The sequence below is a fragment of the Lycium barbarum genome, chromosome 10, assembly GCF_019175385.1.
Source record: "Lycium barbarum isolate Lr01 chromosome 10, ASM1917538v2, whole genome shotgun sequence".
NCBI classification, from domain to species: domain Eukaryota; kingdom Viridiplantae; phylum Streptophyta; class Magnoliopsida; order Solanales; family Solanaceae; genus Lycium; species Lycium barbarum.
Window position 1 is genome coordinate 95,708,967 of NC_083346.1, and position 52,911 is coordinate 95,761,877.

General features: G+C 35.7%; 3 protein-coding genes across 6 annotated transcripts; all 3 read left to right on the forward strand.

Annotated features, from left to right (window-relative positions):
* Positions 1-13,049: 13,049 nt before the first annotated feature.
* Positions 13,050-25,885, forward strand: LOC132615247 (uncharacterized protein ycf45). Of its 4 annotated transcripts, none has more exons than XM_060329814.1 (10): positions 13,051-13,821; positions 15,791-15,853; positions 16,389-16,466; positions 16,876-17,093; positions 17,524-17,596; positions 17,730-18,014; positions 21,537-21,680; positions 21,963-22,013; positions 23,476-23,565; positions 25,374-25,885. In XM_060329814.1, the coding sequence occupies exons 1-9, from the start codon at positions 13,633-13,635 to the stop codon at positions 23,533-23,535; spliced, it is 1,161 nt and encodes a 386-aa protein (XP_060185797.1). In that variant the 5' UTR covers positions 13,051-13,632; the 3' UTR covers positions 23,536-23,565; positions 25,374-25,885. The 4 variants fall into 4 exon arrangements, with proteins under 4 accessions (XP_060185798.1, XP_060185797.1, XP_060185796.1 ...); XM_060329813.1 differs by having other exon boundaries at positions 13,052-13,821; positions 25,364-25,885; XM_060329812.1 differs by having other exon boundaries at positions 13,052-13,821; positions 23,476-25,885.
* Positions 25,886-37,776: 11,891 nt separating this feature from the next.
* Positions 37,777-40,247, forward strand: LOC132613149 (uncharacterized). The gene is made up of 3 exons (XM_060327196.1): positions 37,777-38,347; positions 38,820-39,053; positions 39,913-40,247. Exons 1-3 carry the CDS (start codon positions 37,777-37,779, stop codon positions 40,245-40,247), a joined length of 1,140 nt encoding a protein of 379 aa, XP_060183179.1.
* A 2,106-nt stretch (positions 40,248-42,353) lies between these two features.
* LOC132614674 (glycerol-3-phosphate acyltransferase RAM2-like) lies at positions 42,354-45,568 on the forward strand. The gene is made up of 3 exons (XM_060329190.1): positions 42,354-43,458; positions 44,021-44,501; positions 44,986-45,568. The coding sequence occupies exons 1-3, from the start codon at positions 42,847-42,849 to the stop codon at positions 45,399-45,401; spliced, it is 1,509 nt and encodes a 502-aa protein (XP_060185173.1). The 5' UTR covers positions 42,354-42,846; the 3' UTR covers positions 45,402-45,568.
* Positions 45,569-52,911: the final 7,343 nt, after the last annotated feature.

Genomic DNA, 52,911 nt, shown 5'->3' on the forward strand with positions numbered 1-52,911 from the left:
CGCTCTACCCTAGGTAGACTAAGAATGGTTTTCCTATGACACAAGGTGCCCCCAAGCGGACAACTTGGAAGTCGAAAGTCCGTGGCCGTCGACTGCACCGCCGATCGACTAAATCCACAAGACCAATCCAACTAAAGGGGTAATTTAGTAGTGCACGGGCGCAAACTGCGAAGCCGCTTTAAGTGTGTGAGTATGTGTGAGTTTTCCAGGAGTGGAAGAAATATGAGCGGAATGCCAGTTTAAGGAAAGCAGTAATATACATATTACATAGAAAATGCACATAAGGAATGGAACAATAAAAAAACTTAAAAGCATAGAAAGCAACAATATAGGCAAAATAAAGCAGAACAAACAAAGCATCCAACAAATTATTTAATAACCTAAGTTGTTATGGTTAAAAGCCTAAATTCCCCAGCGGAGTCGCCAAGCTGTCACACCCCATTTTAACCGGGTTGATTTAGGGAGTATGACGTGTTGGTGATTCCTGTTTATTTGTTTTAAGGAGTCGCCACCTAATTAATTTAACGGTGAATTAGGACACCTAAAGGTCAACTAAGGCAAAGTTAAAACTAAACTTCAATTAATAGTCTACTTAACCAGTGTGATTCTAGGTAAGGGCTCTATATTATCCTAAAGGGAAGGGGTTAGGCATCCTTTAGAATCCGTTAACTTACGGTTATCCGACCAAACTTAGGTTAATTAATCAGATTGAATAAGATGCTTGAAGTTTTTAAGAAAAATAGGTTGTAAATGTTATTAGGGTTTTAAAGGAAACATAATGATGCTATTTAAACTATCTTGAAGAAAAATACATAGTAGTCCACTTAAAAAATAAAACTTATAAATGTTGTTGAGTTTAAAATAATAATTTTATTGTAAAATGAGAAACTTGCAAAATATAATGATTGGTACATAAACTCCGAGTAATATTATATCATATGAATGCAATGGCATAAAAATCATGGACTTATTTATAAATAGAATGCAAAAGATGATGAGTTTTTCTTTTCTTTTAAAACTTTATATAATTATGCTTGGTTAAAAATATATATAATTAGATGAACCTTGAAAACAATACTCATAAAATATATTTGAGTTTATTATGTGTATTAGTGATGTTTGAAATGTATGTGATAGTAAGAATAAAATATGATTCACTTGACTTAAAATATATAGCCACGCCGCTTTTGCAAATCAATTATCCCGAAATAAATATTATACATTATAAATAGTTTTAACATAAAAAGAGAATAAATCTTGTGGGATTAATCATTAATTTCCTTAAACTGTCTACCCATTACTAAGAAAAACTATCCATATTAATTTCCATAATTTACCTAAGCTAAGGGAAAATACAATAAGGAAAAAAAAATGTTAATCAAATAACACATAAGTCAAAGGCACAAAAATAAAGCAGAAGCATAAATAAAGTTAAATGGGCTCGGCCCATTTTTTAGGACTGCTGCTGTCAGGAATGGGCTCAGCCCATTTTTTAAGGCTGCTGCGACTGCTCATTCTGATTGGGCATTGGCCCAGAACCCTTTTTCTTTGTCTGCGGACAGAACTGACACGGAGGAGATGTGGTTGGGCTTTTAGCCCAACACAGAATGCAAGAGAAGAGTGAGTCCCTCAGACTCGTATGCGATGTCATGCATAAAAAATGAAAGGAAAATGATTAGTATTTAATAAAATATTAAGGCCTAAATAAAGAAACTAAGTATGCATATTGAATTAACACATAGTGCAATAATAGGACACTTAGAGGAAATGTTCAACCCAAACGATACAATAATAAAGAAACGGCTGAAGCCCATATAGTCTATTTTATATCACTGAATAACTTAGTTGGTGCTCAAGAAATGAAAGCCTTCGAGTTGCTGCAAATTCATATCACTGAAGCCAAAAAAGATCCATCAAATGACATACTGCAGTTTTTTTTTGCGCTCCAGTAATTGGTAGTTTGATAAGTAATGTTAAACAGCAATCTTTATACGCAATTTGAAAAAATAAACTCCAAGAAAACCAAAATACACATCCCCCTTGCATGTCAGATGGAACTTAACTGATCTCTGGAAGCAAAATAGATTCATTTTTATCACATTTTTTCTCTTAGAAAGCTAATCATTTGCCGCAATTTAGGAATGTTTAACTATGTTTCTATTGGGATGGACATACGAAAATGAATTTCTATCCTTTACCCTTCTCCTACTCTTACAGAACTAGCACCGCATTAGAATTTCACATCCAACAGGTTAACGATTAAAAAGTCACAAAGACGGGCATTTCTTGGTATTAACTTTTGATACAAGTTCGCAATTCACATGATGTTTACCCACAAATAAATCTCTCATTGTTAACACAAGACAGGCATTGAAAATTAGATATTTTCATGTGATTGCACAAAATAGTAGAGCCAACCCTTATAGATAAGTTTTTGAAGAAAGGTACAGACTCTTTCAATAAAATATTCAACCATCACAGTTATATTTTATCAGAGGGAAAGACAAAGGGCTGGGAGCAGATATGCATACATACTAGTGCCGATGAACATAGGCAAATAAAGATCTATGAAGACATACATGATATTTCGAATACTGAAAAATCAGTTATTTTAAAAGGGATTAATTGAGCTAAACTTCCAGCATTGTCTGATTCATTAAATGAAACTCATTCAAACACTCTCGAATATCAGGCAAGATCATAACTAGATCTCATGGATTCAGATGCTCAACAAGGTTAAAGGAGAATAGAAATGCAATACTGCATAAAGGTTCAATTATACAGAGGCATGAACACTCAATATACTCACATGAACTACATACGGACACAAACATGCTTAATAAAACTAAAATTAGCCGAACTGAATTAAGGCATGAACATGTAAGATTCGTACAGGGTAATCAAACATACTCAGTCATATTTATAAGTTTAAGCAGGGATCAATTTATGTTTTAAAAGAAAGACAAACTTCAAATGACAAGGCAGAGAACAGAAGCTCAACTTTCAATATTTTTTAAGGAATACGAATTAAAAAAAAATCTTAGGATATAAACTACTGGGAAATCAGCAGCAATGAAACTGATATCTAATTAATGATGTCCAAGAGCACAGGTTGTCCAGGCAGCAAATATTCAAGATTGATCATACAAATAAGATTATATTTTCTTGCAATCTTAAGTTAACTCTACCAATCTACATTCTCAATGGAAGATTTAGAAAAGAGAACTCTGAGTATAAATAATCTTCAGTTAACATGTAAAGGATGAAAGAAAGGGAATAGGCATGAATTAAATAACTTAAGTTGGTTTCAGACTACGATGAGCATACTTTCAAACTTACAAACCAAATATCTTACAAAACCAAATAACCATGATGAGTATCTTTTCAAACTTACAAATCAAATAACTTAAGCTGGTTTCAAATGATGAAAAACGGAAGTATGAAAATATTTTAGCCATATTTGCTTAAGGAGAAAATAAATTTCAGAATTTACACACCAACAGGGGAATCTTCATAACGCATAACAAAACTTCAAGCATTCACTACCCAATATCGACAAAGAGTTTCAATTATTGATCACAAGCTTCAGCAGAATGCCAACACAAATTTTAAATAGCCAAGGGTCGAACTTAAAAGGTTTCTGACCCAAATAGAAAAGATATTATGAGGTTATAGATACTAAAACAGACGACAAATTGACAACGAAGTCCACATGGTCTAGACACATGATCAAACTAATCTCAAACACGCGTAATTCAACCAAATCAAACACAAACAGGAATTAAATCACAACTGATCAAATGAATCACGCAAGTAGCTTAAGCACTCAAACATTTATTAAAAAAATAACTAATGGAAGGGGTATTACCTCCTTCGGGTGCAGCGAAGTGAGGCTCGAGCTTCCGATATACCTCAAAACACTTCAAAATTCGAACTCGCGTGTATTCAGATTCAAACGAACACCCAAAGTAAAACAGAACAAGATTTAATATTTTGTGATGATGTCGAGAAAATTGAAAACTGGTGTTTTAAAAGAGAACTGGAGCAATTAAAGACTTGTATTTTCAAAGGAAATTTAGTGATTCAGGAACATTGATTCTTGGGGAATTTCCTGAATCCGAAAATCTTTCTTTTCAGGGGGTCTCCTGGGTTCCAAAATATCGTATGTTGAAGGGAAAAGGGTGGGGGTTTTCCCGAATTCAAAAAATCCTCCTTAACATGGATGATGAAACCAATATTTATAGACTAATTTTTGTTTGAATTTGAGAGGAGCGGGGACAAGAAGGAGTGGAGTGGCAGAGGAGCGTGGGGGTATGGGGGCGTGATGGTGTCAGTGATGAAGTTGAGTGGAACAGATGGATGGCAGAGGTATGGGCGAAGTCAGAGGAAGTGGAAATCACGTGGGGGGTACAGGTGCGGTGGAGATGGTGGAAGGTGGGTGGAGTTAGGGCGATGGCGATGGAGGTGGGTGATGACGAGGTGGGTGGCGACGGAGAGATAGATGGAGACGGCGGAGATGGGAGGCGGAGGGAGGTGCGATGGTGGAGATGACGATGAAAATGGGGAGGGAGACGAGGGAGTTGCGGCGGTGGTATGGAGGAAAGTGATGGGGAAACCCTAAAAGGGTTTCCTTATTCAGCTGAAAAATGAATTGGACCCGGTCCATTTGTGGACCGGGTCAAATTTTAGACTGGGTATTAAAAGAACGGACTAGTAAATTAAACATGGATTATTCTAAAAAATTGAGACAAGGGATACGGACTAGTCCTAAAATTACCAAGAGTCAATCGGGCTTTAATTTGGAGTCCGGTAAGTCAAAATGCGGACCGAGTGCAAGAAATAGTTTGGCTTTAAATTTGAATAAAAGACCCATTTTAATTAATGATATTCCGAGGGTGACAAAATATTGTTTAATACAAAATGTGTGATTATTAGGACTCGGGTAATAAAGTCATATGGTGTTATAATAGCAGTACAACAATATTTTTTGAAAATCCACAGTGAAATAAATACTATTATTTAATTATGCAAAGGTAAATGCGATGCGTGTGCGTAAGCTGATAAAATGCTGGAATGATAAAAATTGTGAATAATAATAATAATTATAATAGTAATAATAATAATAATAATAAAATACGGTAAATAATAATAATTGATAGAATAATACAATGGCGGTATTGATAAGAGGCTAATAATTATAGTAAACATAATATATATATTTTTTTATTTTTCCCGAAAATATTAGAAGCTTAAAAATAGGTATTTTGGCAGAGAGACGGGACAAAATTGGGTGTCAACAGTCGCTGCTTTTTAAAATTTGAAAAATAATTATTTAAGATACCGACCTCATGTCGGTAAATTTTTAATATCAAAAATAATAATTTAAGTTATCAACCTCATGAGGTCGGTAAATTTTTAATGTCGAAAATAATAATTTAAGTTACCGACCTCATGAAGTCGTATTTTAAAAAATAAACGAAAAATAATATAATTTTGCCGACCTCACGTGGTCGCTAATACTTTTGTCGAAAAAAAAGACAATTTAATATAGCGACCTCATGAGGTCGGTATATTAATTTTCTTTTATGTTTGGCCGAATCGCTTACCGATCACGTGAGGTCGGTTTTTTGCCACCGCATGAGGTCGGTAAAAATTTGCGACCTGCTCTTTCCAGACCTACTGATGAGGTCGGTTTTGAGGTCGCATTTTTTTCAAAACTGACCTCATGAGGTCGCAAAAGTTGATTTTTTTAGGTCGCTTTTTAGAGCTAGTCCCCACCTTTACATTGGTGACTCACACACCTCCGTAACCTCCTCCATAATTTCTATAACTAACGTTATGTTTAAGGCAACCTTTTTGTACCTTTCTTTGTGATAATACAAATAGATGTGTGAGAAGTGATATGTGATACACCTAATGAATAAGAAGAATTGTATCTCTCTTTCTCTCATATTCTTGTAGATTTTGTTTGTGTTATTGTTCCTTCCCTTTAATTTTAGGGTTATCTACACTAAACACCTATGTAATATGACTCAATTTCAGATGCATCCCATTTATTTTAAAATCAAACACTTATATCTCCTATATTATGAAAATCCTAAACTTACATCCCCTATGAAGTATATGCATAACTAAATATATTATAATGTAATTTTTAAAAGATAAATAAAAATTAGAAATAAAAAAGTTTTATGTATTTATTTTTTATAAAATTTTAAAAAGGAACAAATATTTTTATTCGAATCTTTATTCACGCTTTTGATTAATAAAAAGTATAAATATTTTTTTGAAATATATATATATCTTTTGAAACTCTTAAATAAGAAATGAAGACATATTACTTAATAAAATAGCTAAAATTTTTACGTCACCTCAAAAAAATTTACCTTTCAAAACTCTTAAAAAAATAATGATGTTATCCCTATTTCTTAAGAATATTTAAATCTCTTCCATAATAGAGATGCTACACAAATGAATCTTCATCTACCTAAGTAAATTTAAGATGATTTAATAAAACAGAAGAATAAATAAAAAAGAGTAAAATAAAAATGAAAAAAATCTTATATGATAGTAACATGTCATAATTCAGTAAAAATAAAATAACTTGCATGTTTAAATTTCAAGAAAGTTAATAATAATAATAGTTGAACATATTTTATTAAGTAATTTGTATATTTATAATATACTTTATTTTAATTCATGATTTATTTTTATTTTTAATACTTATATTTTAATGTATTTAGTTAGAATATATAAGGGCGTAAGTGAAAGATTTCCATATTATAGAGAATATAAGAGTTTTGATTTTAAAAATGCAACGATATATTCGAAACGAATAGGCTGTTTAGTCAAGCTTTCAAAATCTACTTACTTAAAAAGTACTTTTTTTTTTTGGAGAAGTGCTTTTAGAAAACGTTTAATTGGAGAGTAACAGTTTTTATTTGGTTAATCAATTTGAAAAATACTTTTGGCAATATTAGAACAGTACTTTGTGCTTGACAAATTTTCCACAAGTGCTTCTGAAGAAAAGCTACTGAAAAACTACTTTTGATACTACTCAGGAACACTTATTTCCCTAAAAGCTTGATCAAACACCTCAACTTTCTAAAATAAACACTTTTGACTTCCTGAAAACTTGATTAAATAGACTCTAAATCATATTATAGTGATGTTTAGTGTAATTAATAACCCATCAAATATAAAGAAATTGGAAAATGTCCAAAATACATACATCATTTTGTCCAAACGCAGTAAGACCATACAGTGGAAAATCAGACTAGCCAAGAGCTTTTTCCCAAAGATTAGCCAAGAATTGAGAATTTTTTACTAAAATGGTGTCCTTTTAGGGACAAATCCAATAAATGAGTTTTTCAGAATTTCTGTGATCAAAATGGCGAAAACGCACCCGTGTCAGAGCGCCTTTAGTGTTTAGTTTTCACGTCTAAAAATAGACGGTCCGTTAAAAATATTTACACTGAAGGTGCTTTGAGAGCCATGAGCCTTCAGTTGATATGTCAAACTTTGAAGAAAGGCTCATCTTTCGTAAAGCACCTTCAGTGTAAACTTTAAAAATCAGAGAATCTGAAAAGTTAAATTTTTTTGCAGTGATATGACATTACATGGCAGCCTTTCTAATCCTAAAGGCTCATACCATGTAAGGCACCTTCAATGAAGCTCATTTTCCCACCACTTTTCTCAAAACGCTCTTACTCTTCCCCACCACTTTCTGAGGTCCGCCCATTTCCCCACCTTCCGTCAAAGAAAGCTCTCCATAGACAAAACCAAAAAAAAAAAAAACTTTCAAAACATTATTTTGAAGCTGGAGATCAATTCTAGCCGAATAATTTGTGCATTAATCAACCGTTCAAATCAAAAAGCGCATCTTCAAGAGGTAACCTTTTCATTTTATTTTATTTTATTGTACTTTATTACTTTTCTAATTTGTGTATTAATATTTTACCATATTTATCTATAAATTGTTTTGTTTATTTGTATTATATTGCCAATTTTGTCTTATAGAATTTTAATATTATTAACCATTATACCCATTTGTTATTCCTCCATTTGCTTCCAATTTTCACCATTTCCTCATAAATGAACTCAAACTTGGTGGTGGTTAATTGCCTCAACAAATATTCATTGGTCATTTTAAGTGTTTGCTTATATGTTGCACTAATTTAAAAGTAACCACTCAAAGAGGAGAAATTTAATTAGAAGAATAACAAAATCAGAACCACTAAAAGCAACCCTTCCAATTTGGTCTAATATTTGCTACTTTGCTTTGGGTCATCATTTTTTCTTTGTTGGGTTTGCTTTACTATAATTGTCCTTATTTCAAATTGCGTAACTATTTGCACATTTCATTAAGAAGAGAAAAAAGATATAGGCATTGTTTGTTTCTGCTAGTTTTTCAATTTTACAAGTCTCAAAACATGTAGTGGTTTTTTTTCCATTCAACACAAAATATGCTGCAGAGTAGAATAATGGAAGGCTAGTATGTATCTTAATTTTTGTAGACTACTAAAAATTGAAAAGAAAATCATATTGATATTATCATTTAACTTGACTTTTTAGGCCTTATTGGACCACCTACGATGCATCCGGATCCATTTGATCCGAGTGTCCTTGTAGGGCAAGTTGATCATTGGAGCGAGCACTTTTGGAACAATGGTACATGTGAAACACTGACGTGTCGTCGGTATGATGGTGAATTTTGGGACCACATAAGTAAACATCCATTGCACGAGCGTGTGTGTCGTTACTTGCTTGATTTTGGAATTTATGGTATATACGCAGTCGGACACACGCCACTTGATCATGCTATGATCACTGCTTTGGTTGAAAGATGGCGACCAGAGACTTACACATTCCATCTTAAGTCTGGGGGAGGCCACGATTACATTGCAGGACGTAGTTGTATTATATGGTCTACCAGTTGATGGATTACCGGTGACGGGGACAGATCTTACCCGAGATTATGTAGAGTGGCAGACGCGTATAGTTGATCTTCTAGGTTGAGCACCGGTAGAGGTTGATCGAGAATTTCAAGGCGGCAGGTTACTGATGACATCCTTGATTGGTCATATTACATCACTTCCTCTAATCACTGATGCGTCTCCTGAGGTTGTCATTTAGCAGCAGGTGCGCTTGTACATGTTGTGGATCATTGGAGGCATGCTTGCAATTGATACATCAGGTAACAAGGTCAAGTTGATGTATCTACATTTGCATGAGGACTTGTCCAAAGTTGGTGAATATGCTTGGGGTGCAGCCACACTTGCGATACTTTACAGATATCTTTGTCGTGCATCACAGAGAGGGATTAGAGTCATTGGTGGTTTCTTACCTTTACTTCAGGATAGGTACTTTAATTTATTTGCTTAAATTTACGTGTTCTTCAATATTTATTTATTGTAATATATATTATATAATGATGGTATGGATATACGAGAGGATTTTGCCTCTCAGGCCACGGAGGGATCCTAATCCGCTAGCTGTCGAGTGGCTCATTCCTACCCCTCCAGGACCACCGCGTGCTCGTGTATGGTCTAATAGGCTACGCCACGATACAAAAGCACTTCACCTATTATACTTATTTCGTGATCAGCTAGATTTACTCTTGGAGCATGAGGTATTTTTATACTTTTGAAAAATAGTTTCCTTGTGTCATATTTTATTTTAGAGTCGATCATTAAATCTAACTAAATTTATTTGATTATACAGTTTGCCACTCGATATGTCTCAAAATATTTCATCGTGCCATAGTATTCACTGACCAAATCATGTGCAGCCCTATTCATTTGCTGAGTATCTTTCAACACGTGTGAACATGGCATGTGGTAAGCTTGCCACTTTTGACATTCACGTATTTCTACTAAACTTAATAATATGTTTTCTACCACCACGACCTTCACGATGGTATGTTTCAACCTCGAATACACCTGTTTCCCTGGAATAAGCTGTCACCTTGTGGTTTTTGGACTTCAATTCATATTTCAGAAAATTTCTTGAAACCACAGAGGGCCACAATTCTTGTGCATTAATGAGGTCGTGTGCATACTGTTTCCTGGACACAAACCTTTCCACAATTTGGCTGTATGTAAGCTTAATCATTGCAGTAACTGGAAGACCTCGAGATTTCTTCAAAAACCCATTGAATGATTCAGAAAGATTGGTTGTTAAGATGCCCCATCTTCTACCACCGTCACGATGAACCGTCCACTTTTCTAGTGGAATTTTCATTAGGTAATTGTACGCCTCGGGCTTAATATCTTTCAAACATTGCATGACAACTTTGAATTTACATTCTTGGTGTTGGATGGCGGCCTGCCACATCAATCCCTCGAGCTGCTTGTTAGGATACTGAGACAGAAAATTACTCTTCACATGCCTAAGACAAAAACGAAGATATGCATTCGGCTCATGCAACTCAACCAAATCATCAAAACTTCTAAGTATTCCAGGAGCACGATCAGAAATGTATGTAACACCTCTACGACCAGCTACCACATGAATTCCAAGGTACGACAAAAATCATGACCACGCTTCTTTGGTCTCCTTATCAACAATTGCAAAAGCAAGCGGAAATATTTGTCCATTTACATCAGCAGTCACAACAATTAACATCTTTAAGTCATATTTTCCATAAATATGAGTACCATCAATGGAGATGACAGGTCTGCATCTTTTATACAAGGTTTAAATGTCCAAAACACATATTTAAAAACACTTACCTCCGTTGTTGATTGATCGGCATGCAACCATTCCACTACTGTCCCCGGGTTAAAATGATGAAGTGCATTCATGTACATTGGAAGTTGTGAAAATGACTGATCGAAGTCACCGTATATTGACTTGAATGCATGCCTTCGGCCAAGCCATGCCTTTTTGTAGGAAGTTTTATGTTTTAATGCAACCTCAATAATAGTTTGGACATCTTTAACCTTGTATTGAGGGTTAACCCTGAGGTAAGGTAACAACAAAGAAGAGATCAATTTAGAATCCAAGTTAAAATGATCGGCTGGGATTACACCCACGTGACAAGTATATCTGTGATAGTATTTTCCGATAATCCATACATTTGTTTTCAACCTATGAGCATCCAATCACATCCTGATTCCCACCTCTTAGAGTTAACAGTCCAATATTTTTTTTTATTCCCATACGGTGAACTCTCTGTTACCCTGCAAACTCCATAGTTTTACAGCAGTCTTTAATCTCTCCTTACTAGGGAGCAACTGCCCAGACTCAAGATTAGATTCTTTATCATCCATCCAATCTTTACAGCTAACACCCTCTGATTCACGGGTAGAAGCATACACCTCTGGATGATCTTGAAGATCGTAGAGAAATGGGATGTTCTCCCCGTGAAATGGTGTGTTTTGTGGTATATTATCGTTAATCATTATCATTATCATTATCATTATCATCACCAGAGTCACCCTTCTCATCCAAATCATAGGCATCATTCGGGACATCGCTGTCGGAATCATTATCCCCTTCACCGAAATGAGCATCGGCATGAGAATCAACTTCTACCCTAGCATGTATTTCGGTAATTCTTGGAATGTCTGAAACTTGATGAGACCTGCTAGTTCTTGCATCATCTCCAAAATCATGACAATTATAATTACCGATTGTACCAAAGTTATTCCACCCATGGCCATATCTATTGGATGGAACATCAATTTGTGGTGTTGTACCCTGTGACAAGAAACTTGTAAAACTTTGAAATTCTGGAAAACTACTCATAATATCTGCAGATGGTTCATAAAAATCAAGAGGTGGCTCATTAAGATTCAAAGAGGGAGCATTTAGATTGTGTGCGGGCTCAACAACATCCAACACTTCTGTTTTAATATACATCTCTAGCGAATCAAGATTCATCATATAACGCACCGTATCAGGTGCCACCATAAAATCTTGGAAAGACTTATTGTCAAGTATGGGAATTTCAGAATAACGAGCATTACCCTGAACAGTAGAAAATGACCATCTACCAGAAATAACAAGCCTCAACTCATTCGGATTAGTTTTCATTCTAATACGTAAGTTTCTAACTAACCAACCATACTCAACATTTAATGGAAGTTTAACAACAGAACAAGCACCACAACTATATCTAACTGTGTCAGATTCATTTATTATATCACCGCCCCAATACAATGCAACTCTAACACGACGTTCATTTGACATTTTTTAGACCTGCAAAAATACATCGGTTATCAGTAAATATTTACTCAATGGGAAGAGCAATTGACAATGAAAAAAATCGCTAACCTTTTTTCTCCAAATTCATATTGGTGAGCATTCAAGATTGTGAATTAAATTATGTACATGACAATGTATTCTGCTCCAGATATAAAGGATTGGGAAAATAATGTTGAAGGCTCTTTAAGGGAAGTCTCCCTCGGATGTATGAGCCTTTAGGTTTAGAAAGGCTGCCATGTAATGTCATATCACTGCAAAAAAAATTAACTTTTCAGATTCTCTGATTTTTAAAGTTTACATTGAAGGTGTTTTACAAAAGATGAGCTTTTCTTCAAAGTTTGAAATATCAATTGAAGGCTCATGACTCTCAAAGCATCTTCAGTGTAAATATTTTTAACGGACCGTCTATTTTTCGACGTGAAAACTGAACACTAAAGGCGCTCCGACATGGGTGCGTTTTCACCATTTTGATCACAGAAATTCTGACAAACCCATTTATTGGATTTGTCCCTAAAAGGACACCATTTTGGTAAAAAATTCAAGAATTGACCCTCGGATAAGTTTCATTCAGACTGCTAGGGAAAAGATACCACACTCAATATAATAATTACTTAATATAGCATAGGCAAATAATTTGGAGGAAATAAGATATCTTGATCTCTTACAATTTGAATAAAACAAAATAACTTTTTTAGTTTTTTTTTTCAGATCTCTTATTTGTAAAAAATGCAAATCTTTTATAAAAAGATCATAAAACTAAAAAAAGTTTGTAAATGACCAAATAACAATTTTATTGGTACTAAAACACTATTGCAAGGGTACAGGAACACCGGGAGTTGGCACAGTATTTGAAAGCTTGATTTTTTTAATGAGAAATGACAAAAATGGTCCATTATATTTGAGGGTAGGTTCAACGTAGTCCCTTAAGTATGCATTGAATAGTTTTGGTCCTTTAAGTTTGTCAAAATTTATTCATTTACTCTCTGTTAACGGTAACTCACATTTAGAGGTATAATTTTCGTGAATTTACAGTTTTTTTTATTTATTTCTAAAGTCTGGTGCATTTTTTTGAAATATAATTTCTGCTATTTTTTATTTTCTTTTAGCGTCTGGAGTAGTTTGTTGTGTTGCATACTTTAGGATTTGATGATAATTTCTTGGTGTTTATAATTAAACTTTTTTTTTTCCACTGTTTCTGCCAAATCTAATGAACATAAATTATTAAATATTTGATGGAGACTAAAGTGTTGACTTTTGGGAAACTTAATGGTCCAAAACTGTTTACTGCATAATTAAAGGATTATTTTGAACCTACCCTCAAACATAAGGGGCCATTTTTGTCATTTTCTCATTCTTTTTGTATAATCTTGATTTCATGGAGTGAACAGCAACCAGAAAATTAGTTGAAACTTGTCAAGTGAAATGGGGTATATCTTATTGATGTGTGGAGTAATTACTAGTGTAATTAGTCCAATGGCCATAAAAAGAAAAGCTCATCGTTTCATTAGTTTATCACATTATCAACCATTGATGTGTGCTGGAAGTAATACAGGACATGTTTCGTGCTGTAATAGTCATGCGAAAGATGATGATATGAATGCCTTCTTTCAGGTGTTCTTTCTCTCCTTTTTCTCTTCCCTGGTTTCCCTATACAATTTAACAAGTATTTGGTGTTTTCAATTAAAACTCTAGCAATGTGAGTTTGCATAAGTAGTCTCAAGTCAGACTAAAGGAGGACAGTTTGGGTGTGTTTGGTATGAAGGAAAATATTTTTTTGGAAGATAGAGTCGATATTTTTCTAGTGTTTGGTAAGTAAACAAAAAATATTGTCTTGAGCATTTATATGTAATCTTGCAAAACACTAAGGGTACGATGGGGTGGAGAGAGGGTGTTTGGGGGTGGGATGGTCAAGGGGTGGGGAGGAGACAATAAACTTGGAATGTCGTTTACGGAACTTGTTTTCCTAGAAAATATATTTTTCAGAATATTTTGACCGATCAAACATGGAAAAATTGAAAACGTTTCCTCCATACCAAACACACCCTTTGGGTATGTTAGTAAGCGGCATCTCATGAGTCCTCAAAAAGTAAAATTCGTGTGGAAAAAGAATGCACTACACGGACACTGGAGAGATGTCAAATGGGCAAGGAGTTCCATCACATTACCTCTTTGGTTTAGGGATTTACAAGTACTAAAGAAGGAAATGGGCTCGAATAGTCCAAACAGAGAGGAATGGATATAGAGGATTCATATAACTTATCCGAACTACGTAGGGGTTGAGGTGTAATTGATTAGTTAGTTGTGTCTAAAGTTCTAATAGTTTCAACCTTGTTTTAGCTTATTAGGATTGCCAGTGGTTGGAGAGGGAGGGAGCAATTTTTCAACTTGTAGGCTCCTTATCATTACTAGGATATCTAGCACTCACTTATGGGTGTACAAAATGTGAAAGGATAGCTGTTGAGAATGTTTGAGAAAATGTGCTTACGTAGAGATCCTAGAAAGAGGAAGGAAAAGGGAAAAAAGACGACTTTGTTTACATGTCTGCAAGATTTTAAAGTTAAGGGGAAGTTTACGGAGAAACTATTCATTTAACTACTCTCAACATTGATACGAATTAGCCTCTATAGAAGCTATTCTTAGATGATCATATCTTGGCAACCATATTTGCTTGCCAAATTTGGAGATATAGTGTTATTGGATATACTTGCATAATCTCCAGAGTTTGACAGGAGTGTTTTAATTTGGTTAGAAACTGTATGTTAGTCCAGGAATAAGTGTGACATTTAGAGAATTCCCAATTTTAAGAACCCCTAATTTGCGCCTTGAGATAAATTAATTGAATGAAATTGGCCCAAATGAAGCAGAATGGATATTAAAGATTCGCATAGCCAACTCCTACTAGTTTATCAAGGTTTAGTAGTAGTAATAGTTGTTGTACTGGCATTACTTGTTACAGGGCCATTTCGTAGTCAAATAAAAATGTAGTGACATTATAACTTGGAAAGGCCGGTGGACTACTTGAGATTTTCTATGAAGTTCGTAGAACTGGTTTCGTGGGAAAATATAGCCTCATGTGGAAGTGAAACTTTTCTTAGTTTAAACAGAAAAGTCTACGAGAAAGTTAATAATGAAACTAAATAGAGATTAGGAATAAAAACTAAACATGGGATAGTGAGTACTAAAGATGGGAGAATGGAGATAAAACAAGGCAATTGCTTGTTCAAGAATGGACTTTTCATTCTCAAAAAAAAAAAAAAAAAAAAAAAAAAAACTTGTTAGGAACCATCTTACCTCTCTTAATTATTAGTGTAGACTATGGCTTATTTGTTTATATTTCAGGTCTGGAGGGCTATGTACATTACACTTGCAAGTTTGTTTTATATTTCTTTATTATTTATGCCCAAACAGAGGGTAGGATAGCTGGTGTTGGAGGGTCATTTAGCATATTGTGATTTTGATCTCTTGACGCAGTTGTAATCTCTTGTCACAGTTGTATTATTGAAATATTCGCGTTATGTAATAGAAGATCATGCTTTAACATGAACTTAAATAATTTTTTTTTCTTTTCTTCTTTATGCAGATTCTGCCATGTGACTTACGGGATACACTTTTGTGTGACCCCAGCCAAGATAAACTAATAGAGGTATATATTTCTAACTATGGGAACATCTCCATAATAATCCTCAGTAATACTTTTGATACAATGGTCACGGCTTTAGGGACATCTTTGACAAAGGAATAGAAATATGTGTTTTTTTTTCCTTGATGGTTTATGCTTCACTCGCTGTATCTCTTAAATAGCAATATGTGATGTTTGCCTTAAATTTTTCTGTCAGCTAATAAACTGCTCTTGATTTGCTAATATTCTGGTGTGAAAGAGGTCTCTTGCTGGGAAAATATGATCAGTGTTCTGGAAATTGTCATCTTTGTGAATCTGACTAAATTTATCTGCTTATGACAAACATGTTTCAGTAGATATACTTTTCAAGAAATGATGGGATGAGTTTCGTATTATCGCATAGACAGTACAGTAATGTAATGTTTATGTCTTGAAAATTATTTGAGATTCGTGTTATCTCATAGGTTACAGTAAAGTTTATGCATAATAATTGTTGTTCTGTGTTTATTATTATGCTATGATAATTACCATATCAAAAAAGTATATGCTATGTTTGTAGGTGATTTTAGATTTGGGTTGTTTGCCACAAGCACACTACATAGATGGTTCTGGCAGGTGTTACCTTCGGAACACTGAGGTAAACAAAAGGTATTGAAATTACCCTACTTTATGAAAATATTGAAGTATTTATTGTTATGATAATGACTAGTGCACTTCTAGCTTAGAAACACCGGAAGCTTGTAGTAGTTTACTAGGAAGTGAAAAGAGGAAAGGAAAGAAAATTGTTGTCTTGAACCTTGTTATGAACTGGTACTGGTGAATGTATCGACTTTAAAATGTCTTTTGCTGAAGGAAATGCAAAGCAACAACTGGACATTAGAAGATTTTCGGAAGAGCTTAGTTATCTAATTTATTGACGCTAAATTGTCTTTTGCTGAAGGAATACATAGATCAGCAACTGGACATCAGGAGATATTTGAAGAGCTTAGTTATATCTATTTCTTTTTTAGAAATGGAACGTTATACCGGTTTGTTCTGTTAAGCAGGTATCTATGGAAGAAATACAATGCGTCCTCAAGGCAATTGGACAATTTGGAGGAGATAATAGAGCTGGCATTGAGGGTACATTGCATCGCATTTCCGCAATTAGGAATAGGAAGGGGGAAGTCATTGGTTTGACTTGCCGAGTTGGCAGGGCCAGAGGACAGATTGACATGGTGCGGGATTTGCTTGATTTTGGTGAAAGCATCTTGTTTGTTGGACGGTAAGTGAGTTACACATAGATGTAAAATCATGTCTGACCAGTGGATAGCATGACACAACAAAAATGTTAATTACTGAGAAGCAACTTATGGTCAACCGAAATAACGCAGGAAGATTTGTTAGTTATAATAGTTCTCATCAGAAACTTTTATAGCCAAATTGTTTATTTGTGGGTTTGAAAGGTGAACTGCCCCATGAACACTATCATTGTCATTATAATCCCTGTGTTGAGCCTAAAAGATCCCCCGTCTGTTCTGGAACCATTGAACTTGCTAAGCTGATAACCATCAACGTGTTCTACTAAGCTGATAATCTTTTCTAACGTGTTCTACTAAGCTGATAACCATCAAGCTTTATCACAATTGACTAGACCTTGCTATCCTGTCAAGTTATTCTCTCTCTTTCTGATTTCGTTCTCTTGAATTTAACAGACCTGGTGTTGGTAAAACTACGGTTGTGCGAGAGATATCTCGTGTCTTGTCAGATGAACTTCATAAAAGAGTGGTTCGTTAACTAACCACTGCAATTACCTTTATGGTTTCACTCTCCTGCTTTTGTTTCTCAAGTCTTGTTAATTTCTTTGTTTCCTGTTCTGCTAATGAAAGAAATTCTCACGGCTTAGAGATCATTATTGTAGGTTATTGTTGACACAAGCAATGAAATAGGAGGTGATGGGGATATTCCACACCCAGCAATAGGAGGGGCAAGAAGATTGCAGGTTCCGGACCCGTTGATGCAGCATCAAGTTATGATTGAGGCTGTGGAGAACCACATGCCTGAGGTGATCATTATAGATGAGATTGGAACTGAATCTGAAGTTCATGCTTGTCGTACAATTGCTGAAAGAGGTGTTATGCTTATTGGTACAGCTCATGGCGAGCAGCTAGAGAATATAATTAAGAATCCTACACTGTCTGATCTGGTATGTATGGATTTCCTTAATGAGGAACCCCTCTTTTTTTTTTTTTTTTACTGTTCTGCATAACAATCCATATGCATCTTTTGAATATCCTTAAAGCATCTTTTCGTATCTGCTATTTGGTGGCTAATGGTAAGCAAACATTACTTTTGCATCTCTTTGATTTGGAGACAGAACTAAGAAGCTTTAAGTCGTTCAGATTCAGTATTAGACTTGTCCATTTCAACTGCTACCTCTTGTGTGTTTGTTTTTTGCTTTTGATAAATGAAGTTTGGAATATTCCATTAGACAAGGCACCAAGGGGGGGGGGGGGGGGGGGTGCCAATCCCTCATCGAAGATTACAGAAAAATAAACATGAACTCGTTGGTGATAAGCGATGAACTACACAGCCAGAAAACCTATACATGTGAAGACTATCCAGAAAGATTCAAAATATCGTCGTCTGCAACAGATAATTGCTCACTGTGTGAAAACTAAAATGTTAAAGAAAACCAATCTAAGAATCTAGTAATTGTCACCTCCTCTGCCTGGATGCTCTCTGTTAAGTTCCAGCCACAAGCACCAGAAAGACACTGCAAATTACTTTTGCTGAATTTCTTCTGTCTACTGTGGAAGCCCAGTTTTCATGCCAGCAGAAACTCTTTGAGTGATGAAAGCTTGCCCAATTTACTACCCAACCAATGAACATCAGAAATTTACAAGCAGAAGCACAATCAAAATACCACAAATTGTCTCCTTTGCCTTCTAATGGAAGAGACATCCATTCACATATATCCTTTTCCTCTTATGGATGTTCTCACCTGTCAATAGAGATTACCACGTAGCTTCTACACATATGGTCTTCTATATTATTCACCAAGGAAGTTCGTTGTTGCCAGACTGAAAAGGTCTGAATCTGATGAACAAAATCAGAAGGACTTTCCTATGGGAAGGTGATAGCCAAAGTCGCAAATTTCATCTGATTAAATGGGGAAAAGTCACTCAACCAAAACTCGAATATGGTTTGGGGGTTAGAGACCTATCATGCCACAACAGGAGCATTCTGATGAAATGGCTGTTGAGATATGGTTCAGGTCAACCAGGGCTCCGGAAATATGTGACCAAGGCAAAATATGGTGGACAGGATCATTTGTACACTAAAACACCTCAATCCCCTCATGGTGTAGTACCTGGAGCTGGAAGTATATAAGCACATTTGGAATTAGTTCTCTCAAAATGTCAGTTTAAAGGGGTAAATGAAACTCGCATCAGGTTTTGGAAGGACAAATGGCTGGACAATGCCTCACTGATGGACGTTCATTCCAAAAGGTCAGTTTAAAGCGGTAAATGAAACTCACATCAGGTTTTGGGAGGACAAATGGCTGGACAATGCCTCACTGATGGACGTTCATTCCAATATTTTCCAGATAATCACCAATCCAGCTTCAACTATTTCTGAGAATAGAAGTCGCAGCACTTGGGTCCCAAAGCTGAGAAGGAATGTACGTGACTGGGAGTTGGAAGATATTGACATGCTGGGAAGATTGGGAACTACAACACTGATGATCAAGCTGAAGATAGACTAATCTGGAGTGAATCAAAGAGGTTATACACTGTAACAACTCTGGCTACTCCTACCTCTGTGCACTAGATCAAATTACAGAGTTTTGACCAACCTGCCACCAAAGATCATATGTTTTTTCTGGATAGTCCTAAATGAAGCTTGCCTTACCCAGAACAATATTACCAGGAGAAGCATACAGTTAGGAAACAGATGCTACATGTTCTCCAAAAACTCAAAGAGCATCAGCCACCTATTTCTTCATTGTGCAGTTGCTAGTGATCTATGGAATATATTCCACTCTATTTTTGGGCTCAATTTGGTCATGCCTCTTAAGGTAAAAGATGCCTATAGAAGTTGGTGCTCATGGAGAGTTGACTATATTTCAAATTGAAGTAATCATTTAAGTAACCATCAAGAAGATCTGGATATGATCCCTGCAATTATATTTCTGTGTGTTTGGGCAGAAAGAAACCGCAAATGTTTTGATGGAATTTTAACTCCAAACCACTCCTTAAAAGCTAGGTGTATTCTTAACTTATTTTGTTGGAACAATCTAATCCCTGTAATTACTAATTAGTGCTGATCAGTTTTGTACTCACGTTTGCACTACCGCTGTACCACATCTTCTTGATGCCTTTTAATGAAACATCTTCATAAAATAAGAAAAAGATGCCACTGACAGTAGCTCTCAATACCAAAGTATCCGGTACTTCAAGTCTGTGATCCTACAAGTGCATGAATTGGAAGAAAGAGATTCTAATATTTAGCTCAGAATCTTGTGTTCTCATTACACCAATCAAAAGAAAAAAGATGGTGTGTTCTCAACTTCTCATTACTGCAGGATTTAAAACAATTGGCCACTTTACAACCTCAAAGAGGCATGGACTATGGTATGCTTCTTAGAGAACTAGAGTGTGAACTTGGTACATATTATTGATAGTCCCTTTGCTCCGTTGATCTTCCACCAAACCAATCTCCTACCATCCCCACCCTAAACTGGACAATAGGTAAACATTTATCCCATCCTTGCCTTATCTCCTCAACAAGCTGCGGCCATAAGGTTCTCCAACTTTGGTTGAAATTCAGTCCCCATAACACCACCCAAACTTACATCATTCACTTTGTGTCAATGCTTGCTTTCCTCTCTGCTCAATATCCAAAATCCCAGTTTATTCCTTTCTTCCTGGTTTATTTCTTGGAACTTGATATTCTCAGACCCTCTTTTTCTAGAGGGGTACTAATTTTTTCCCCACTTACAAAATTGTTTTCTATCCTCCTCACTACAATCACCCGAAAAGAAAATGAGTTCCTTGTGTAGCTTTTCATTCAAGCATACATGCTTGGGTCTTTAAGAAGATACTTTTCAGATGATTTCTCTAGGTTTTGTCGTCATCCTAAGTGGTCATCAGACTTTAGTATTACTAACCTCGTCATCGTAAGTGGTCATCAGACTTTTGTATTACTAACTTACTTTTCCTTTTCTTACCTTACCTTTTTCTGGGTTGAGGGGGAATGGGTGTTATTCCATCTCTAGCCATTTATTTTTCTGATAGCCTGTTTAATTACCAGTTCATCAGCTCCTCTTTCTATTTATATCAGTCTCTTTTGATTGATTTTCCTGGCATCAGAAATTTGTACGAAATATAAATGATTTATCTTGTTTTAGAATTGGCATAGAAATGTAGAGAACTAAACAATTACAGTTTCTGGATCATATGTTGGACTTTAAATTGGATTTTGAACTTTAAGAAAAAGTTTATCGTGATCTATAGTTTAGAATTTAGCTGTTTGTTTACTTCTGTTTAAAGGCTTACTAGCAAAAGGACATTGGAGGTTGACTACAGATTTAGTGCTCAATTTAGATCTTTTCTTGTTTGCCTTAGTATCTTTTCTAGATTCAGTTTTCTTCACTGAATTACACTTCATTATTAGGCAATGCACATGCTTCCTTTCTGATCTCTTCAATTGTCAAATTTTACAGATTGGAGGAGTAGTAACTGTGACTCTAAGTGATCAGGAAGCACGAATCAGGAACTGCAATAAAAGTGTTCTTGAGAGGAAAACTCCATCGCCCTTTCCCTTTTTGATTGAAATAAATGAGAGACACTACTGGATTGTACACCGGGTTAGTCACCGCTTTGAGGCAATAGTGTAATATAGAAAATATCACATACTAGACTGCAATGTCTCCATATTGATATGTTGGCACATATTCCCCTCCATCTTTGATCCCCTTGTTTGTTCTTGCCACATACTAGCTTATTGTCAAAGAGTAATATAGGTTGCTTTCATTGCAAGGGATGAAAGAAAATCTTTGAGTTAAAAGCCATAAGTTTATCCTGTGTAATCTTTCTGGCAGCTATTCGAGTTCTAATAGCTCTTTTTCTTTTTGGAGAACAAAATGCAGACTGAAAGAAGTGTTGATGCTCTGCTTTTGGGTAAAAAGCCGCTTGTTGAGGTACTGTAGATATGTTCTTGTTATTTATGATCTTCTATATAGCTGCTATTCAGTTGACAATTCTTCACCACAAAAAGAAAGTACTAATTTTCTACTCGGTTGATCCAAACTCTGAATGTTGCTGTTACGTTGAAAAAAAGGTACTTTTAACCTTAGTATGCACATGCCATACTACAAGAAGTGAACAACAACGCCTCAACCTCTAGGTAGTTTGAGTCAGCTATGCTAATTTTCATAATCCATTTGGACCTCATTCATTGCAGTATTCAGTTATTTGGGATTCTCTTATGGTGGAGGTTCTCTATTTTTTCAACTGGCACACAAATCTCTAAACTGACAGAAAGAACTCCTACCAAACACTGGACCTAATATAAGCGTCCAAACATGTCTAAGCCTTGATCATAACTAGTTGCAATTGCCTATATGAAACTTTTTCTTTCATTGTATCGAATTGACGAATTCTACTTTTTGGTAAGTCTGTGTGGATCCCGAGAAAACGTAAGTCTTTTGAGACACTTCATCTTGTGTGATTCTAGGACTACCTCATCTTGCACATCTATTACAAGTTATATAATTCATTTCCTTCAGATTTCAACCTTCTAGTTAGACAGTGTTGAGTAGAATATTCCCTTGCTTTAGAGGATAAGAAACATGTAATCTAATTTTTTTGATAGGTTAGTCTAATTATTATGCAATTGAATTCCCAATGACAGAAAACTGTACAGCGCTTTTGACCATGTCCAACTTGATTGTTGCAAAATATTTGTCTTTCTGAATAAAAGGAAAGATGATTCTAACTGAATTTGAGTGAACCTTAGCAATTCTTCTTGAAAAATGTGCCATAAGGCTATTTCTTTAGTAGCTCCCCTATAGATAATATTCAGAACAGAGTTCTATGAAGTGAGCCTGAACCTTCAAAAATCTGATTCATTACTATTGTGTCTTGAGTTGTATGCATGTGCAAGATAAGACTAAAGAAAAACTACTTTTAGATGGGATTAAGGAGATGTTGTTAGGTCATGTATTAGATAATTTGCAAAAATTATGTTAGGATGCTGTCAAAAGTGTGTAAGAACAGAACAATTTGGTGCAGATACAATTACTCTAATTATCTAACTCCCCTGAGATGAATAAAATATCAACACCACTTTGAATGATTTCATTCTTTTCCAGTTTTTGGGGATTGCAGGTGGGGCCGTTAGAGGGAGGGAAAGAAGTCAACTTCTGATTCTTCAACAAAAAAGTTGTCACCTTTCCACTACATAAATGACTAAAATGAAGTATTGATATGATGCCATTATTATAGCTACTGTTTTAATCAATTGTGAAAGAGCATGCAAGTAAACTTAAAAAATTTAGAGGTTACTTGCTTTGGGTTAGGATTATGCAGTTGCATGTTTTTCTTTTGAGTGCAGCCGAATGACTTATTGGTGCCAACTTACTAAAAATCTTTGTTTGACAGGTTAGGAGGAGAACTCAGCAATTACGGGTTGTGATTGAGAGATGGAGAACAAAGGCCTAAATACTATAAACTTCCGGAACTGCTCTACTGGTAAACATATCAATCATGCATACACCAACATTTCTTTCTTTTTGTTGATTGGTCCAATGTTTCATTCTTTTGCGTGTATGGAGAGAAAAAAACAGAAGCTTCACTCTTTTCTCTGAAGTTTTCGAGAAAGAAAAAACAGATCCTACCATCATAATGGAACTTATTTCCAAATAAGGTACAGGTGGAGTTTTCAGGCATGACTATACACCTTATTGTTCAAAACATAGTCTGGCCCTGCTAATGGGTATAAGTATAAGCAAGTTGGGCTTCAGGATATGAATGCTTATTATCCCTATCGATCTATTTATATCCATCGTCCAATATTATATTCCCTCCATCTCAGTTTATGTGACATTGTTTCAATATTAGTCAGTTCCAAAAAGAATGACATGTTTTTACATTTGAAAACATTTTAACTTGGCTTAATGCATATGCGGCCCCCTAAACTAGTCCCTTTTTTCCATTTTGGCACCTCAACGAAGTGTTGTTCCTATTGAACCCCTGAACTCGTCCTCAAGTATGTCTATCAAGCACAATCCGACTTACATAGTATTCCATCTTCAATGTAGCAACATGCTAATATATATTCTAATTTAATTGTGTTATCTTTTAGCTAAGATTAGTAGCAATTGAGAGTGGAAAAAAGAGTAGCTCTTAATTAAGCTGGCAGTGGAAAGAGCAGAACCAGCAAAAACCGACACATCCATGACCTAAAGAATAACTTACCACATGTCTAAAATAGTACTCCACCTCCATTTCCCAATTTAATTGCTGTTTCTAATTAAAATCAGAAAACACTCATCCAAAGAGGTGTAGCTGCAAATCTTCAAAATGTTTTGCTTCTATCAGTTGCTTCTAGTCGATACTCATCAGCTTCGTGCCTTCAAGAAAGAAGAAATGGACAATTGCTAGTTTATTGAGCTGACCATGATAAGTTTTTTTAATAAATACTCCCATGATATTGAACGAGTATACAACATATTAACATTAATTATTTATCCAAATTCCATTTTTCTTTTCTCACAACTGTTTAGTTGTCTGATTTTTTAGGAGAATTCTGATTTCGTTTCATTTCCTTTCTAATAGTTTTATTTGACTGAACGCCATATATAATGATAATATAACAATAAATGCTAGAGAAGTATGATCAAATTTAGGAGGTTTGATGGACAAACTTGAGGACGAGTTTAGGGGTTTAATAGGAATAACACTTAGTTGACGAAAAAGGGCCAAGTTTAGGGGGGCGCATATGCATTAAGCCTTTTAACTTTAAACTTCTTATTTTACTCTTAATGAGAAGCTTTTCTAGCCACACAAATGTTATGGCCTGTTTATGACACAAGTTGTAGAAGTCCTAAGACGCACAAATGTTATGGCATGTTTAAGACCACAAGTTTCAAAATCTTTCTTTTCTCAAACACCGTGTCAAGTCAAATTTCATCACATAAATTGAAATGTCTGTAAAACTTAATTTCTCTAGCATTAGAAGTTCTCTACATTTTCTACTGGCAATAAATCTCTCATATGACGAAAAGACTCCTAGCAAACATTGGACTAGAACTTAAGGTAATAACATGACTAAACTTAATCTCAGCTAATTGGTATCTCTTAAATGGTACAAGTAATTTGGATATTTTCCACTAACAATGTTACCATGCTTATTTTGTATCTAGCTAACCATGATCCAATACTTCCCCCATTTTTCTAGCTACACTAAGTCTTGATGCAGAATACAATACTTGATTACTGTGCTCTTGAGTTGGTTGACTTGCCAGAAACATAACTGAGTTTCTAACAGGATCATTCAGCTTATAGGATCTGTTCTACATATAATGGAGAGAGCTGTTAGATCTCTTGGTCCTCATTATGCTTTGCGGTTTTGTCTAGGTCATATGGATAACGATTATTTTCTGTCTCAGATATTTGGTCATTGACCTATTACAATAGGGCTCTCTTCTCTTCATTTTCAATTGATTAAATGTTATGAAGTTCTGAAGATGAAACGTTAGTAGATATCTCTATCTAGTACCGTTTGAACAGAACTTAAGGCCCTATTTAGTTTATCCTTTAAATAGCGCATTGAGCAAATGGTGCTGGTCTTTCTCTTGTGATGAAATGTACGTGTCTTTATTCTCTTGATCGATTCTGCTAACTGAGCCAATTACGTGATTCCAATAACTGAAAAGTGACTCCAATGTGCAGCTTAGTAGTTGTAATTCCATCCTGTGCACCTCATTTATCTAGTTCTGTTAAATTGTTGTTATAATTGAATTCCAGCTTGATAGTTGTTGTTTCACTTTAATTACATCCAAATTCTACACGGGCGTTTGCTTGATACAAAATTATATCTTTTGTTAACTCAATTCAAATTAGCATAAAAAATCAGCAATTTGACCTGCATTATACAGTAACAAGGTCAAAACCATCTCGTTGAGCGCTTTGAGAACGAAAATTGTTCTGAAAGCAGTGAAGTTAAAGGAGCTACTAACCTATACTAGCAGATACATGTTTTTCATTTAGCAAGGTTACACATTGAGCATCCCTACAAAAAGGTAGCAAAAGATATTCTATGATTATCCAAACATTTAGCTCCACATTCTTCCAAGGGATTTACTTTATCTTGCTTGAACTTCTTTTTCATAACCGTTTGAGCTGTAATAATTACTCTTGTTACTCTTTGCTTCTGAAAGTGACTGTAGGTATTTTGTGATTTGGAACTTAAGTCAAATCAATCCAAGAGCCTGTTTGGATTGGCTTATTTCAGGTGTTTTAAGCACTTTTATAGTGTTTTGATAAAATAAAAAAGTGCTTTTAAGCACTTGTTTTTAAGTCAAAATGACAAAAATAAGTGAAAAGTCATAAGCCCATCCAAACGGGCTCCTAATGTGTGTGTGTGTTTCAGTACACGTTGATATTGTCTTGAGATAGATCTGAGTTCAGCAGGGTTATGACCTCTAGCTTGGGTCGTGAGTCCTGACATTAAGTGATAATTTTGGATGGATAATGAACTTACTGATTTGTCCCGCATTTTATACTACCTTTACATAATTAGATTAGATTTTAATAGGAGTTTAGTTTCGTTCTTTTGATTTTCAAACTGATAAAAGGGAGCAAAATATTTTGTAATTATACTTGATTATGTTAATCTTGTGCTTCTAATTTGTTAATAAAACCTATTGCTTTCAAGTTTGAATCATGAGCTAAAAATCTTTTGACCTTGCTTCGCTTGTTGCAGTGAAGTAACACCTGACATACTATTTTTAAGTTTTACGCTAAAGTACATTTTTACATCAAAATATCAGTTATTCCGTAGGTTTTTTAAAAGTAATTTAGACCACTCGTTTCGATAAATAAGCAACTCCAATAGCATATCAGTAGCTCAAATTACCAGCATGGGTTGTGGTGGGATGGTTGGATCCCTCCGACCTTAACCAGAGGTCTCAGGTTGTGATCCGGATTTAGTTGGGATCCAATGCGTGTACCTGACACCAAGTGGGAATTTTTTTTTAAAAAAAAGTAGCTCAAATTGGAAAGAGGATTTTAAAGATCTTTCTAACTTGATAATAATCTACGACAATATACAGAAGTGCTTCGTCTACTTGCATTGCTTGTCTAACCTTGGAATGTCATTGCAATATCTTGCAATTTGCCCTCTAGCACAAAATTGGTGGACTCTACATAATCGATATACAAAGCAAAAACTCTGAAAGCAGGAAAAATTTAATTTAAATTAGAGAAAAGATATATTTGATCGATTGAATTTCCAACCTTTTGGATATATTTTCAAGATAAGGTACTTCGGAACTCTTACAGTGCCTTGCTAAATTATCCATCCTTGAGATGAAATGCTTGTGAAATTATATACATGACATTATAAAAGATTTTTACGTTGTTATTATTGTTTTGTCTAATAAGCAGGTCACTTACCATGTTATATATAATTAGGGCTGCTTATCGGGCGGATTGGACGGATAATTACGCTTAACGGTTCGGCTTAGCGGTTATCGGCTTTTAAAAGTGCTAATCCGCTAGCCAACCTATAAGATATCGGTTGATTCGGTATCGGATTAGCAATTATCGGACGGTTATCGGGCGGTGTATCGGTTAAATCTATGAGAAAAATGAATGATAAAATCACATGTAGTCAAGGAAATTACCCGCCTTTAAAGTGACTCAAAATGTAATATTTTTACCTTATAGGTTATAAAGAAGAAATTGATATCCTCCAAAAAAAAAGGGATAGGAATATAACCAAGAAGATTGAAATGTTGAATTCAATATTAGTAAAAATACCGTAGCAAGTAGCAACAGTTTTCCAAGAAAATTAGCAAACTACAATATCGGCAAACAAGAAACAGGGAATGAACTATTTGATAGAAAACAACCAGGTTTCACAATTAACAGAAATAGAGATACATATTTTAGGTTGAGGCTTTAGCTTTAGGTTTACAAATTACAATCTGTTATGCTCCGTATTTTTATACGTCAAATTATTCGCAAGCAAATCGACGCAAGTTAAAGATGGGATTATTTTCGGACATGAAATAGGAACTTTTAAATTTTCACTTTTTATTAGTACACAAATTGCTTAAATTTTATTTAAGTGTAGAAATATTATTGGAGATTAGGGACTAATTAATTATGATTAGATTATTAAGTGTGGGTGTAATTAAATAAATGTGGGAATAGAGTATGAATGTAGTAGAGTGGTCTTTTAATAAACAAATCATTTCAGATTTATTGGATAACAATTAGTGGGATGAATTGAGTGTAAAGGGGGGAGGCTCCTTACGTGTCTTTAGCATGCCTATATGCATCAGATTGATGCCACATTATTGTACAAGGCTTATTCTATTAAAATGAGCATTTGCAAACCCAATGTAATATTCTTTACTTTGAGATAAAGCTCGTTGGAAGAGCAAAAACGTACCAGCACCCTTTTCTTCCTTCTAAATCTCATTTCATTCTTATGAACGACTCCAATTTGAGAGCTAAGAGAAGGAGAAAGAAAGGCACAACCATGGCTGCCATGCTCTCGGCCAGCCATGGTTAAAGGAAAAATATATTTGTTGCTAATTTGATTAAGTTCCAAGTGTAGTACAAATTCAAGGAGGCGATATCAACATTGAATTTTAAGCTGGAGGAGAAGAAATTGCGAAATTGGAGCAATTAAGAGTAGAAATTCCTCCGAGAAAATTAAGGTAAGATTTTTTTGTTTTATGATATAATTGTATTAATAGTATTGTAATGGAATTATTAGAATTGGATTGGACGAAATTGAAATTAAGAAAATGCATGAAATGACGGTGGTTAAGAATAATATTTTGTGTGTATATATAAAGAGGGTATGGACTAGAGTTCTACCACATGATAATGAGTATACGAAGTGTGTTAAAAGTGATTCATGTTTAAATGAATTGAGACAAAGAAATTAATTATGTGTGCGATTGGCCAAATGTTGGATTGTTGCGGAGAGAATTCAACAAATTAATGGACAGATGAGTGGAAAACATTCTCCACGTGGCACTAGCTAAACTTGAGGATGAAATTAATTTTCTTACAATGGATTAATGAGTCATAACTTTTATTGGGAATGATGACGCATGGGTCTTACAATGGATTAATGAGTCATAACTTTTATTGGGAATGATGATGCATGGAAAGAGCTAACGTGATAAGATTAGTTTTTAGTATATTTCTTGCAAATTACTTTTGGGAAAGTCTAAAAGGATTATAATAGACCATTTTGGGGTCCTACACGTACACAAGTAGTCAGTCAATATGCAGTAAATCCATTCTTTGAATATTATTCATACATAGTAAAAAAAATAAAAAAAAAATAATAATAATAAAAAAAATCTTTGGAAGAGCAACGTGAGCTTCTTACAAGCAGCAACATATTTCACTCCTGGGAAGATTAGCAACGTTCCATGTTGTAAAAAACAGAAGCGTTTTTCCTCATTTCAAGGATAAGAAACTGTAATCTTTCGCTAGAGCAACATACGGATTGCGCTCCGCTTCGATCTCGTTATTTTATTTTGTCATGTTATTGAATCCGGACTTTCTTCAAAGGAAAGTAAAGTGGAAGAAGATCATTTCTTGGCATATAAGGTATGATTTATTCTCTCCTAGGTATATTTAAATTCATCCCGGTATAGCTAAATTGTTAGATGGGAACAACGAAATTAATTGAGGGAAATCGGGTAAGTTATTATTGTAGTGTGGGTTGATTTGAGGTATATTTTTGAGTTGTTTATGGGCTGGATTTTAAAGATTTGATATGATTTCATTATTGTTGGTATTGTTGTGATAATCGGAGATTAATTGGAAGTTCGGGTTAGGCGAGTTATATAGGGGAAATGCTGTCCGATTTCCGTTAAGATCTTAACTAATCAGAATACTAATCAAGAAGTATGAACTAAGAAGTGATTCCCATAAGTGATTGGATGTAAATTTATAAGTTTGGGAAGTCGTAATTTATTAACAATAGTGTTACTCTCAAATTAAATAGGCTAAAGGGCGACGAAGCAAGCTTGGTTACGGTTGATCTACGACAGGTATGTAAAGCAACTTTCCTTCTTTTGGCATGCCTTAGTTTTACATAGGCTAGATTAGAGCCTTAAGGGAATTCCAAATTCGAAATCCGAGCATGATATGATCCTTATATAATTCTTGGCACTCTTATGTATGGTTTGATGAAATATGAGCCTTTATGTATTTGAAATAATCGCCTTCCGAACTTTGTATAGAAAGGTTTCACTTTAAAGAATTTCGAAATGTTTGAATGTCATATCTTTCACATAAAGGCTCGGATTGTTCCAATACTTTTATAGAAGTTTGCATGATGTATAATGAGTATGATTTCCATAGGCGGGCCCGACTCGGGTCAATACCCGTCCGTGGGTCCCGCGACTTTCCTTTATGTAATTCGGGAATTTTTGAAAGAATTCGTTATGACTATTATTTCGATTTTCAAGTATGATCATTTTACTTATGTTTGAGTTCATGATAATGATTTTAAGCATATGACTACTCACGACTCTACTCGTGCGTTCTGTTATATCTTTCGTCGGTTCCCGGGCCGGTTCTGTTGTCGTGCGCACTTTGATATACTCCGAAGTTATGCTGTGTTTATGGTTCACCGAGCTACTCGCAAAAGAGGGTCGGGTTCCACTTATATTTGGTGTTATGCTGTGTATGGCGTTATGCTGTGTTGTGATATGTGACGGGGATACGGAGATTTGAAACCTTCTGGTGTTATGCTGTGTTATGGCGCCATCGACGGGCGGGCGACCATATTCTTCTGTACCTTATGCATGACTTATATTTTGAAAGTAAACATTTTGATACGCTGGATTTATACTCATGTTCTGTACTACTATTTCGTTTATGCCTCAGATTTGTTTCTGTATTTTCTGCTTTGCATACTCAGTACATATTTCGTACTGACCCCCTTTCTTCGGGGGCTGCGTTTCATGCCCGCAGGTACAGACGTACAGTTTGGTGATTCACCAGTTTAGGACATCCCCTTCTGCTGTTGGATTGCTCTTCTCATTTCAGAGCATATATTTTGGTATACATTTGTTCGCTATGTATATATGTATTTGTTCAGGGGTACGGCGGGCCCTGTCCCGCCATATGATTCGGTTTGTCTATTTAGAGGTCTGTAGACGTAATTGTGGGTGTGTGTGACTACTTCTGTACAGTAGCGTTTGTATGATTCTATTCGTTATGGCAGCCTCGTCGGCGTGCAATTTGTGTATGTCTATGGCAGCCTTGTTGGCGTGCATTCTGTATATGTTTTGGACCATTGTGCCATTTGATAGCCTTGTCGGCTTTTGACACATTTGACAGCCTTGTCGGCTTTTTGATATATGTGCATATGTTCGGCGATGTATATTCCACCGCCTCTTCGCACTCTGATATGATGTTTTGTTAATACCGTTTGATATAGTTTGAGACGGCATATATGCCATTTGTTTGTGCTTCGATATGGATAGGTATGTCAGGGTGCCCAACTAGGGCGCCAGTCACGGCCTACGGGGTTGGGTCGTGACAGAAGTGGTATCAGAGCAGTTCGTCCTTGGAGTGTCTACAGACCGTGTCTAGTAGAATCTTGTTTATCGGTGTGTTGTGCACCACATCTATAAACAGGACGCTATAGGGCATTTAGGATGTTACCTTTCTTTCATATCTAAGATCGTGCGATAGAGCCCAGTCATAGGAAATGAAATTCTTTATACTAACATTTGATTTCAGTTGAAGAACGACATCGACAGAAGAAAGCGATTGATGATATTTGAAGTTTCAAAGTACGCAGGTAAGCAAAGGTACGAAAGGTATATGTCGAGTAAGGTATGGAAATATGATTGAAGGAGAAAGTAAACATGAAAGTATAAAAGGTGCAGTTTGAGTTGAGCATACGAGGTATGTTCATAATTTTCGTATTATTGCTGATATTGGGAGCCCTGTGTGGCTATGATATGATGTGTATATACGTATAAATGTTGGCCCTGTGAGGCATTGTTGGTATTTCTGCGTGCAGGTTTTGGGATAGTAAGAAGTACAGAGAAAACTCTGCCCAAATTTTTCAGAAATAGAAAAAGAGAATGAGATATAGGTTTGTAATATGTTTTGAAAGGTTGTGTCAATAGTAAGGATATGATTTGACTAAGTTGCCAATATGGCTGACCTCGAGAAATAAGTCGACTGCCGAATCGTAATAGTAATTAGGAAGTCGATATCGATATGGTAAAAAGAAGAATTTGGAAAGGGTTTATGATACTAAGAAATGATTTAGAAAAAGCTGGATAATCTTGATAAAGTGTTATAGTAAGGTACCGACTAAATTGATAAGCAAGGACAAATTATGACGAGTTTATAGTAAAAGAAGTAGTAATATGATTAAGATGAGAGTACAGAGGAAAATGAATGGTGACGGATGCGAATGTATTGGAAGAAGTATGTGAAGGGAATAATTAAATAAGAGGACACTTGAGGAAGTATTGGAAATTCAGGATCAGTTTAACATTCGAGGACGAATGTTCTAAAGGAGGGAAGGATGTTATGCTCCGTATTTTTATACGTCAAATTATTCGCAAGCAAATCGACGCAAGTTAAAGATGGGATTATTTTCGGACATGAAATAGGAACTTTTAAATTTTCACTTTTTATTAGTACACAAATTGCTTAAATTTTATTTAAGTGTAGAAATATTATTGGAGATTAGGGACTAATTAATTATGATTAGATTATTAAGTGTGGGTGTAATTAAATAAATGTGGGAATAGAGTATGAATGTAGTAGAGTGGTCTTTTAATAAACAAATCATTTCAGATTTATTGGATAACAATTAGTGGGATGAATTGAGTGTAAAGGGGGGAGGCTCCTTACGTGTCTTTAGCATGCCTATATGCATCAGATTGATGCCACATTATTGTACAAGGCTTATTCTATTAAAATGAGCATTTGCAAACCCAATGTAATATTCTTTACTTTGAGATAAAGCTCGTTGGAAGAGCAAAAACGTACCAGCACCCTTTTCTTCCTTCTAAATCTCATTTCATTCTTATGAACGACTCCAATTTGAGAGCTAAGAGAAGGAGAAAGAAAGGCACAACCATGGCTGCCATGCTCTCGGCCAGCCATGGTTAAAGGAAAAATATATTTGTTGCTAATTTGATTAAGTTCCAAGTGTAGTACAAATTCAAGGAGGCGATATCAACATTGAATTTTAAGCTGGAGGAGAAGAAATTGCGAAATTGGAGCAATTAAGAGTAGAAATTCCTCCGAGAAAATTAAGGTAAGATTTTTTTGTTTTATGATATAATTGTATTAATAGTATTGTAATGGAATTATTAGAATTGGATTGGACGAAATTGAAATTAAGAAAATGCATGAAATGACGGTGGTTAAGAATAATATTTTGTGTGTATATATAAAGAGGGTATGGACTAGAGTTCTACCACATGATAATGAGTATACGAAGTGTGTTAAAAGTGATTCATGTTTAAATGAATTGAGACAAAGAAATTAATTATGTGTGCGATTGGCCAAATGTTGGATTGTTGCGGAGAGAATTCAACAAATTAATGGACAGATGAGTGGAAAACATTCTCCACGTGGCACTAGCTAAACTTGAGGATGAAATTAATTTTCTTACAATGGATTAATGAGTCATAACTTTTATTGGGAATGATGACGCATGGGTCTTACAATGGATTAATGAGTCATAACTTTTATTGGGAATGATGATGCATGGAAAGAGCTAACGTGATAAGATTAGTTTTTAGTATATTTCTTGCAAATTACTTTTGGGAAAGTCTAAAAGGATTATAATAGACCATTTTGGGGTCCTACACGTACACAAGTAGTCAGTCAATATGCAGTAAATCCATTCTTTGAATATTATTCATACATAGTAAAAAAAATAAAAAAAAAATAATAATAATAAAAAAAATCTTTGGAAGAGCAACGTGAGCTTCTTACAAGCAGCAACATATTTCACTCCTGGGAAGATTAGCAACGTTCCATGTTGTAAAAAACAGAAGCGTTTTTCCTCATTTCAAGGATAAGAAACTGTAATCTTTCGCTAGAGCAACATACGGATTGCGCTCCGCTTCGATCTCGTTATTTTATTTTGTCATGTTATTGAATCCGGACTTTCTTCAAAGGAAAGTAAAGTGGAAGAAGATCATTTCTTGGCATATAAGGTATGATTTATTCTCTCCTAGGTATATTTAAATTCATCCCGGTATAGCTAAATTGTTAGATGGGAACAACGAAATTAATTGAGGGAAATCGGGTAAGTTATTATTGTAGTGTGGGTTGATTTGAGGTATATTTTTGAGTTGTTTATGGGCTGGATTTTAAAGATTTGATATGATTTCATTATTGTTGGTATTGTTGTGATAATCGGAGATTAATTGGAAGTTCGGGTTAGGCGAGTTATATAGGGGAAATGCTGTCCGATTTCCGTTAAGATCTTAACTAATCAGAATACTAATCAAGAAGTATGAACTAAGAAGTGATTCCCATAAGTGATTGGATGTAAATTTATAAGTTTGGGAAGTCGTAATTTATTAACAATAGTGTTACTCTCAAATTAAATAGGCTAAAGGGCGACGAAGCAAGCTTGGTTACGGTTGATCTACGACAGGTATGTAAAGCAACTTTCCTTCTTTTGGCATGCCTTAGTTTTACATAGGCTAGATTAGAGCCTTAAGGGAATTCCAAATTCGAAATCCGAGCATGATATGATCCTTATATAATTCTTGGCACTCTTATGTATGGTTTGATGAAATATGAGCCTTTATGTATTTGAAATAATCGCCTTCCGAACTTTGTATAGAAAGGTTTCACTTTAAAGAATTTCGAAATGTTTGAATGTCATATCTTTCACATAAAGGCTCGGATTGTTCCAATACTTTTATAGAAGTTTGCATGATGTATAATGAGTATGATTTCCATAGGCGGGCCCGACTCGGGTCAATACCCGTCCGTGGGTCCCGCGACTTTCCTTTATGTAATTCGGGAATTTTTGAAAGAATTCGTTATGACTATTATTTCGATTTTCAAGTATGATCATTTTACTTATGTTTGAGTTCATGATAATGATTTTAAGCATATGACTACTCACGACTCTACTCGTGCGTTCTGTTATATCTTTCGTCGGTTCCCGGGCCGGTTCTGTTGTCGTGCGCACTTTGATTTACTCCGAAGTTATGCTGTGTTTATGGTTCACCGAGCTACTCGCAAAAGAGGGTCGGGTTCCACTTATATTTGGTGTTATGCTGTGTATGGCGTTATGCTGTGTTGTGATATGTGACGGGGATACGGAGATTTGAAACCTTCTGGTGTTATGCTGTGTTATGGCGCCATCGACGGGCGGGCGACCATATTCTTCTGTACCTTATGCATGACTTATATTTTGAAAGTAAACATTTTGATACGCTGGATTTATACTCATGTTCTGTACTACTATTTCGTTTATGCCTCAGATTTGTTTCTGTATTTTCTGCTTTGCATACTCAGTACATATTTCGTACTGACCCCCTTTCTTCGGGGGCTGCGTTTCATGCCCGCAGGTACAGACGTACAGTTTGGTGATTCACCAGTTTAGGACATCCCCTTCTGCTGTTGGATTGCTCTTCTCATTTCAGAGCATATATTTTGGTATACATTTGTTCGCTATGTATATATGTATTTGTTCAGGGGTACGGCGGGCCCTGTCCCGCCATATGATTCGGTTTGTCTATTTAGAGGTCTGTAGACGTAATTGTGGGTGTGTGTGACTACTTCTGTACAGTAGCGTTTGTATGATTCTATTCGTTATGGCAGCCTCGTCGGCGTGCAATTTGTGTATGTCTATGGCAGCCTTGTTGGCGTGCATTCTGTATATGTTTTGGACCATTGTGCCATTTGATAGCCTTGTCGGCTTTTGACACATTTGACAGCCTTGTCGGCTTTTTGATATATGTGCATATGTTCGGCGATGTATATTCCACCGCCTCTTCGCACTCTGATATGATGTTTTGTTAATACCGTTTGATATAGTTTGAGACGGCATATATGCCATTTGTTTGTGCTTCGATATGGATAGGTATGTCAGGGTGCCCAACTAGGGCGCCAGTCACGGCCTACGGGGTTGGGTCGTGACACAATCACAATACATATTTTATTTGTTAGGGCTAAGAATATAAATATGACAAATTCTTAACGGATTAACGGATTAACGGATTAACGGTTTACCGGATAAGAAAATTGAGTAATTCGCCCCCGCACCGATAAGCCGATAACTGTAAAATTTTAATCCATTCCCCAACCGCTGATCCGATAACGCAATACCATTAAGCCAATAAGCCAATTTTGCGGTTGGATTATCGGTAGCGGTTCGATTTTGAACAACCCTATATATAATATATGTAAGTTACTATTGAAGACAATATTTAAATTAATTATAATAGAGTTAGTTATTGATAGTTAGTTAGTGAATGATTAGGAGTTAGTTAGTTAGTTGATGAATAATTGTAAGTTGTAAATCCTGTATATAACTTGTAGTCAATGGAAAGAGAACTTTGAGTTCTCATTTTACATTCTCCAGATATTTGCATTCTCCTTCTTCTCTATCTCTTTCTCTCGAACTCCTATCAACTGCAACACCTCCATTGTTGTAGTTAAAGCTCTTGTTTAAGCTTTCTCATTTCAAATCATTGTTTTTAATATGGTATCAGAGCTATTCAATCTATAATTCCGCATTTTTGAAGTTTTGTTTCTGGAAAAATTCATCAGAATTTTAGGGTTTCGTCTTTTTCAAATCGATTTATCGCAATTTTTCGTTACAGTGCGATTCAACGGAGATCGTATATGGAGTTCTTCTTGTGTCAAATTCACACATCGCTTGTTCGATTTACAGTTTCGATTGTCTTGATTCAAAATTTTCATTGCCCTAATTTCAAGTTTCAATTCTCAATTGACCTAATTTCACATCGAAAAATGGCGCTTAAAGTAAATGCAAGTGAGGGAAACACCTCCACCATAGATACGAGCAGTCCTCTCTACATGCTTCCTTCGGATAGTGCTGGTGTAATGTTAGTTACAGTTCCTTTCGATGGAGTTGGATACAGATCCTGGAGAAAAAGTGTTTTACGAGCCCTGTCCGTGAAGAACAAGCTGAGGTTCATCCATGGTGAGTGCAAGAAACCTGATGCGAATTCATCACAACTCCGTCAGTGGGAGAGATGTGATGATATGGTAACTTCGTGGATTTTGAATTCCTTGTCCAAAGAGATGTCGGATAGTGTAGAATATGTCAATGATTCTGTGGAGTTGTAGAATGAATTGGAAGATAGGTATGACCAAACCAATGGGGAAAAACTGTATCAAATTTAGCAGGAAATCAACGACCTTACGCAATTGGTTTTGGACATTACTACTTACAATACACGAATAAAGAAGCTGTGAGAAGAATTGAGTACCTTAAACACTAAGAATCAGTGCAAATGCAATTGTACATGTGGAGCAAAAGAGAGTTTTCACAAAGCAGAACTGGATCGACGTCTAATTCAATTCCTTATGGGATTAAATGAGGTATATATTGTGGTAAGGGGAAGCATTCTCATGATGAATCCCTTTCCATCCATGGCACGAGCCTTTTCTATTCTAATTTAAGAGGAAAAACAAAAAGGGTTCAAACCTAGTAATCGACTAGGAATGGAGCTTACCTCCTTGAATGCTTCAACTATGAACTACAAAAACCAGCCTACAAAGAACTTTAAGACAAATTACTCCACTAACAACTATGTTGGGAGTAGCAGTTATACAAGACACAACAATTCATTTAACCATCCATCAAGGAATAATCATCATGTAGGCAGTAGCAGTTACTCGAGGAATAGCAGAAATGGACTATTTTGTGACTCTTGTAAGAGACCAGGACACATAAGGGACAAGTGTTATAAACTACATGGCTACCCTAATAATACTCACACCTACAATTCACAAGGCAATTACCAAAGTTACCCACGAAACAGTGGCCAGAATCCCAGGATTGACAAGGGAAAGAGGACTGCAGCCAATGTGCACGGTGTGTCTAATGACATGATGTCAAATTATGGAGGGGATAATCTGGCAGGTGACACTCAAAATGGAATTCATCCAAGTGCTAGTATTACAAAGGAACAATATGGACAGATCATGAACATGCTGCAGCACTTCAAAGCAGAAAATGCTGGAGAGGATCAAACAAGTTCTGCTGTTAATATTGGTTCTATGAGTTGTGCAGGTATTGTAGTCTGTACCTCTTCTGTTGACTTTGACAAACCTTCATGCAAGTGTTTTGAATCAAAAGCTGATTTGTGGATCATAGACTCAGGAGCATCTAACCATATGACTTTTAATAAATCCTCCCTAACTAATATCACAACTTTATCCTATCCCTTATTAGTTTCTCTACCAAATGGATATAGAGTTAAAGTAACAGAGTTTGGTGATGTTACAATCACACCTAAGATCATACTGCATAAAGTGTTATATGTAACTTGTTTCAAGTACAACCTTATTTCAGTTCATTCATTGACATTCTCATTGAAATGCGTGCTTCTCTTCACTAATGCATTTTTTCTATTCTAGGGCCCTTCAATAAAGAGGTCTCAGGTGATTGGTAGTAGCAAGGATGGACTTTACTTCCTTTGCTCCAGATGTTTGAAATGTAAAGCTGGTAGCACTATCAATTCTGTTTACTGTTGTGTTTCAAGTGTCAATTCCTCTCCAGTTGGTCATGAACCTTGTATTAATGGTAGTAATTGTGTCCACTAGGATTTCTGGCAAACCTTTTCCATATGTTTCATCACCTTTTGTAAATGTTTCCACTTGCCACAATGATAATAATATTGCTGAGTTTGCTGAGAGTTCTTACGTTTTTAATGGGAATGATGTGGACTTGTTGTGGCATAATAGACTTGCCCATGTGCCTTTTGTAAAAATGAAAGGTATTCCTACTCTACCAGTTAAGTTTTCACCCAAACAACCCTTTTTGTGCACTATCTGTCCCATGGCAAGACAACCCAGACTTGCTTTTAAACAAAGCACCAGTTGTACCACTAAGATTTTTGAACTACTACATATTGACTTGTGGGGACCTTACCATGTCAATACGCATGACAACTACAAATACTTCCTTACTTTAGTAGATGATTACAGTAGATCCACATGGACACACTTACTGAGCACCAAAAGCAATGCTCTCTAAGTTTTGAAATCCTTTGCCACCATAGTGGACAACCAGTTCAATATTTCCATTAAGAGCATCAGGTCAGACAATGGCCTTGAGTTCACTAGTAATGAAACAACCCAATTCTTTCAAACCAAAGGAATCCTTTATCAGAAAACTGTCCCTATACACCACAACAAAACAGTGTAGTAGAAAGAAAACATGAATACTTGCTTGAAACTGCTAGAGCACTCTTATTTCAATCCAAACTGCCCCTAAAATATTAAGGAGGGTGTATCTTGACAACCACATACCTTATAAACAGATTCCCTCAACTTACTTGAATAACAAATGCCCCTATGAGCTTCTGAACAAGAGAAAACCAAACTATTCCCATCTTAAATCCTTTGGTCGCTTATGCTATCCAACAGTTCCTAAAGTCCACAGGGACAAATTTGAACCATGAACCACACCTCACACCTTTGTAGGATATCCATTTGGCACAAAGGATTACAAGGTGATGAGTCTTGCTACAAAAGAATGCATGTTTTCTAGAGATGTAGCGTTCCACGAAAATATTTTTCCTTTCATTTTTTCTTTTGATAAAGCTTCTTTTCATAATGTTCTTAAGTCTGTAGTTTTTAATGATTATTTCATAAGTACTGATTTAGTACCACATAATGCTTCAGCACATGATCCTAGGAATATAGTTGTCACTGAACCTAATTTGGCACTTAACTCTCCACAACCAGCTCCTCTATCTTCCCTATCTACTCCATCTCCACTTACCACACCTGCTCCACCTTTAGTTCCACAAAAAACTTCACACATACCTCACAAGGCCCCCACACATCTGAAAGATTACATTTGTTCCATTCCCACATTAAAACCTACTGTATCAACTCTTTCCTTGACTGCTTTGTTTTCCAAACACCACCATATTTCACCTGATGCATTGACACCGGCTAGTTAGCTTCTTGTTCAAAATGTTTGTCATGATTGTGAGCCTTCCTCGTATAAAGAAGCAGTTCTAAATCCTGCTTGGCAAACTGCCATGTCTCAGGAATTTGAAGCTCTATATGCCAACAACACATGGGATCTTGTGCCGTTGCCCTTAAGGAAACAAGCAATTGGTTGTAGGTGGTTTTACAAAGTCAAGCATAAAACAGATGGTAGTATTTAAGGTCGGGTTGGTAGTGAAAGGGTACACTCAACAAGCAAGGGTTGATTACACTGAGACTTACTCCCCTGTGGTGAAGATGGCCACTGTTCGAACATTAGTGGCATGTGCAGTTAAGAAGGGTTGGGATATGTTTCAGCTTGATGTCAATAATGCATTTCTTCATGGAGATCTCCATGAAGAAGTGTATATGCAAGTACCACAAGGCTTGGATGTGATTGAGCCTACTTTGGTATACAAGCTCAACAAGTCACTCTATAGGTTAAAACAAGCAAGTAGACAGTGTTATGCCAAGTTAACTGAAGCCTTGTCCTTTAGAGGTTATTTTGATTACTCTTTGTTCTATAAGAAAAATGGTTCTCTAGTGGTATTTGTAGCTGTATACGTTGATGATGTAATACTCACTGGGACAGACTCAACAGAAATGACAAATCTCAAGTTGTATTTGCATGACACATTTAAGATCAAAGACCCTGGTAAGTTGCATTACTTCTTGTGTCTTGAAATTCTGGACACTGATGGTGGGGTCATCATTTCCCAGAGGAAATTTGTTCTTGATTTGTTGAAAGAGTATGACTGTGGTGCTTTTGGCCCTTTCTCTTCCCCTCTTGATCTTACTATAAAGCTCAGGTCCAAGGAGGGGAAAGCACTCTCAGATCCCACATACTACATGAAGCTAATAGGAAAACTCAACTTCATCACAAATACGAGGTTGGATATAGCTTTTAGTGTGCAACAATTGAGTCAGCTCATGCAGGATCCCAGAGAACCACACTTACAAGCAGCATTTCACCTACTTAGATATTTGAAAAAGGATCCAACTCTGAGCATCTTAATGTCAAAAGATCCAGATTGCACAGTTAAGGCATTTTGTGACTCTGACTGGGCATCTTGCCCAGACTCTAGAAGATCAGTTAGTGGATACTTAGTTTTGTTGGGAAATAGCCCTGTGAGTTGGAAGTCAAAGAAGCAGGAAGCTGTCTATTTGTCCTCAGCAGAAGCAGAGTATAGATTATTGAGGAAAGTTGTAGGTGAACTGGTGTGGTTGCAAAGACTGTTTAATGAACTTACCATCTGCTGCCCATCTCCCATTGCAGTCTACTGTGATAGTCAATCTGCCCTTCATATAGCCAGAAATCCAATTTTCCATGAGCGTACTAAACATATCGAAGTTGATTGTCATTTTGTTAGGGATAAACTACAGGAGGGGCTCATTTCTTTACATCACATCACAACTACTGATAAGCTAGCAGACATTCTTACAAAAGCCCTCACTAGAATCAAACATTCTATTATGCTGAGCATGAAATCATCACCACCAACTTGAGAAGGGGTGTTGAAGATAATATATTTAAATTAATTATATTAGAGTTAGTTACTGATAGTTAGTTAGTGAATGATTAGGAGTTAGTTAGTTAGTTGATGAACAACTGTTGACAGCTGTAAGTTGTAAATCCTGTATATAACTTGTAGTCAATGGAAAGAGAACTTTAAGTTCTCATTTTACATTCTCCAGATATTTGCATTCTCCTTCTTCTCTCTCGAACTCCTATCAACTGCAACACCTCCATTGTTGTAGTTAAAGCTCTTGTTTAAGATTTCTCAGTTCAACTTCATTGTTTTTAATAGTTACTTATCCATGTTATAATGGAAAGATACCTATAAATGACCTTTGAGTGGCCTCACAGTATAAAAAACTTTATACCCGCGTGTGGAGAAGTTAAACTTTCTTTTTCTTTGGTAACGTATGTTTGTGCTATATTTGATTACTTTTGTGTTGTCCCGATACTTTGGACCCCTAGTCCATATAAACTAGCAAATATTACAAGGAATAATTGCACAGCGGCCGGTTGTCATTTTGTGCATTATATATTAAAGTTTTATTTTCTAATATTCCATACTTGTATAATTCAAGCTAAGTTTAGAAATTGGCGGTTTGAACAAAGAAGCATTTTAATATGCTCCTAAACAAAGACATTATGTTTTGGGAAATTCAATATGGTTTCGTTGACCTGTACTTTGAATTTAATGGAACTAAAAGACAAAAAACTGCACGCAACATACATTCCTATGACTTAAAAAGTATGAAAATATATTAAGAGGTGAATGCACAAAAACAAGACTGACGATTTGCACTAAGAAAAAATAGGCTTTTCGCCATCCTAGAGAAACAAGAATATGCCAATTTTAGGCAAATTCTATAAGCTTTAATTTCTTCAACGCCAACAATTATGGGCATTGATCTTAGAGACCATCTTCACTATGTTTTCCTCATTTGTCATTTTTCTTAATCAACATGCATATATACACTCAAACTTGGAGAAAGTTAACTTCAAGCAGCTTAAAAGAAAAAAATAACAGCTATATTTGTTAACTTTAGAAGCTGCAAAAAATGGCAATAACAACGTTCCCAACTGTGGACAAATGTGCATCAATAGGGCGCGAAAAGGACACTGTGGTTGCGGACATGGATGGAACATTGCTTCGAGGTCGAAGCTCTTTCCCTTATTTTGCCTTAATTGCTTTTGAAGTTGGAGGGGTTTTAAGATTACTTTTCCTTCTCTTGGCTTCACCACTCGCCGGACTACTTTACTATTTCTTCTCGGAGTCTGCAGGAATCCAAGTCCTTATTTTCGCGACGTTTGCAGGGATGAAGGTCTCTGATATAGAGTCGGTAGCACGTGCAGTGCTACCCAAATTCTATTCTGGGGATCTTCATCCCGAGTCTTGGAAAGTGTTCTCTTCGTGTGGGACCCGTTGCGTTTTGACTGCGAATCCGAGGGTTATGGTGGAAGCATTTTTGAAGGATTTTTTGGGGGCTGATATAGTTTTAGGGACTGAGATTGGAAGTTATAAAGGTAGGGCTACTGGTTTTGTAAAGAAGCCAGGAGTGCTTGTCGGGAAGAACAAAGCTGATGCTCTTCAAAAGGCATTTGGAGAGACCAAACCTGAGATTGGATTGGGTGATCGTCATACAGATTTTCCTTTCTTGGCTTTGTGTAAGGTTAGTTCTTTGCTACATTTAATCATCAACTAATCAGTTTTCCACTCATATTAATCTATCTCAAAGTAGTTAAACGTAGAAAGAGTATCTCAATTTCTAATGATCACTAATCTTAGCAATCAGCTAGTTATAAATAGGGGGCAAAGATCCAATAAAACAAACAATAGCTTGTCATGAAGTTAGTGCAATTATATCATGTTGTGATCCCTTGAACGAGAGGCGGATCTACCATGTAAGTTTCAAGGGTCACTATCACTAAATGCTTATAAATATTTGACTGTAAACTCAATTATTATTGTATATTAACTCGAGGTCGCAGTAAAAACCATAAACTTCAAATCCTGAATCTATCTCTACCATGAACTAATAAAAATTCTAATTAAAGGAGATTTATTTTAGTTAATTTGAGATGTGGAAACATGGAGATAAATTTCTGTCAACTACAAAGAATGACAGTTTTTATAGGATCAATGAAAAACTCTGTTTGAATTCTGTTATAGATGTGATTTTTCTTGGGTTATCTTAGTTGGAACTCGATGAAGTAACAAAGTTCAGAATGCAGGAAGGTTACATTGTACCACCTAAGCCAGAAGTTAAGGCTGTAACCACAAGCAAACTTCCCAAGCCCATCATTTTCCACGACGGCCGATTAGTCCAAAAGCCAACACCTATCATGGCATTGCTCATCATTCTATGGATCCCCATCGGTTTCATCCTCGCCTGCTTGCGCATTGCTGCCGGATCACTCCTCCCTATGCCCATCGTCTACTATGCATTTCGAGCACTAGGTGTTCGTGTCATCGTTAAGGGTAACCCTCCACCTCCCGTCAAGAAATCGGATAACAAATCGGGTGTACTCTTCATCTGCTCTCACAGGACTCTTCTTGACCCTATTTTCCTCTCCACTGCACTTGGTCGACCGATCCCGGCTGTTACATACTCCGTTTCGCGACTTTCTGAGACCATTTCACCGATTAAGACGGTTAGGCTGAATCGTGATCGAGCTTTGGATGCCTCCATGATCAAGAAACTTCTACAAGAAGGTGATGTTGAGAATTTTTGGGCATGATTGGTTGCTCACAAATAGAACTTTATTATCGCAAAGTGAGGACTAGCTTCGGCCTTACAACGTGATCTTTTTTTTTTTTTGTTTTTTTTTTTGTTGCACTCACACTCTAGCAACCATGTTTGTTGCTCTCTATTACTTCTCACTCGGTGGCACACTTCTCACTGGATGACTCAATTCTTACTTGCTTAAGCACTCAATCTTTACTTGAACACACATACAACTCAAATGACCACACCTATGTATAGGTGGTGAATGGAAGAAAGTGGAAGTTATATATTAGAATTAAACCTTCCACTTATTTATGGAAATGAACTTTTTAGAATGCTTCTAGGCTTCTCACGCTAGAATTCTCATTCTAGAGTTCTCCTTTCAATTATCTACCAACTCTTTGAATATTCTAGATTCTTCATTAAAGTATCGTATATATATTCATTAAGTTGGTGATGAATTCTTAACAGGTGACCTAGCAATCTGCCCGGAGGGGACTACGTGTAGGGAACCGTTTCTTCTTAGGTTCTCGGCCTTATTTGCTGAGTTAACCGATGAGCTCGTGCCTGTGGCTATGGTGAATAAAATGAGCATGTTTCACGGTACAACGGCTAGAGGGTGGAAAGGGATGGACCCATTTTACTTCTTCATGAACCCTAGCCCAGCTTATGAAGTTACATTCTTGAACAAGTTGCCCTGTGAGCTAACTTGCAAATCAGGGAAATCAAGTCATGAAGTGGCTAATTACATACAAAGGGTTATTGCTGCAACTCTTTCTTATGAGTGTACTACTTTTACTAGGAAGGATAAGTATCGTGCACTTGCTGGAAATGATGGTACTGTTGTGGAGAAGCCTAAGACAAAAAAGCGTATAATGGGATGTTAATTTAAAGTCAGCTATATAAGTAGCATTAGAAGATTCAACTTTTTGAATATTGATCATGTATCCTTCTAGAAATGGCATAACAAGGTACTCTGTAGAAATAAAAAAGTTTTACATTTCACATTTTTCTCTTGAACTAATCCCTTTAATGTAAAGGTTTGCACGGATTACTGGAAGAATCAATATTGTTAGTTCAAAGTTTAAGAAATCTCAACAAAAAATAGAGCAGCATTATTGCAACGTTTCCTCCGAGAATTTACATCTACCAAAAGATCATGGTTGACCCAAACTAAATGGGGGATATATTTAGACCATATTTCTCATAGTTCAGGGCAAATTTAATCATATTTTTGTTGAGTATTAATTTGGATACGTGACAAAAAACCATGCTAATTAGCTTCGTTAGTCAATATATGCAGATTATATAGCCCACTTTTGTCACTATAAGGGCATAACCCAACTATTAAAAAAGGACATATAGATCTTTTCGCATTATTCAATGACAAATTTGACATTTCTTCCAACTTATAATACTACCAAAAATGTGGTAGATGTCATTTATGTCTTGCTTTTACTTCTTCGGTCTCGGCTTAAGGAAATAAATGTTCAAGATGTAAATTGTATTTAATATTTTACAATCACAATTACAATCTAATAAGAATGTATTATAATTCAAAATTAGTCTTGAATTTAGGCATTGTACACAAAAACATGTGTAGTAAAAACAAACCATAACGTAATTATTCAACATTAGTTTAGAAAGGGTAACTTGAATTATATATATCAAAAGTTTAAAAATGTAGAGAGGTTTCGTAATCAAATTCAATAGTTTTAGTTAACCTAAATTTTCTCTTCTTTTTTTCCCTTAAGTTAACAGATTTAACAGAGAAATGATCAAAAGGGTCCTTAATGTATGAGGGTTGGATTATTTTAATCCATCAAATATACTATATAACATAAATAGTTATTATTATATGAAAAAAGTGATCATTTTAGTCCTTCATATATACCATGTAACCAAAATAGTCCTTAATGTATGAAAAAAGTGATTCTTTAGTCCTTCATATATACTCCATAATCAAAATAGTCCTTTATATATGGAGAAAGTGATCATTTTCATCCTAAACCTTAAAAGCAACAGTGCAAATAAAATATATATTAAGTTTAACCAACAATTTATGTGAGCCGTATAAAATATAAAAAAGGGGATTGAAACCTTTCGGCCATAACCAATTATATAATGAGAAGAAAGGTCAACTTTTGTTAGGAAACTCCTATACCAATAATCAATGCATGTTTTTTCCTTTAAACCGATAACCCAACTACGTCTCTGGCTCATCCTCTCTTTGTCTAATCTTTATCTATCCCTCTCTTTTGGGTAGGAGCTAAGGTAGTGATCTGGAAAGCTTTATGTGTGAATTTATCTATTGGAAGCCATGACCGAAGCTTCAAGCTCGATTGTGGAGCTTTGCATTATTGAGATGAAACAAAGCAAAATGAAGAAATTGTATTTGATTGTCTTGATTCGATTACAACTCAATGTAGAAAATGAGATATTTGTAGACCTCACTTGAACAACTGGCATTTAACTAATCATCACACTTAAAACTAACTAGCCACCTACTTATCATAACAGAATCCGATCCTAACTAACTCTGACACGCGATATACACTAATATACTGAATATACAGTCGCGTATACAACTAGTTTTGACACTCCCCTTCAAGCTGGTGGGTGAAACACATCGATCACTCCCAGATTGGATAGAAGTGTGTGATGCTGTGATGCTCCCAAGCCCTTGGTGAGCAGATCAGCAAGTTGTAGCTTGGTGTTGACATAAGTTGGCAATATTGTCCTATCTTTGAACTTTTCCCTCACAAAATGACAATCTATCTCAATATGTTTTGTTCGTTCATGAAAGATTGGATTCCCTGCTATTTGTATAGCAGCCTTGCTATCACAATAAACTCTTATTGGAAGCTCAATCTCAACTTGAAGTTCTCTAAGCACTCCAGTTAACCACACAATTTTTGACACTGCTGAGGCCATGCTTTGGTATTGTGCTTCTGCTGAGCTTCGACTCACTGTATGTTGGTTCTTAGATTTCCATGAAATCAATGACCCTCCAAGTTGCATCACAAAATCAGTCACTGATCTTCTTGTATTAAGACAAGAGGCCCAATCTGAATCACAAAAGATTGTCAGGTCTTTGATTGGATTTCTCTTCCATAGTATTCCTAATTCTGGTGGTCTTTTTACATATCTCACAACTCTTAGAGTTGCATCCCAATGTGACCTTTTGGGTAATTGCATGAATTGACTTAGCAGTTGTACTGCAAAACATATATCTAGCCTAATAATGGTCAAGTAAATAAGTTTACCTACCAGTTTTTGATAGCATCCAATATCTTCTAGTACTGGATCATTTGTCTTGTCAGTTTTGTTGTCACCATCCTTGGCAATAGTTGCATCATAATCCACAAAAATGAGTTTGACATTTGCTTCTAGTGGTGTGCTAGCAGGTTTAGCACCACTAAGACCAACATCTGAGATCAGCTCAAGTGTGTACTTCCTTTGATTGAGCAGTATCCCAAGCTTGGACCTCATCACTTCTATTCTTAAGAAATACTTCAATATTCCCAAATCCTTCACTTTAAACTAACTATGCAAATACTTCTTTGTGTCATCAACAAGCTGTGAACTATTTCCTGTTATAAGCAAGTCATCAAGATGATCACCAGTTCTTTGTCCCTTCTTTTTATAAACAGAGAATGATCATATGAACTTTGAGTATATCCTGCATTCCCTAAGGCAGTATCAACTTTATATTCCATTGTCTTGAGGTCTGTTTCAAGCCATACAATGACTTCAGTAATTTACAAACTCTAGTCTCCCATTGTCTATGAAAACCTTGTGGAAGAAACATATACACCTCCTCATCTAGATCTTCTTGAATAAATGCATTATTGATATCCATTTGAAATAGTTCCTAATCATGTGATGCTGCTATACTGATGACTGTTCTCATAGTAACCATTTTTGCAACTGGTGAGAAAGTTTCATGGTAGTAAAGTATTTCCTCCATTTGCTTTTAGCTTTACTTTATACACCCACTTTGAAAGAATGGGCAAATTTCTTGGTGGCAAGTCCACCAGTTCCCAAGTCTGATTCTCTTCAAGTGCATCTACCTCGTTTTTCATTGCTTCAACCCACAGTTTGTCTTTAGATGCTTTATGAAAGCTTCAAGGTTCTTTCACAGTAGAAAGATTACTTAGGTATGTCTGATAGGATGGTGTGAGATGAGAGTATGATATGTGACTAGTTATGGGATAGGCACAGTTTCCAGCAGTTTTTTGTGTCATGACATAGTCACTATGCCAAATTGGTGGTTTGGCATTTCTGGAAGGTCTTCTTTGCTCCTATTGTATGATAGGCATTTATGTAACCACTTCTTCATGTTGTTGCATCAAAGGAACATGATCATTCACTTGTGCAGTTTCTTCTTCATGCAAGTTTGCATCTTCCTCTAATTGCTCAACATGCCCATTCTCGTCATGTTCAGAACTCATGAGAGGGGCAGAACTGCTAAGCTCATCAATGTGGGATTCAACCTGTTCCACACTGTCAGAGTTGTCATCATGTTCAGGTTGAACAATGTGCTGTATTGGTCCTGAACTCTCATGAACAAGAATTGAAGAAGCACCATTAGTATCATCTGTCCCTTTTGCTTTAGAAATAACGAAGGAAAACATATCCTCTTGAGGGGAAGAGTGAACATCCAGATAAGGGAAATATTTTCCCTAAAAGTGACATCCCTGCTGATGAAGATCATCTTGGAAACAAGGTCAAATAGTCTATAACCTTTTTGTTTCTCTGAATAACCAACCAGGACTGATTGTCTTGCCCTTTCAGCAAACTTATCCCTTCTAGGCAGTTGACTAGCATAGCATAAAGAACCAAAAACTCTCAAGTGATCAATACTAGGTGCTTTGTCAAACAATTTTTCATATGGACTCTTTCCTTTTAAAACCATTGAGGGAAGCTTGTTAATCAAATGAACTACAGTTTCACAATCTCCCCAAAAAATAATAGGAATTCCACATTGAAATTTCAAGGCTTTAGCAACCTCTAGGATATGCCTATGCTTTCTCTCTACTGTGCCATTGTGTTGAGGAGTATAAGGACAACTACTTTGATGTATAATACCATTATCAGCAAGCAAATTCACTCATTTAAAGTTAAAAACCTCTGTGCCATTATCAGACCTGGTTATCTTAACAGTACAGTTAAACTGGTTCTTAATCAGACACAATAATTCAGAAAGGACAGTAAACACTTTCTTGGAATGTATAAGGAAAACCCAAGTGTATCTGCTGAAATCATCCACTAATGTGACAAAATATTGTTTATCATCATATGTAGCCTTCTTATAAGGTCCCCAGAAGTCAATATGTACAAGTTCAAAACATGCTACTGTCATATAAGTACTAACAGGAAATTCAAACTATGATGTTTTGCTAAAGGACATACTTCACAGTTATCTTGGATGCCTGCTTCTACCTTGATCTTGAGTGATGAAATGTACTTTATTGCTCCTACTGAAGGATGTCCCAACCTCATATGCCAAAGTTGTCCTTCTTTATTGTTATTCAGTGTTTCACTTCCAACTACATGAGCTGTTATTTGTCCAGATTCCTACAAAATGTATAATCCATCTCTCTCCCTACCAATCCTTATTACCTTTTCATTGAAGAGCCCCTGAAACACACAAAAATCAGGCAAGAAAATGTTGCACAACACAGTTCCTTGGTGAGCTTAGATACTGACAATATACTAAATTTGAAGTCTAGTACATGCAACACATTCTGTATCCTATGATCACCTAATATCTTTGCATTTCCTGCATTTGTTATTTCAAATCTGTCACCAGTTGGAGTTTGAACTTTACTATTTTCTTGATCCTTTAATCCTTTAAGAGCAGTAAGCAACTCTTTGCAAGGTATTATATGATATGAAGCTCCTGAATCCACTATCCACTCATATACAAAAGCATTGGATAGTAGAGAGGTTATACCTGCCATGTTTGACACACATTTGGTTGGTGCTGAATCATCTAGCTTGTTCAGAACTTCCTGATACTGCTGAGGAGTGAATAGCCCACCAGTTTGTGATTTGGATCCACTAGACTCTTCTCCTTCATTAGTTGTAGTGGAGATTGCATATGACTTGAACTCTTCACCAGATTGTCCATTTTTCTTCTTACTCTTGAAATTTGTTGGATATCCTACAAGTCTGTAACAATCTACAGTTCTGTGCCCTTTATAGCCACATTCACCACAAGGTTCTCCTGATGGACATGCTACTGCTTATGTTGGCTTTCTGTATCTATTTCCTTGGTTTCTACCTGCTAGCATGGTCAAGGTATATCTATGTGCACCTACTACTCCCAAAGATCTTTGACTCTCTTTTTGAGTGGTAACAACATAGGCTTCATTTATTGTCACTTCTGATCCTTTTGCTAACATGTTACTCCTTATGTTGCTAAAACTCTCATTCAGTCACATCAGAAATTGTATCAACCTCTGTGCTTTGAGTGATCTGTGTAATGCTTGGATTCATCACAACAAGATGGTAAAGGTACTATTACATCCAATTCATCCCAAAGGATCTCCATCTTTAAAAAATAACTTGTTACTGAATCATTTCCTTGCTTCAAATTCACTATCTCTGACCAAATATGATAGATTCTAGTGAGATTAGATCTGTCAAATCTCTCCCTAAACTCTTCCCAAACTCTCTTAGCACTTGTAGCATATACAATGCTAGGGATCAATTCACTAGAAACAGTACTTCTTATCCATGATAGTACGATCGCATCACACTTCTCTCATAACTCTTCTAACTCACCTTTATATCTACTCTTCACACGTGTTCCATTTATGAAACCTAGTTTTCCTTTTCTGGTCCTGTACGTTTTGTAGGGATCAACACTAAACCTGGAACATCTGAGGCTTCTAAAAACTATGGATGATGGTGATCAACTGTCACTATTGTAGCAGTTGGTGTTTCTTCTCCCATTTTTTCTTTTTTGGATCTTCGAACTCTCCTCTAATGGAGTTATGTTGCTTGCAGTATTGATCGTAGGATCACTGCTCTGATACAATGTGAATTGATTAATTGGAAGCCATGATCGAAGCTTCAAGCTCGATCATGGAGGTTTGCATTATTGAGAGGAAACAAAGAAAAATGAAGAAATTGTATTTGATTGTATTGATTCGGTTACAACTCAATGTAGAAAATGAGATATTTGTAGACCTCACTTGCCAGTTGTTATACAGCTGGCATTTAACTAATCATCACACTTTAAACTAACTAACCACCTACTTATCATAACAGAATCTGATCCTAACTAACTCTGACACGCGATATATACTAATATACTTAATATACAGTCGCGTATACAACTAGTTTTGACATTATGCCTACTAATTTCATCCTTATTAATTTGAAAAGCCAAAGACTACAATTATTTTTTCCATTAGAAATGATTGATTTTTTTCCGCTCTCCTTTATTCACTGCACCTACCTATTTCCTCTCGTTTTCTCTCTTTATATCTATCTATTTGAAGCAAGAATGATAACTATGTTATAAGGGAAGCAAGAAAATGTATATTTATTTGTTGCAAGCATATACGATGATGGCAAGAGGGAAACATTAGTTTATGTCAGTGTTTTAAAAGGCGAAGGCGTAAGGCGGAGCGTTTTACAGCCGAGGCACGGGCGTAAGCCCCATGGGTATTTATTTTTAGTATTTCAGAAAATATTATAATTACAATAAATATTTTTAAATAGGTAAAATTACATAAAAAAATATAAGCAAACTGTAAATAAATGACATATAGTAACATCAGTATTTATATTAGTGAGGATCAATTCAAGTCAATAAGATATTAGCCATGTGTTTTAAAGACATTACCTAAGATGTTATTGTAAAAATTTTATTTAATAATATGAAGATTTGAGTAGTTTAGTCCAAAGCTTTAGAATATTTCTCTTAAAAAGTAGATAATGTTTTTTCTTTCTTTTGTTATATACATTTTGTACTTCTTTTGACATTAATCTTCAATATTATCTAAGAGAAACTTAAACCATAAAATTTATTGGTAAAATTTTTTGGGGCCTCAAAAGTTTGAGGGCCTAAAACAAAAGCTTTACTAGTGTCACGCTTGAGCCACCCTTGCTTACAATTTATATAATTATATATAACATAATTTTACAAGTATAAACAATACAATGAAATAAAAGCTATTATGGAATACAAATCAACTCTAACATCTTAACTTTCAAACAACGAAAAAATCACAATTTCTTAAAACAATATTACTATCATACTATTCATTTTATATCAATAAACTTTATCAGTATTATAATTAAAACCTAATTCCTTCATGAATAAAATTAAAATTACTTTTAAATAGCGAAATAATAAGATATGATAATTTTGATACATAG

Coding starts and splice junctions, on each gene's coding strand:
- LOC132614674 (XM_060329190.1), top strand. CDS start 42,847: ATGGCAATAACAACGTTCCCAACTGTGGACAAATGTGCATCAATAGGG. Junction 43,459..44,020: donor CTTTCTTGGCTTTGTGTAAG/GTTAGTTCTTTG, acceptor TTCAGAATGCAG/GAAGGTTACATTGTACCACC. Junction 44,502..44,985: donor CAAGAAACTTCTACAAGAAG/GTGATGTTGAGA, acceptor AATTCTTAACAG/GTGACCTAGCAATCTGCCCG.
- LOC132615247 (XM_060329814.1), top strand. CDS start 13,633: ATGGGGTATATCTTATTGATGTGTGGAGTAATTACTAGTGTAATTAGT. Junction 15,854..16,388: donor GCCAAGATAAACTAATAGAG/GTATATATTTCT, acceptor CTATGTTTGTAG/GTGATTTTAGATTTGGGTTG. Junction 21,681..21,962: donor ACTACTGGATTGTACACCGG/GTTAGTCACCGC, acceptor AACAAAATGCAG/ACTGAAAGAAGTGTTGATGC.
- LOC132613149 (XM_060327196.1), top strand. CDS start 37,777: ATGGAGCTTACCTCCTTGAATGCTTCAACTATGAACTACAAAAACCAG. Junction 38,348..38,819: donor TGGTTCTATGAGTTGTGCAG/GTATTGTAGTCT, acceptor TTGTGTTTCAAG/TGTCAATTCCTCTCCAGTTG. Junction 39,054..39,912: donor GCCTTTTGTAAAAATGAAAG/GTATTCCTACTC, acceptor TTAAGTCTGTAG/TTTTTAATGATTATTTCATA.